This window comes from Macaca fascicularis, chromosome 1 (assembly GCF_037993035.2).
Source record: "Macaca fascicularis isolate 582-1 chromosome 1, T2T-MFA8v1.1".
NCBI classification, from domain to species: Eukaryota; Metazoa; Chordata; class Mammalia; order Primates; family Cercopithecidae; genus Macaca; species Macaca fascicularis.
Window position 1 is genome coordinate 218,076,824 of NC_088375.1, and position 69,629 is coordinate 218,146,452.

At 49.4% G+C, this 69,629-nt stretch overlaps 2 protein-coding genes across 28 annotated transcripts in view; both read left to right on the plus strand.

The window, feature by feature from the left end:
• Nucleotides 1–4,998: 4,998 nt before the first annotated feature.
• On the plus strand, nt 4,999–38,688 carry SDHB (succinate dehydrogenase complex iron sulfur subunit B). Its single transcript, XM_045379609.3, has 8 exons — nt 4,999–5,083; nt 14,233–14,360; nt 23,645–23,730; nt 28,075–28,211; nt 28,937–29,053; nt 33,349–33,450; nt 34,692–34,814; nt 38,452–38,688. Exons 1-8 carry the CDS (start codon nt 5,012–5,014, stop codon nt 38,527–38,529), a joined length of 843 nt encoding a protein of 280 aa, XP_045235544.2. The 5' UTR covers nt 4,999–5,011; the 3' UTR covers nt 38,530–38,688.
• A 6,805-nt stretch (nt 38,689–45,493) lies between these two features.
• Nucleotides 45,494–69,629, plus strand: part of ATP13A2 (ATPase cation transporting 13A2) — a 27,121-nt gene continuing 2,985 nt past the window's right edge. For 2 of the 27 annotated variants that reach the window (XM_074018733.1, XM_045379625.2), the window contains exons 1-23: nt 45,494–45,692; nt 51,358–51,452; nt 51,580–51,762; nt 52,064–52,122; nt 52,306–52,432; nt 52,711–52,790; nt 54,733–54,810; nt 55,004–55,073; nt 56,621–56,728; nt 56,816–56,882; nt 56,980–57,111; nt 60,271–60,426; nt 60,951–61,061; nt 61,146–61,192; nt 61,282–61,470; nt 63,633–63,839; nt 64,883–64,978; nt 65,062–65,221; nt 65,335–65,455; nt 65,606–65,730; nt 67,656–67,816; nt 67,940–68,056; nt 68,173–68,252. In XM_074018733.1, coding sequence (XP_073874834.1) covers nt 45,683–45,692; nt 51,358–51,452; nt 51,580–51,762; nt 52,064–52,122; nt 52,306–52,432; nt 52,711–52,790; nt 54,733–54,810; nt 55,004–55,073; nt 56,621–56,728; nt 56,816–56,882; nt 56,980–57,111; nt 60,271–60,426; nt 60,951–61,061; nt 61,146–61,192; nt 61,282–61,470; nt 63,633–63,839; nt 64,883–64,978; nt 65,062–65,221; nt 65,335–65,455; nt 65,606–65,730; nt 67,656–67,816; nt 67,940–68,056; nt 68,173–68,252 — 2,579 coding nt within the window. In that variant the 5' untranslated portion in view covers nt 45,494–45,682. Of the gene's footprint in view, nt 45,693–51,357; nt 51,453–51,579; nt 51,763–52,063; nt 52,123–52,305; nt 52,433–52,710; nt 52,791–54,732; nt 54,811–55,003; nt 55,074–56,593; nt 56,729–56,815; nt 56,883–56,979; nt 57,112–60,270; nt 60,427–60,950; nt 61,062–61,145; nt 61,193–61,281; nt 61,471–63,632; nt 63,840–64,882; nt 64,979–65,061; nt 65,222–65,334; nt 65,456–65,605; nt 65,731–67,655; nt 67,817–67,939; nt 68,057–68,172; nt 68,253–69,629 lie in introns of all 27 variants that reach the window. The other 25 variants (XM_005544646.4, XM_045379618.2, XM_074018734.1 and 22 more) reach the window with 14 other exon arrangements.

A 69,629-nucleotide genomic window follows, 5' to 3' on the forward strand; every position in this document is an offset into this window, starting at 1 on the left:
AGAGTTAAGTGGGTCAAGCCCTCAAATTGCCCACAGTCTGGGGATGCAGACATATGAATGGGTCATTGTTAAAGCAGGTGTTGCGTCATGGATGGCATATGTAGAGGATACTTTGATAGGGACAGTCAAGGAGGGACTTCCTAAGGGAGGAAAAAGTTGGAGCTGAGTCTTCAATGATGACAAGTCTGCCACATGAAGGAGGAGGAAAGGAGACTCCAAATCCAAGACACGGACATACGCAAAGGCATGGAGGTGGGGAACAGAGCAGGTTGTATTACAGGAACAGAAGCAACTCGAAGGGCCCGCGGGGGCGCAGGGGAGCCTGGAGCCTTGGAGGCTATGGTGGGAGTTGGTTGGATGTGGGGCGGGGAGAAGAACCAAGATGACATCGAGTTTCTGGCTTGGATATCAGGTAGATGGTGGTGCTAATAAGAGAAGTATAAACTCCTCAGGTGAGATGTACCATTTGAGATAGGTTGGGTTTAAAGGACCATTGGGACACCCAGATGGAGATGCTCAGGAGACAGCCAGAGAGACAGAAAGGATGAGGCCCACTGGCCAAAGGCAAATAAAATCCTAAGTTTTGGCCAGGCGCAGTGGTTCACGCCTGTAATCCCAGCACTTTGGGAGGCCGAAGCAGGCAGATCACGAGGTCAGGAGATGGAGACCATCCTGGTTAACACGGTGAAACTCCGTCTCTACTAAACAAAATACAAAACTTAGCCAGGCGTGGTGGCGGGCTACTGTAGTCCCAGCTACTCGGGAGGCTGAGGCAGGAGAATGGTGTGAACCCGGGAGGCAGGGCTTGCAGTGAGCCGAGATCGTGCCACTGCTCTCCAGGCTGGGCAACCGAGCGAGACTCCGTCTCAAAAAAAAAAAAAAAAAAAAAAAAGAATCCTAAATTTTAGATGGAAGGCCCCAGAACCCCACCATAGCAATCTATTGCTGCGAAGTGGGTTTTTCCCAGAGGCAAATGAATCTCCCAAGCAACATCTGACATTTCCTCCTAAATCCAACCCTGCTTCAGCCTCTGGCTGGGGGAGATCATCCAGGTTGCCCTAAATTACAAGACACCAGACTACAATTGATTGTACAAATGACAGTTGATACAACATAATGCTTTTCTATTTTGTTTTTTATTTTCATTTTTTTGAGACAGGCTCTTGCTCTGTTGCCCAGGCTGGAGTTGCAGTGGTGTGATCGCAGCTCACTGCAGCCTCAACCTCCTGCACTCAAGCAATCCTCCCACTTCAGCCTCCCAAGTAGCTGGGACTACAGGTGTGCACCACCACGCTTGGCTAATTTTAAATTTTTTTGTAGAGACAGGGTGTCGCCATGTTGCCCAGACTGGTCTCAGACTCTGGGACTCAAGGGATCAATCCTCCCACCTCAGACTCCCAAAGTGCTGGGATTACAGGTATGAGCCACCTTGCCATGCTGGTTTTAATTTTCAGTTCCAGACGTGATTTCCAGCTCTTGGGGGAGAAAGACCTCCTAAAGCAAAATGCTCACCTAAGGCTGCTCAGTTTTCCTGCTGTCCAAAGACTGAGAAAGTCTGGAAAATAGGGGCAGCTTTTCCAACCCAAAAGTGTTGTTAGGAGGACTAAATGAGACTGTTTATGTAAACACCGTTGTAAGTGATAAAGTTCAGTATAAACATAGTGCCTAGCAGACTGTCTGGTGAAAAGCAGTATGTCACTCTCTAGATGAATGGAAATAAACCAAAAAACCCGAGGGTCTTATCATGAGGACACCTTGGGAAAATATGTCAGGAGCAGGCCATGAAAATCTCTAAGTCCTTCTGCAGCTGTGACTTTCTGGAATCCCAAAGTCCAGGGCGGAGGTACAGCCGCCCAGGAATTTATTCCTCCATAACTTTGAGCTCCCCAAATCCCCACGAAGCCCAGGAATGATGTGACTGCAGGGCGTGTGGGCCCACTGGCACCAAGAGTCCCTCCATAAATCAAGGTCTCACTTATGCTGGCCTCAGACTGCTTTTTCCAAGGTGACCTGGGCAAACTAAAAGGGTAGTTGCTTATCTAGAGGTGCATCTGCCTTTGAGATGAAAGAACCCTGAAAATGCTAAGAGGACCAATTCTCTAGAAATACATTCCTTGCAGGAAGAGTTTTCTTGAGCTCAGATGACAATTCATTTGGGAGTTAGAGAGAGAGTGGCAGTCTTCCCATATTTCAGCCAGTTTGGGTGACCCAAGAGGCCCCATGGGGCAGACCAGAGGGGCCCTGTTCCAGTCCTGGGTCAGTGCCAGTGAAAGTCAAGGTGACTCAGCATTGTTACCAGTTATCCACAAGACAGCCACGTGAATCACAGCATCTTAAATCAGAGGGCTCAACACCCTAATGGTTCAGGCAAGGAAACTATAGGTCAAACGTGGGGAGGGGCTTAGCCAAGGTCACATGGCCTTGAAGATTCCAGGTTAGACCTAGAGGTTCAGGCCTCACTACACACTCCCTTTAATGAGGCCACACGGGCAGTATAGCAGGGTTCCAGTCAAGGACTCCAGAAACTTAGCTCATCCAGCCAATTCACCTGGCCATCTCAGTGTCTCCAGTAGCATCCACATCAGCTGTGAGAGTGGAAACCAAAGACTATAGAATGTCACATGTCAAAAATAAGCAGGCAGGCCGGGCGCGGTGGCTCAAGCCTGTAATCCCAGCACTTTGGGAGGCCGAGGCGGGTGGATCACGAGGTCAGGAGATCGAGACTATACTGGCTAACATGGTGAAACCCCGTCTCTACTAAAAATACAAAAAAACTAGCCGGGCGTGGTGGCGGGCGCCTGTAGTCTCAGCTACTTGGGAGGCTGAGGCGGGAGAATGGCGTGAACCCGGGAGGCGGAGCTTGCAGTGAGCCGAGATCACGCCACTGCACTCCAGCCTGGGAGACACAGCGAGACTCCGTCTCAAAAAAAAAAAAAAAAAAAAAAAAAAGCAGGCAGAAAGGGGAAAAAAAATCACTCCTGGGAAACCTTGGGACCTGCAAGGTTAACAATCTACACAAACGCCTGGGGTGACGGAAGAGGCAGGTGCCTTGGAGGCCCCAGGCGGTTCCTGCCCAAGGTAAGTCCCGAGAGTGAGGCCAGCTCTGAGCAGATCCATGGAGGGGGCTGAAAAAAGCAGCTGAGATGACTAAAATGGAAACTCAGAAAAAACAAAACCAGAAACCCTTCTTCACAGGACTGCTGTGGGGATCAAGTGGGATAATGAACCATAATGTTTGGCGCAGAGTAGAAATGGTTTCTTATATTAAATGGCTAACAAAGCCACCAAGGACTGGGTGTCCTTCTCTGGGCACACCCTCTCTTACAGAACAGAGCTCACAGTGTCTAGCTGTCAGCTCACTTGCCCATCTCCACCACCAGAGAGTAAATTCGATGAGCAGTGACCACCTGACTTGCTCATTCCCTGTAGCATCCCAGCACTTGGTGCCTGCCACATAGTAGCCACTCCATTCGTATATATGAATGAATGAATGTATGAATGAATGAATGAATGAATGAACAAAAGAATGGCACCTTTGCCAGCCACCCTTGAAATCACCTCAGCTCATTCACCAACTGCCCAGTTTGTCTGGGACACTCAGTGAGGAAACCTAGGCAGCCTCCGGCAAGCTGCACAATGTGCGACAGAAATGCCTGACTCAAGCCAGTAAGCGTCAGAGATGAGCAATAAGACTGACAAATTCTTACAAAGGCCAGGCGCGGTGGCTAACCCCTGTAATCCCAGCACTTTGGGAAGTCGGAGCAGGATGATTGCTTGAGCCCAGGAGTTCAAGACCAGCCTGGGCAACACAGCGAGACTCCATCTCTACAAGCAATCTTTTTTAAAAAATTACCCGGGCGACCGGGCGTGGTGGCTCACGCCTGCAATCCCAATACTTTAGGAGGCCGAGGTGGGTGGATCACGAAGTCAGGAGTTCAAGACCAGCCTGGCCAAGATGGTGAAACCCCGTCTCTACTAAAAACACAAAAAAATTAGCCGGGCATGATGGCGGACGCCTGTAATCCCAGCTACTCGGGAGGCTGAGGCAGGGAATTGCTTGAACCCGGGAGGCGGAGGTTGCAGAGAGCCGAGATCGCGCAACTGCACTCCAGCCTGGGCGACAGAGCGAGACTCCGTCTCAAAAAAAAAAAAAAAAAAAAAAAAAAAATTACCTGGGTATGGTGGCTCACGCACCTCCCAGCTACTCGGGAGACTGAGGCGGGAGGATCGCTTGAGCCTGGGAGGTCGAGGCTGCAGTGAGCCAAAACTGCACACCGGCCTGGGCAACAGAGTGAGACCCTGTCAAAAAGAAAAGAAAAGAAAGAAAGAAAATTGGCTGGGCGCGGTAGCTCACGCGTGTAATCCCAGCACTTTGGGAGGCCGAGGTGGACAGATCACGAGGTCAGGAGTTCAAGACCAGTCTGGCCAAGATGGTGAAACCTCGTCTCTACTAAAAATACAAAAAATGAACTGGATGTGGTGGTGTGCGCCTGTAATTCCAGCTACTCGAGAGGCTGAGGCAGGAGAATCGCGTGAACCCGGGAGGCGGAGGTTGCAGTGAGCCAAGATCGCGCCATTGCACTCCAGCCCGGGAGACAGTGCGAGACTCCGTCTCAAACAAACAAAAATTCCAGGAAAAAAGGGGTTAAAATCGGGGCAGGGACCGGGGTAGGATGGCTCCGCCCCATCTAAGTCTTAGCCCCACCCCCTGAAAGTCGCCCTGCCTCTCAGACTCCTCCCCTTTCTGAGAAGGTCACCTTGGGGGACGCCAAATGGGCATGCGCCGCTACTGCGCTACTGAGCTACTGCGCACGCTCGCTGTGACTGCTCGCTGTAACTTGCCCCGCCTTCCCTCCGCCCACTCGGGAAACCGGAAGCCGCCTGCCACTTGGTGGCTCCTACGCGGCTAGCGGGTCGTCAGTGGATGTAGGCTGGGCGCCGCGATGTTCGACGGGACATCGGCGGAGAGAGACCTCGGGGTTAAGGGGTGGGGCTGACGTCAAGAGCCAAGATGGCGGCGGTGGTCGCACTCTCCTTGAGGGGCCGGTTACCGGCCACAGCACTTGGCGGAGCCTGCCTGCAGGTGAGTCCTGGAGTCTCAGAGAGGGAAAAGGCAGGAAAGTCACGGAGACTGCCTGGAGCTGATGGGCCCGTGGAGAGACTAAGGAAGCATAGGGCAAGGCCTCAGGGAGAGGGAGGACCTCCTCCCACTGGCGCAGTGCTTTGGTTTGGCTTGGAGCATCCCTGTCAGTTATCTTTCTGCGCCTCGCCGCAGCTTGAGTTAGGGCAGGGGCAATTTTTTACAGCTAAGGTGGCGGGGGAGTTCAGAAAGGGGACTTGAATTATTCAAGGTCAGATGGCAAGCGAATGACTGCAGAAACCAGAATCCGAATCCAAACATTGGAGTTCCAGCCCTTTTTCTGCCACCAAACTAACGCCTCTGTAGAAAAGGGGGACCTGCGGGGTGTGACGAATGGGAATTGGGAAGCGAGGTCATTCCTCTAGGGTACGAGGTTGAGGACCGGGATTGGTGAGGAAAGGACGTGTGAATTAGGGACAGGGCAGGGGAAGGGAGAGATGGAGGGAAATGCATCCAGCCCCGTACCTCGAAGGATCCCGGCCGTGGGTGGCGGGGGTTGTAGGAAAGACTGGGTTCCTTAAAGCAATGTCACCACAGTTTCGCTAATATCCTCTCAGTGTTTCTGACTCTAAAGGGCATGTAATAATACGGACCTCATAGAGTTGACATGGAATGACAGAGAGCTTGGCGCTGTTCTTGTTTATAACTATGCCATGTGCTGTGACAGATTTTCCCACGCCCCTTCCATGGCCAAGAAACGACACATTTCTGACCTGCCTTCTAAGTGGGAACATTTAGAAGGGGAAGGGAAATTGCTTTTGTATACATAAAGGATCAAGGATTTGCAAATCCTAAGTCTGTTCCTCTTCTGGGCTTCTCAACAACCCCTTTAAGGTGGGCAAGTAAGAATTCTTACCCTCCTTTTTGGAGCTTTGAAAACTTGAGGTCCCCAGAAAGAAAATATTTGGCTTGCTCAAAATACCACATTCCCAAGAACTGGCAGACCTGAGACAGTTTTTTAACATAGTACCGGAAGAACTCCTTAGCGCAGATCTTGGGACATGGTTGGTGTCCAAGAAATTTTAGTTCCTCTTCCTCTCTTGCACTTAAATGAGGACATCTTTCATCTTAAGTACCTGCCATGGCTGCATAACACAGTACGTATTGCCCATGTTCTAGTCCTAGTTCTGTCCAGTATGTTGTGTGTGAACTTGCATCCACTCTGCATCAACCTTTCTGAAAAGGGGAGATAGAGGAAGAAGACAGCCTACCAGAGCCTCAGCTGACATCTTATGAGTATTAAATTGATGATTGATAATGAGCTTGTTTACCTGTTCTTTTTATAGTTGCTGAGCAAACAATTAAATTGTGAGAGCCCCACTAATGAGACAGAGTTCTAAAGCTCAGGCCCCTCTTCTAGCAATGAATTGTAGAAATGGCTAGTTTCATAGGTCATTGTTGTAATTCCAGGCAAGGCCTTTGCAGGGCCTCCTGAGGGCAACAGAAAATAGAAGAGCCCCAAGGCCTCCACTTCCTTGTGGGAATGTACATTTATACCCACCAAAGCCACCTCAAAAGAATTCAGTAATGAGCTTGGTGTGGGTAACATTCAAGTTCAGGTTCTGAATTATTTTTATGCATATAGTCTGACCACTGAACCACAATTCTGCCTTTAAGTATTTAACTGTAATATATTAACTATTGTTTGTGTTGCCTTATTTCTTCATCTGGACTATGAACTCCTTTAGGGCGAGAACCACCTACTTAAAAGTGTGCATCTTGCCAGGTGCAGTGGCTCATGCCTGTAATCCCAACACTTTGAGAGGCCAAGGCAGGTGGATCACCTGAGGTCAGGATTTCGAGACCAGCCCAGCCAACATGGTGAAACCCTGTCTTTACTAAAAAAAAAAAAAAAAAAAAAAATATATATATATATATATATATACACACACACAAAAATTAGCTGGGCTTGGTGGTGGGCTCCTATAATCCCAGCTACACAGGAGGCTGAGGCAGGAGAATCGCTTGAACCTGGCAGGCGGAGGGATGCAGTGAGCCGAGATGGCACCATTGCACTCCACCCTGGGTGATAAGAGTGAAACTCAGTCTCAAAAAAAAAAATTTTTTTTAATGTGTATCTTGTTCCTTAGGCTGGCAGGACTAGGATACCTATCTACAAATCAGAAGGATACAAAGACTGATAAGGTTGCCAATCGTGTAGAGCAAAAATTATTTTCTGGGCTATGCTAGAAGCTTGACCCCCCCGGTTATCTTATGAGGCAGTTATTAATACTACCCACCCTTTAAAAAGGAAGAAATAGAATCATAAAAGTTAATAATTTGCAGAAGAATACACAGCTAGTAAGTGATAGAGCTTGGATTTGAAGCGTCACCGATCACACTTTTCAGCAAGCCTGCACCTTGTATTTTACTCAGGCTTATCTTCATACAGTCCTTTTTGCCTTCTTCCTCTCTATTTCCCACCTTCTTCTCTGGCCTCCAAATCTTTCTCCACTCCATCCAACTCCAAGCCTGCACCCTAAGGACACTTTACTAGAGAAACAACAACCAGCCTTCAGCACCATTCAGAATTCACCCTTCTCAGTTCAGTTGTTGCTTACCTTGCTTAAATTATAAACTATGAAGTTCATATTACCCAGGATTTCCTAGGAATGTACTTTCTGCCTTGAATACTCATTAGTCTTGTAGATTAACATAAAAATGCTTTCAAGGGGCCGGGCGCGGTGGCTCAAGCCTGTAATCCCAGCACTTTGGGAGGCCGAGACGGGCGGATCACGAGGTCAGGAGATCGAGACCATCCTGGCTAACACGGTGAAACCCTCTCTCTACTAAAAAATACAAAAAACTAGCCGGGCGAAGAGGTGGGCGCCTGTAGTCCCAGCTACTCGGGAGGCTGAGGCAGGAGAATGGCGTAAACCCAGGAGGCGGAGCTTGCAGTGAGCTGAGATCCAGCCACTGCACTCCAGCCTGGGTGACAGAGCGAGACTCCGTCTCAAAAAAAAAAAAAATGCTTTCAAAGGGCCCTCTTTCATTAAGGATTTGTAGTATAAATTGCTCCAAAGGGGAGAAAATCATATAGTCTCATTGTATGATTAGAGTAACAACTTCTCTTGTTCCTTGGATCTCATTGTGAAATGGAATTATCTTTTTGCACTGTTCCAGTCTATGTTTGCATTTTCACTACTAGTTATAATGGCTAAAAGCTTCGGTTTTTGAATCAAGTGACCTGTGTTCCTATATGATCCTATCCTCATCTTTTAACTGGGAACAATATAACATTTTTCATAGAAATGTTATAAAGATTAGAGATTATTTGGCACAGTGTGTGACATAAAGGTTCAATGAATGAAATGTGGCAAATTTTTAGATTTATGTATTCAGCGAATTTTTTGGTGGATCACAGATAACATAATCCTGAGAATTAACTCTTTGTACAGACCTCAAGATGAGCAAAGCTCCATCACTTTCAGAACCATGACCACCTCTGGTGATTTTGATTTCAGAATCTTCTTTCATTCCGATAAACTCCCTTTGCCCCACCAAATGTTGTATGAAATACTTTTTTTTTTTTTTTTTTTGAGACAGAGTCGCACTCGCCCTGTTGCCCAGGCTGGAGTGCAGTGGTGCGATCTCGGCTTACCATAACCTCCGCCTCCCGGATTCAAGCAATTCTCCTGTCTCGGCCTCCTGAGTAGCTGGGATTGCAGGTGCCCGCCACCACATCTGGCTAATTTTTTTGTATTTTTAGTAGAGATGGGGTTTCACCATGTTGGCCAGGCTGGTTGAACTGCTGACCTCAGGTAATCCACCCGCCTCAGCCTCCCAAAGTGCTGGGATTACAGGCATGAGCCACTATGCCTGGCCTATAAAATACATTTTTGACACAAAACAAATTTAAATTAGTTGTACTGAAAAAAAAATGACATTTTGGGGCACCCCAAAACTGATGTTGGGATACATTGACTTAGATATTCAGTGTAGTACATCCTGGCATTGCTCTTATTTCATATCATTCATATGATAAGACTTCTTAAAAATTTAAATTAGCTCTAATACAAACTTAATCTCTTTTGGAAAGATAATACACGATCGATTATCTGTGTAGAGTGAACATGAAGCAGATATTTAAGTATTATAAAGAAATGTTGAAGGGAAAACATTGCAGGTAACCACAGTCATCCCACAGACCTTGTGGGACTGACACCCAGCTTGATAGAGCCTAATGCCTGTTGCCCACTGACAATACTAAATCAGGCTTTAGAACTAGGGGGTTGTGCCGGGTTGGTGGCTCACGCCTGTAATCCCAGCACTTTGGAAGGCTGAGGCAGTTGGATCACAACGTCAGGAGTTCAAGACCAACCTAGCTAAAATGGTGAAATCCCATCTCTACTAAAAATACAAAAAAATGAGCCCAGCATGGTGGCACGCATCTGTAATCCCAGCTACTCAGGAGGCTGAGGCAGGAGAATCGCTTGAACCCAGGAGGCAGAGGTTGCAGTGAGCTGAGATCTCGCTACTGCATTCCAGCCTGAGCGACAGAGTGAGACTCCGTCTCACGAAAAGAAAAGAACTAGGGGGTTATACTTCAGTCCCAGATTCTGTTTAAAGCCAGAGGGGCTGGGCTGGTTGTTCGCGCTTGTAATCCCAACACTTTGGAACGATGAGGCAGGTGGATCACTTGAGGCCAGGAGTTCGAGACCAGCCTGGCCAAATGGCAAAACCCTGTCTCTACTAAAAATACAAAAATTAGCCAGACATGGTGGCACATGCCTGTAATCCCAACACTTTGGGAGGCTGAGGTGGGAGGATTGCTTAAGCCCAGGAGTTCCATACCGGCTTAGGCAACATGGCAAGACCCTGTCTCTACAAAAATTAGCTAGACATGATGGTGTGCACCTATGGTCCCAGCTACTTAGGAAGCTGAGTCAGGACGATCACCTGAGCCCAGGAGTTTAAGGCTGCAGTGAGCCATGATCTCCAGCTTGGGCAATAGAGCTAGACTATAAGTCTATAAAAATAAAAAATAAAGGCCTGGCACAGTGGCTCCCACCTGTAATCGCAGCACTTTGGGAGACCAAAGCGGGCAGATCACCTGAGGTCAGGAGTTCAGGACCAGCCTGGCCAATATGGTGAAACCCTGTCTGTACTAAAAATATAAAAATTAGCTGGGCGTGGTGGCAGGCACCTGTAGTCCCAGCTACTTAGGAGGCTGAGGCAGAAGAATTGCTTGAAGCCGGGAGGTGGAGGTTGCAGTGGGCCAAGGTTGCGCCATTGCACTCCAGCCTGGGGGACAAGAGCGAGACCCCATCTAAAATAAATAAATAAATATTTTTTTAAAATGAAAAATAAAATCCAAATTAGAAGGCAAAAACTTGAAGTAGCCCCATTTTTTAAAAGGCATATTGTCCCATTTACCCTACTACCTGCCTCAGGCACAGCAGCCACCCACTCTGGAAAATAGTTTTGTCAGTTGCTTAAAAAAAACTAAACTTGTAGCTACCATACAGCCCAACAGTTACACACCTGGGTGTTTATCCTGAGAAATGAAGGCTTAACGTTCACACAGAAATTTGTACACAAGTGTTCATTTCAGCTTTATTCATGTCACCAAAAATTAGAAACACCCCCAACGTCCCACCCCCAACCAACGTAGTTATATGGTTAAGCAAACTGTGGTACATTGTACCGTGGAGTGCTACTCAGCCATAACAAGAAAAAAGCTATTGCTGTACACAGCAACTTGGATGAATCTCCGGAGAATTAGGCTGAATGAAAAAAGCCAATGCCAAAAGGCTACATACTAGATGATTATATTGATATAGCATTCTTTAAATGACAGAATTTGAGAAGTAGAGAACAGATTAGTGTTTGCTAGGGCTTAAGGAGTACAGGGGAGGGAGGGTGGGAGGAAGTGGACAGGGCTATAAATGGGCAATGTTAGTGATCCTGTTCTTATGGGAATGTCCCGTATCTTGACTAGCACGGTCAGTATTCTGGTTGTGGTGATGTGCTGCAGTTTGCAAGATGTTCCTGTTGGGGAGACTGGGTAAAGAATATGTGGGTCCTGGCATGGTAGCTCATGCCTGTATCCCAACTCTTCGGGAGAGCCAGGCAGAGGATCACTTGGGGCCAGGAGTTCAAGACCAGCCTAGGCAACATAGTGAGACCCCCATCTCTACAAAAATAAACATAAAAAAACTAATTGGGCATCATGGTGCATGCCTGTAGTCCTAGCTACTGGGGAAGCTGAGATGGGAGGTTCGCATGAGTCCAGAAGGTTGAGGCTGCAGTGAGCTGTAATCATGCCACTGCACAATCAATGACAACAAAACCCTGTCTCTTTTTTTTGTTTTTTTTTTTGGATGGAGTTTCACTTTGTTACCCAGGGTGGTGTACAGTGGCGCAATCTTAGCTCACTGCAACCTTTACCTCCCAAGTTCAAGGGATTCTCCTGCCTCAGCCTCCCAAGTAGCTGGGATTACAGGCGCACACCACCACACCCATCTGATTTGTTTTTGTATTTTTAGTAGGGATGGGGTTTTACCATTTTGGCTGGGCTGGTCTTGAATTCCTGACCTCAGGTGATTCCCCAACCTCAGCTTCCCAAAGTGCTGAGATTACAGGTGGGAAGAGCATGTGGAGTCTCAGTATTATTTTCTTTGTTTTGTTTTGTTTTGAAACAGGGTCTCACTCTGTCGCCCAGGCTGGAGTGCAGTGGCACAATCTTGGCTCACTGCAACCTCCGCCTCCCGGGGTCAAGTGCCTCTGCCTCCCAAGTAGCTGGGATTACAGCCATGTGCCACCACAACGGGCTAATTTTTGTATCTTTAGTAGAGATGGGTTTTCACCATGTTGGCCAGGCTGGTCTTGAACTTCTGACCTCAAGTGATTTGTCTGCCTTGGCCTCCCAAAGTGCTGGGATACAGGTGTGAGCCACTGCACCTGGCCTCAGTATTATTTTCTGTAAATGCATATGAATCTGTAATTATTAAGAAGTAGAAAGGATGGCCGAGCACAGTGGCTTACACCTGTAATCCCAGCACTTTGGGAGGCCAAGGCAGACGGATCACCTGAGGTTGGGAGTTTGAGACCACCCTGACCAACGTAGAGAAACCACGTGTCTACTAAAAATACAAATTAGCCGGGCCTGCTAGCGCATGCCTGTAATCCCAGCTACTCGGGAGACAGGCAAGAGAATCGCTTGAACCCGGGAGGCAGAGGTTGCGGTGAGCCAGGATCACACCATTGCTCTCCAGCCTGGGCAACAAGAGTGAAACTCTGTCTCAAAAATAAATAAATAAATAGGTTAATTTTTTAAAAAGCATTTAAATATGGATATATGCAGTAACATATATGAATCTCAGAAGCATTATGTTGAGTGAAAGAAGCTAGACACAAGACTACGTACCATATGATACCATTTATATGAATTCTGTAAAAGGCAGATTCGTGATGATAACTGATCAGTTGCTAAGAGTAGGGAAAGGGGACTTATGTTTGCCACCAAGGGCACAAAAGACCTTTTTGGATGGAATTATTCTGTTGTAATTGTGGTAGGATTACATTGCTTTGTCAAAACTCATCACATTATACCCTTAAAACTAGTGAATTTTATTATAATGAATTATACCTTATTAAATGTCACAGAAAAAAGACCCAAAAAAATGGGACATTAAGCAAGCAAAGACCACTGGAGTTGATACCTTTAGGAATCTTTCCTCTTCTCACTTCCAAATACCACAATGTGGCATTGGGTGTTCATGTCAGTTTACAAAATGGGGTTCCTGGTGAAAAACATTTGTAGAAATGGCTTTCCTTTTGTTGATGATTTTAGCCAGCTTGGTGATAAGGTAAAACATTTTCATCTTAACTTTCATTTTCTTTGTATATTTTCTTTTCTACTGTTAGCTGATGTTTGTATTTTTAGCTATAGTTAATATGGGAACTTTAACAAGAAATAATGTTACTGGTGAGGGTCTTGACCATAGGTCATCCAGGTTCTTGGCATGTTGAACAAAGAATAGGACAAAACACACAAAACAACAGAAGACAAAAGCATAGATGTATTGAAATGAAAGTACACTCCACAGAGTGGGAGTGGGATCCAGCAAGTGGCTCAAGAGCCCCAGCTGCACAGTCTCTGGGATTTAAGTCCCCTGTAGGGGTTTCCTATTGGTTACACCCTATGCAAATGAAGACTTGGCCTGAGATGAATCAGAGGCTGTAGTGAAGGCTTCCTGTCTTCAAACAGTCTTCTCCTGCCTCAGTAATAAACACCACTGCATCTTTTTGTAATTAGTCAATTAACCTTCCGAGTTTTTACTTTTCTATATCAGTTTATTTTAAAACTTAGCAGGCCTGGAATATAGTCTTTACTTTCTTTCTTTCTTTTTATTTCTTTTTTTTTATTTTTTATTTTTGAAAAAGAGTCTCACTCCGTTGCCCAGGCTAGAGTGCATTGGCATTATCATGGCTCTCTGCAGCCTCAACCTCTCAGGCCCAAGCAGTCCTCCCACCTCTGCCTCCTGAGACGCACACTACCACACCCAGCTAATTTTTATTTTTTGTAGATGGGATTTTGTCTGTTTCCCAGGCTGGTCTCAAACTCATGGGCTCAATCAGTTCTCTCACTTCTGCCTCCCAAAGTACTGAGATTGCAGGCATAAGCCACCACCCTCAGACCACACCCCACACTCTTTCCCCTCAATACTGGTTTGTCAAGCCACCACTTAGATGTCGCTTGAGGAAGCCTTCTCTGACTCTTACACTCATTGAAGTCTCTGCTGTATTCATCCAGAGCTCCCTGTACTTTCCCATCAGTGTTACTCTTTATATTCATTGTGAATGTTTAATTTAACTCTTGTTCACTACAAAGTAAGTTCTGTGAAGATGAAGGTTTTTGTGTATTTTATTAAGTGCTGTAGCACTAGCCCCTAATACCATGTCTGATATATTAGCATGTGATAGGTGCTTAATACTTGTTGGATATTGAATGACTGCCTTTTCCCAGAAGATTATATATCAGTAATGTGTGAGTTTATATCCAGCATTACATCTGTTGTGCCCGCAAAATGGAATTATCTTGCATTTCTAATTTTTTTTTCCGTTTTGTGAACTTTTAAAAATTTCAGGCCTCCCGAGGAGCCCAGACAGCTGCAGCCGCAGCTCCCCGTATCAAGAAATTTGCCATCTATCGATGGGACCCAGACAAGGCTGGAGACAAACCTCATATGCAGACTTACGAAATTGACCTTAATAAGTGAGTATCTCTGTGAAAGCCAGGTATTGAAGGAGAGTTCTTGATCGATTTAGGGACATGCTTTTCACACCCTTGGAAGGCTTAAAAATCCGAGATCATCCGGTGGCTCTGGAATCTGTTGTTTTTAAAACAAGAATGAGGTTGGACCGGGCACAGTGGCTCACGCCTGTAAACCCAGCACTTTGGGAGGCTCAGGCGGGCAGATCATCTGAGGTTGGGAGTTCCAGACCAACCTGGCCAACATGGCAAAACCCCGTCTCTACTAAAAATACAAAAATTAGCTGGGTGTAGTGGCTCATGCCTGTAATCCCAGCCACTCAGGAGGCTGGGGCACAAGAATCACTTGAACCCAGCAGGCAGAAGTTGCAGCGAGCTGAGATCATGCCATTGCACTACAGCCTGGGCAACAGAGCGAGACTCTGTCTCCAAAAAAGAAAAAGAATGAGGTTGGTACCTGATTCAGAAAAATAATACCAAAATAATTCCCAAGTGAAAGTATGACAAATTTCTAGAAATACTGGTACAGTTAACTTTATGCATAGTATTTAAAGTCATTCAGCATATTACCATTTTTTTAATGCTGAATGTATTGATTATATCTTATACATCTGGACCTGTATTTTCTGTAATAGTAACAGAACTGCCAGAAACTTGCCTAGAATGGACAAGGTAGGGATGTGGTTAAAATGTTAAAAATTGGACTTGTGTGTTAGTTTTCTATTTCTGTCAGAGCAAATTACCACAAACTTAGTGACTTAAAACAATCTAAATTTATTATCTTATAGTTCTGTAGGTCAAAAGACTGGTATAGTCTCATCAGACTATAATCAAGGTGTCAGCAGGCTGCGTTCCTTTCTGGAGCCTAGGGGAAAATATTTTTTGTTCATTTGGGCTATTGGTGGAATGCAGTTCCTTGTGGTTGTGAGCCCAAGGTCCCTGTCATTCTGCTGACTGTAAGCTGAGGGCCGTTTCAAGCTTCTAGAGGCTGCCACACTACTTGGCTCTTGGCCTCTGCTTCCATCGTCAAAAGCAGCAGTAGCAGGTTGAGTCCTTCTTCACATCACATCTCTCAAAACTACTCTTCTTCCAGCATCTTTCACTTTTAGGGAACTCCACAGTTAGCCAAAGAAAACAAAGAAGCTAGCAAGCTAGACTCTAGCCTCCTGCTGCTTCACTCCATGCCCCCGTACAACCAGAACTGTTCTTTGATCTATTTTATGTGTAAGTGAATAAGTGTTTAATTTTTTCAAACAAAAGCTTCTGTAGCACCAAAAAAAAAGTTTGAAAACCACGAATACTCTTAATGCTTATTTTGACTTTCTGTGATGACACGTAAGTGCTATTAATGAGGTAGCATTAATTGATATATAACCTTCTTAAATAGACAAAATTTTCAAATACTCAGCAACCAAAAGTCCCCAGCAAAATTCAAAGGAATAGAAATTGCACAGACCACATTTTTGGACCAAAATACAGTAAAACTAAGAACTCATATTAAAAATATAAACAGGCCGGGCGCGGTGGCTCACAACTATAATCCCAGCACTTTGGGAGGCCGAGGCAGGTGGATCGCTTGAGGGCAGGCATTCAAGACCAGCCTGGCCAACATGGTGAAACCCTGTCTCTACTAAAATATAAAAATAAGCTGGGTGTTGTGGCAGGTGCCTGCAATCCCAGCTATTTGGGAGGCTGAGGCACGAGAATCATTTGAACCTGGAAGGAGGAGGTAGTGAGCCGAGATCTCACCCCTGCACTCCAGCCTGGGTGACGGAGCAAGACTGTGTCTCCAAAAAAAAAAAAAAAAAAAGCAAAAAAAAAAAAAACTAATAAAACAAAAAACGCTACTGCTTAGAAAATAAAAAGTACATTTCTAACTGCCTATTTGATCAGGAACACATAAAAAATATTGCCAGATACCTAGAAAGTAAAGACATTGCAAATCACAACTTAGAGAATGTGGCTAAAACTGGAAGAGTTAAAGTCATAACTATCTTTTTGAGACAGGGTCTGTCACCCAGGTTAGAGTGCAGTGGCATGCTCACGGTTCACTGCAACCTCAGCCTCCCAGACTCAAGCAATCCACCTGCCTCACCCTCCTGAGCAACTGGGACTATAGGCACATGCCACCACACCCAGCTAAGTTTTGTATTTTTTGTAAAGATGGAGTTTCACTATGTTGCCCAGCCTGGTCTCAAACTCCTGGGCTCAAGCAATCCACCCATTTCAGCTTCCCAAAGTCCTAGGATTACAGGCATGAGCCACAGCACCCGGCCCATAACTCTTATTTAATGATAAAAAATTTAAAGAATCTTTGGGTTCATTTCCAATTTTGGCACAGTAGCTCTCATCAGACTAACCCTCCTACAAATAACAATTATCAACTCCGGACAAAATGTAAGAAACAACTGCCTGAACAGTGGAGAAGGACCAAGAGTGAGCAGACACTGGAGGGGAGTTGACACTTGGAAGAATGAAATGGCATTGGACAAATTACCATTTTATTGTTACATGATTTTGCTGAGGACAAGTCCAAGTTGGTATGGGAAGTAATGGGACTAACAGTTGGATGGAAAACCACAATCCGCTGGGTGCGTTGGCTCACACCTGTAATCCCAGCGCTTTGGGAGGCCAAAGCAGGCCAACATGATGAAACCCCATCTCTACTAAAAATACAAAAATTAGCCAGACATGGTGGCACATGCCTCTAATCCCAGCCACTCTGGAGGCTAATGGGGGAGAATCACTTGAATGTGGGAGGTGGAGGTTGCAGTGAGCCAAGATCACACCACTGCACTCCAGCCTGGGCAACAGAGTGAGACTCTGTCTCAAAAAAAAAAAAAAAAAAACAATCTTAGCTTGAATAATGAGAAGACACATTTTGGGGCTTCCACAACCACTAGGAAATGAGGGGGAAAGCCTGGAAAGAAGAGAACCACAGAGGAGGCACACTAAATGCTGTTCATGAACTCTGCCCAAATCTTGCATTCAGCCATATTAATTGCCTGTGTAAAATGTTAAAATCCACACTTCTCAGAAAAACATAATACAATCCAGATTCTCTACAGCATATTAATTTTTCTTTATTTTATTTTTTTTATTTTGAGTCTGAGTTTCACTCTGTCGCCTGGGCTGGAGTACAGTGGTGCGATCTTGGCTCATTGCAACCTCCGTCTCCTGGGTTCAAGCGATTCCCTTGCCTCAGCCTCCTGAGTAGCTGGGACTACAGGCGCCTGCCACCACACCCGTCTAATTTTTGTGTTTTTAGTAGAGTTGGGGTTTCGCCATGTTGGCCAGGCTGGTCTTGATCTCCTGGCCTCAGGTGATCCACCCACCTCAGCCTCCCAAAGTGCTGGGATTACAGGCATGAGCCACTGAGCCCAGTGGAATTTAAAGAATTTTTAAATTTCCTCACATATAAAGGAAATTATGCTCATAATGAAATAGGAAATTTCCATAGAGAAATAGAAACTATTGAAAAGCCAAATGGAAAATCTAGTACTGAAAAATGCAATGTGTGAAAAGGAAAATTCATCAGATGGCTTTAACAGCAGATTGGAAATGGCAATAAGAAGAATCAGCAAACTTAAAAACATTAATAGAAATTATCTAATTTTTTTGTTGTTTTTGGGGTTTTTTGTTTGTTTTTTGAGACGGAGTCTTGCTGTGTCACCCAGGCTTGAGTGCAGTGGCACAGTCTTGGCTCATTGCAACCTCTGCCTTCCAGGCTCAAGCGATTCTCCCACCTCAGCCTCCTGAAGCTGGGATTACAGATGTGCACCACTACGCCCCAGCTAATTTGTTGTATTTTTAGTAGAGACAAGGTTTTGCCATGTTGGCCAGGCTGGTCTTGAACTCCTGACCTCGAGTGATCCTCCCGCCTCGGCCTCCCAAAGTGCTGGGATTCCAGATGTGAGCCACCACGCCTGGCCGAAATTATCTGTTCTTAAGAAAAAGAAAGATTTTTGAAAAGGGAAAGAGCTCCTGTGATCTATGGAACAGCATCAGAAGGTCTAGGGCAGGCATGGTGGTTCATGCCTGTAATCCCAGCACTTTGGGAAGCTAAGGCAGAAGGATCACTTGAGGCCAGGAGTCCAAGACCAGCTTGGGCAACCTGTGAGACCTTGTCTCTACCAAAAAAATTTTTTCTTTGAAAAATCAGCCAGGCATGGTGGCACATACCTGTAGTCCTAGCTATTTGGGATGCTGAAGCGAGAAGATAGCTTGAGCTTAGAGGCTGCTATGAGCTATAATTGTGCCACTGCACTCCAACCTGGGCAACAGAGCAAGACCATGGATGGACCTAACACACATGTAATTGGACTTCCGGAAAAAATGGAAAGAAAAGGCAAAATAAATATCTGTTTGAAGAACTCATGGCCAGGAATTTCCTGAGCCCATGAAAGACATAATTTACATGTCCAGGAAGCTTAGTGAACCCCAACTAGGTAAATAAAAATAAAACTATGCCCTGCTCCATGATGTCAAGTTGCTGACAACCAAAAATAGGAGAAAATCTGGAAAGCAGCTGGAGAAAAACAACACGTTACATACAAGGAAACCATATGAAAGATAGCTGACTTCTCATCAGAAACTGGAGGCCAAGAGACAGTGAAATAAATAGCGTCTTTAAAGTACTAAAAGAAAAACTGTCAGCTTGGAATTCCACATTCAGAAAAAAAGATTCTTCAGGATGATTATGAAATGAAAACATTTTCAGATAAACAGAAAGAAAAAGAATTCATGGCCAGAAGACCAGTACTACATGAAATGCTATAGGAAGTTAGTCAGGCTGAGGAAAAACAATACCAGGTGGAAACTTGGCTCCTAGAAAAGGAATGAAGAGCACTGAACATGGATTTTTTCCTCTTAATTTTGTTGAAATTGATATGACTGTTTAAAGCCAAGTTAAGATATTGTATTCTATAATATATAACTCACATAGATGTAATGCATATGATAACTATAGTGTAGGGGCTGGGAGCAGCAGGTTAAATAGACCTATAATAATGTAGCAGGATTCTTGCATTACATAAAGTGGCACAATAGTACTTCTAAACAGGTATAAAAAGTTAAAGATGTAAATTATGTAAGTTATAATTCTAGAGTAACTTTTTTTTTTTTTTTCTTCTGTGACAGGATCTCACTCTGTCATCCAGGCTGGAATGCAGTAGCATGATCATAGCTCACTACACCCTCCCAGGCTCAACCAAGCAATCCTCCCTTCCTGAGACCTCCTAGGCTCAAGTAATCCTCCCACCTCAGCCTCCCATGTACCTGGGACTATAGGCATGTACCACTATGCCTGGCCAATTTTTTTTTTTGTAGAGACAGGGTCTCACTATGTTGCCCACGCTGGTCTCCTGGGCTCAAGCAGTCCTCCTGCGTCAGCCTCCCAAAGTGCTAGGATTATGGGTGTGAGCCACCATGCCCAGCCAAGAGTGTTTTTTTAATGCAAAGAGATATAGCTAAAAAGCCAATACATAAATTAAAATTGATTTCTAAAAATATTTACTTAGTTTAAAAATATTAGAATAAGAAGGGAAGAAGAGAACAGCAGCAAAATGATGGAACAAATAGTAAAATGATAGACCTAAATCCAGCCACGTCAATAACTATATTAAATGTAAAAACCATTAAATACTTCCAGTTAAAAAGCCAACAGTGTCATAATAGATTTTTTTTAAAGAAAAGCAAAACCCAACTTATATGCTGTTTAAATGCAAGAAAAGGTGCAAAATAAATAAATACATTTGAAAATCAGTGTGATTCACCATATTAACAGAATAAAGGGGAAAAACCCATTTGATTGCTTTAATATATGCAGAAAAGCATTTGGCAAGATTCAACACTAATTCACAATTCTTAAAAATGATAATGGGTTAAATAATTTTCAGTGTGTATATTTTAACAGAATAAATAAATAAAACTATAAGGAATTTGAATTAAAAGAAATAGTCCTAATTTTATTTAAATAATAATAACTGTGAATAGGAAAAGAAGGGAACTTCCTCAGCCAGATGAAGACTGTGAAAACCACAGCTGATAGCATACTTTATTGTGAGAGGTCGAACGCTTTCCCCATAAGATCAGGAACGAGAAAGGTTGTCCACTCTGTTTTTGAGTTCAACATTGTACTGAAGGTTCTAGCCAGTCCATCAAAGGCAAGTAAAAGAAGTAGAAGGCATATATAAGCTTATAAAGGAAGAAATTAAACTAACTCTAGTCACAGGCAACATGATTGTTTATATAGAAAATTTCAGGGAGTCTACAAAACTAAAAGAGTAAGTAAATTTAGCAAGGCTGCAGGATGTAAGGTCAATATGCAAAATACTATTTGTGTGTGTGTGTATTTCAGTAGCTACGAATAATTCTATTTTATATGCTAACATCAGCCATTCAAAATTTTACTGGAGGTTTAGCCAGGGAAATTGGGCAAGAAGAAGAAAGAAAAGGAAATTGGAAAAGAAGAAGTAAACCCATCTCTTATAGATAACGTAATCTTGTAACACAAAACCTTGGGCAGGCGCAGTGGCTCGTGCTTGTAATCCCAGCATGTTGGAAGGCTGAAGCAGGAGAATTTTTTTTTTTTTTTTTTTTTTGAGACAGAGTCTCACTCTGTCGCCCAGGCTGGAGTACAGTGGTGCGATCTTGGCTCACTGCAACCTCCGCCTCCCGGGTTCAAGCAATTCTCCTGCCTCAGCCTCCCAAGTAGTTGGGACTACAGGCACATGCCACCACGCCTGGCTAATTTTTTGTATTTTTAGTAGAGATGGGGTTTCACCATGTTAGCCAGGATGGTCTCAATCTCCTGACCTGGTGATCCACCTGCCTCGGCCTCCCAAAGTGCTGGGATTACAGGCATGAGCCACCCGCCTGGCCAATTTGAAATTTTTATAAGATGCAAATATTAGCCTTTGTAATGTAAAAAAAAAACAAAGACTGGTTTTGTCATTTAAAATATGCTAGGACAAGAACAGCAGATCATTAGAATAAAAATGTAGCAACAAAACAGTCTTAATTTTATCTGAGGTCCCAGTATTAAATATGGGAGAAAGGTATTACAAATAAGAAGCAAAAGAGGATTTAGTCACTGATTTGGGACAACTGATAAAGTTTTTGCAGTTTTAGGAGAGTAACTTAAAATTTTTTTTTTAAGTAGAAGAAAATGTAAAGTATCAAACCTCAGGAAGGGCAGTGGTCTATTTAGGCTTAAAAGTGGTAGATAATGTTGTAAAAGAAAAAATAGCCACCTTTATTAACGTAAACATTTAACTCATGTATGTTTAAAATTCCGTTACCAAAATTAGGAGTCAAACAGCAAATTACTATTGACAGTGAGGGAGGAAGCAGAAATAGCAATAGATATAATATATGAGAGCCTCAGATCATGAAAAAGAATTCTTAAGACCCCGGTAAACAGTGGCAAAGAATGTGGACAGACTGAGTGTCTAGAATGAGTCTTCTGGAACAGAGTTTTGTGCAGGCAGGTGGTATCGTGTCTTTTATTCTCTGCTGCATCCCCAGCATCTAGAACAGAACCTGGCAGAGTAAATGTTCAATAAATAATTGTGAAATAAAAATTAGTAAATTTCTGACAAACTTTCAACCTCTGTAGTATTCAGAAATCTCAATTTAAAACACTGAAAACAATAACACTTCGCTAGTATCAGAATAGCAAAGGTTTTTAAAGCTTCCAATTCCCAGTGTTAGCAGAGGTCCAGCAGAAAGGATGTCTGCATATTGCTGATACAAATACAGATAATGGGCGGGGCGCAGTGGCTCACACCTGTAATCCCAGCATTTGGGGAGGCTGAGGCAGGTGGATCACTTGAGGTCAGGAGTTTGAGACCAGCCTGGCCAACATGGGGAAACCCATCTCTACTAAAACTACAAAACTTAGCCAGGTGTGGTGGCATGCACCTGTAATCCCAGCTACTCAGGAGGCTGAGGCAGGAGAATCGCTTGAGCCCAGAGGGTAGAGATTGCAGTGAGCCAAGATCGCACCATTGGTTCACACTCATAATCCCAACACTTTGAGAATCCAAGGCAGGAGGATCACCTGAGTCCAGGAGTTTGAGACCAGCCTGGGCAACATGGCGAAATCCCATCTCTACAAAAAAATACAAAAATTAAGCTGGGTGTGGTGTCGCACACATGTAGTCCCAGCTACTGGGGGACTGAGGTGGGAGGATCTCTTGAGCCCGGGATGCAGAGGTTACAGATCTGAGATCGTGCCACTGTACTCCAGCCTGGGTGACAGAGCAAGACCCGGTCTCAAGAAAAAAAAAAAATGGAATACAGATAATGCTAAAAGAAATGGCAATTTTAAAATATATTTTTAATCTCATGCTAGATAATTACTGAGAGGAATGGGGGCAGGGGTGGCAACCAGAAAACAGATTTGTGGAGCACTTACTATGTGCCAGGTACTATGAAAACTACATATTTTTATGTAATTTTCACAATAATCCTGTGCCGTAAATATTAACTCTACAGATAAACTGAGGTTCAGAGAGAGTAATTTCCGTAGAATCATAGTTTCTACGTGATGATTATTATAGTTAAACTATGATTTATGTGTCAGATGCTGCTCTAAAGATCTCGTGTGTATTAACTCACCTCCAGAGACGCAGGTGCTGCTCTGTGCACTCAGTGGATGAAATGCCTCGGCAGAAACTAAATCGTTTGCCTGTAGGCTGGCAAGTGGCTCAGCCAGAGTTCAGACCAGGTTCTTGGCTGCCAGGCCTGCACTCCAGGTCCCATGCCTAGGGATGCTTCGCTTAGTACCGTGCCACTGCCCTTCTATGTTCTAGGAGGCTCACAGTGATTTGATTAGGGGACTGTGAGTGATTGGGTGTCTTTTATTCTCTGTACTATGTCTTCTGTTACGGTTATGTATTATTAATTACTATTTAAAACTATTGTCTAAATCCTAAAAATCAAACTAAAATTTGAAATAAATTATTTGGAAAAACTTTGCAGGGAGCTTCAGAAGTAAAAAACAAAAACTTGGCCACTGTATGGAAGTTGTTTCATACTTGTCTACTTCTACTTTAGCTTTCCATTTCCAGAAATATGTTTGCACTGTGATTTTCAAAATAGAACTGTGCAGTACTTAAAATGTGTAAGAATCTGCAAAAACAAAACTACGGAACAAATTCTGAAGGTGACCTGAGAAGGCCAGATGGATAAGCGAATGCATCCAGGTGTCTCTGATTGTATTATGATAAAGTGTAGGGAGGTTGACCTTTACATAAATACCACTGGATATTTTTCTTTGTTAGATGTGGCCCCATGGTATTGGATGCTTTAATCAAGATTAAGAATGAAATTGACTCTACTTTGACTTTCCGAAGATCATGCAGAGAAGGTGAGCATTTCATTCCTGTTAGGCTCCAGATACTTGTGGTCTTCCAAAGAGGCTTGAGCTGGCCAAAACTGATAGAGACATCTGGAAAACAGCTGCAGCTCTGCTGGGATAACTTGCTGTGTGACCCAGTTCCTTTTCTTGGGTAAATGCATCCAAAATTCTAACCATGGTGCAAGTTCTGGTTTCTGAGTTTACTTTCCTTTAGGAGCATTCTATCCTGTGGTTACTGCACCTGGCGGACCCTATGAGCTGCTGCACGCCTCAAGGCCTAGCTAGGACCTGCTGGCTGGCACCCTCCATGCTGCTGAGCTCTTTTATTAAGGGAGCAGTGGAGAGTTTCTGTCTGGCACTTATGCTTGTCCAGCAGGGGAGATGTGCATGTCTCCCTCAGCTCCCAGCATGACGTGTACTTGGTAGCTGTGTTCCAGATTGGTTGGCACAGTGTCTCCCTCAGCGTGTGGTTACTTGTGCTGCTGGCACCACGTGAGCCCATTTGAGGCAGTGTGCAGACCAACATTTTCTACATCAATAGCAATGTATTTTCTGTATCAGAAAAATATAATTATTGCTGGGTGCGATGGCTCACACCTGTAATCCCAGCACTTTGGGAGGCCGAGGCAGGTGGATCACCTGAGGTCAGGAGTTTGAGACCAACCTGGCCAACCTGGTAAAACCTTGTCTTTACTAAAAATACAAAAATTAGCCGGGCATGATAGCGGGCCCCTCTAATCCCGGCTATTGGGGAGGCTGAGGCAGGAGAATCACTTGAACCCGCGAGCTGGAGTTTTCTGTGAGCCGAGATCATGCCACTGCACTCCAGCCTGGGCAATAGAGAGAGACTATCTCAAAAAAAAAGAAAAATATAATTACTAATAATGGTATAATAGGGATATAAGTGGTTTTTTAATGTGAATTTAAGCAAACAAGTTAAAGAAAACTCGAGATACTTTAAAGAAAGTTGATTCAGGTGGTTCTCAGATATGGCAAAAATTGCATGGGGTGCCGTGAAGGCCGACTGGCCTGATGGCCGTGGAGCCAGACTGTGTGCCCGGCCCTGTTCTGTGCACTGGACATGAGGTAGATGAGTGTGCTTATTATCGACCTTCAATTTAAAGGAGAGGCCCAGAGAGGGGAACGGACTTCCTCAAGGACACATAGAGAGTGACTTGAGAGCCAGGAGTCAGTCAAAGCTGTCAGACTCCAGACTCCAGATCTGCTCTCTCAGGCACTGACTTGGCTTGGAACACCTGGGATAAAATAAAAGCAGAATGTAACTTGGTTTTGTGAGGACACTGAGCTTTTTTCTAAGAGAACCCTAAAAAAAAAAAAAAAAAAAAAAAGGAAAAGCCAGTATAGATAATAGCTCATCGCTTTTTATCTGTTCGACTGTACATTTCAAGCATTTCAAGTCTCTTAAGACATCTGTTTTGATTCAGCTAATCTTATTTAAATCTAATTTTTGCAAATGCTGATGGATATGATGATAGTTCAGCTGAGTCCTGCTGTTCAGGGAACATTCTGCAGCAGTTAAACAGCAGCCTTCCCCATGTAAGTCCTGACACCACAGGAAAGGTAGATGCTTTTCAGTAACCTTTCCCTGTAGGTCTCTTTCAGAGCCAAGAACATAAGGTATGACCCGTCTGGACTAAAAGAAAAATGAGGCAGAATTGTATCAATTGCTACTCCTTTTTATGCCCATCTTGTTTTCTTTTTTTTTTTTTTTTTTAATTCCCATCTTGAAAGAGAATTCCCAGAGAGCCTTTTTGAGAGAAAGGTCATTGGATTTATTTTTTTAATTTTTATGCCATTTCTTGTAAAAGCAAACTGCTCGAGTTGGATGCCAGGTGTACATAAATGTATTGATAATATCCAGTCTCTTGCTTAAGACACATCTTTGTGTTCTCTTAAACTCTTACTAAGATTTACATGAGAGGGAGAGAGTCTCACTGTCTTTTCTAGTCTTATGAAAGTGATAACTGACTGGGCACAGTGGCTCATGCCTATGATCCCAGTACTTTGGAAGGTCTAGTGGTAGGCCAGCTTGAGGCTGGGAGTTTGAGACCAGCTTGGGAAACATAGACTCCCTTTCCATTTAAAGAAAAAAAAAAAGGTGAGGCCAAGCGTGGCGGCTCATGCCTGTAATCCCAGCACTTTGGGAGGCTGAGGCGGGCAGATCACAAGGTCAGGAGTTTGAGACCAGCCTGACCAACATGTTAAAACCCCGTCTCTACTAAAAATATAGTAATTAGCCGAGTGTGGTGGCACGCGCCTGTAATCCCAGCTACTCAGGAGGCTGAGGCAGGAGAATCACTTGAACCTGGGAGGCAGAGCTTGCAGTAAGCTGAGATCGCGCCACTGTACTCCAGTCTGGGTGAAAGAGCGAGATTCCATCTCAAAAGAAAAAAGAAAATGGTGATAACCAGTGCAACTTTCTCAAGCAATCAGGTTTCTCTGACCTAATGATCTTCAAAAAACAGCTTCAGAGGACTGGCACTAGAGGTTTAGAGTACATAATCATTTTTAAACTCCGAAATGCCCGGGAAATTTGCATATACAGGAAGTAGGTCCAGGCTAAGAAAATTCTCATGTCAGGGTCCTGAGTCAGCATGTTTTTTGTTTAGTTTGCTTTGCTTTGCCTCAGTTTCACATTAGTTGATTCTTCTCCTCTTTGGAAAGTCCATGCTGAGTCAGTTTTTGTGGGTTTCATAACCCCACGGTACTATGCTGCTTATTTTAAGTAGAAAAGCCTTATGTCTGTTGAGTGTGGTAGCTCAGGCCTGTAATCCCAACACAGTGGGAGGCAAAGGCAGAAGGATTACTTGAGGCTGTGAGTTAGAGACCAGCCTGGGCAATAAAGTGAAACCCTGCTCTACAAAAAAAAAATTTCTTTATTTTTTTTTTTTTGAGATGGAGTCTTGCTCTGTCACCCAGGCTGGAGTGCAGTGGCGCGATCTTGGCTCACTGCAACCTCCGCCTCCCCAGTTCAAGTGATTTTCCCACCTCACCCTCCCGAGTAGCTGGGATTACAGGCGCCTGCCACGACTTATATTTTTAGTAGAGACAGGGATTTACCATGTTGGCCAAGCTGGTCTCGAACTCCTGACCTCAAGTTGTCTGCCCACCTCAGCCTCCCAAAGTACTGGGATTCCAGGTGTGAGCCACTTAACCCAACCTACAAAAAATTTTTTTGAATTCGTCGGGCATGGCGGCACGTGCCTGTAGTCCCAGCTACTCAGGAGGCTGTGGCAGAGGTTCGCTTGAGTCCAGAAGTTTGAGGCTAAAGTGAACTACAGTGAGCTATGACTCCCCCACTGCACTTCAGCCTGGGTGATAGAGCAAGACTCAGCCAAGAAAAAAAAAGAAGAGTTATCTCTTGATAATCTGTATCCAGGTCACCTCAACCTTAAGATGACCAAGACAGTGTTGATTTACTTTACTTTTGGGTGTTGTATCTGTTAGATTTGTGTTCAAATAACAGTGGCTTTAAAAAACATAGGCTTACAGGCGTGAGTCACCACGCTCACCACTAGTCGGGAGGCTGAGACAGGAGAATCACTTGAACTGGGGAGGCGGAGGTTGTGGTGAGCCAAGATCGCGCCATTGTACCCCAGCCTGGACAACAAGAGCAAAACTCTGTCTCAAAAAAAAAAAAAAACATTGACGGGTGCGCAGTGGCCCACACCTGTAATCCCAGTGCTTTGGGGGGCCAAGGCAGGCAGATTGCTTGAGCCCAGCAGTTCAAGCCCAGCCTGGGCAACATAACAAAACCCTGTCTCTACAAGCCCCGTCAGTACAAAAATTACAGAAAATTAGCTGGGTGTGGTGGGCTGCTTCTGTAGCCCCAGCTAGTTGGGAGGCTGAGGTGGGAGAATCACTTGAACTCAGGGGTTGAGGGCTGCAGTGAGCTATGATTGCACCACTGCACTCCGGCCTGGTGACAGAGTGAGACTGTTTCTTAAAAAAACAACAACAACAAAAAACACACACAGGCTGATTTTTCTCTCAAAACACTTGCCACATAGAGCTAGAACTGCTGTGGAAACTCCATGGCGCCAGTAGTGCCCAAGCCCCTGGCCTCCTCCAGTGCCATCCTTGGCATGCGGCTTCTAACCTCAAGGTTGCCACATGGTCATAGAGTGGTTTTTGGAACTCAAGCCATTAGAACCACATTCGAGGCAGGAAGAAGGAAGGAAGGGAGAAAAGGCCACAGGCACCTCTGTCAGAGGCATGTTCCATGTCAGTGCTGCCCCTGATGGCAGAGCAAGGAGGACCCAGAAGAAAGGATTTGGGGCAGGACTGATTCCAGATATGGGTGAGGATGTGTTACATGTGTGTCTCTTTCAGGCATCTGTGGCTCTTGTGCAATGAACATCAATGGAGGCAACACTCTAGCTTGCACCCGAAGGATTGACACCAACCTCAATAAGGTCTCAAAAATCTACCCTCTTCCGCATATGTATGTGATAAAGGACCTTGTTCCCGTGAGTTTCTGCATCTCTCTGGTTTTGTTTTTGTTTTTGCTTGCATGGGGGGTGGTGCTATGTGCGTTATGCTATTAGTTTTTTAGGGCAGGATTTGAGTATTTAAGGCTCCTCTTCTAGTCAGATAGTAAATAGATGGGACTATTTCCTATGTTATGGCAAGAGGAGGACCACAGTGTCACTGAGAGGTTAGGAAAATCCCCAGATCTGAGACAGTGTGACCAGAGTTTAATTAAAGAATTTGAATGGCAGAAGATAAATGCCTAGAAAATCCTCCAGCAGCTCATTTGGTGAGGTTTGTTTGAGAATAACAGGGCACAGAATTTTAGAGTTGGAACATTCCCAGAAATGAATAATTTGGCCATAACTACAAAGAAATCATGTGGAAAATACCTGTTGGGAAAGCAACAGCTGTTTATGAGTTCTACTTTAATTTCTGCCTCCCTGTATTTGACCACCTTTGCTGACGTGGTGTTTTCAAGGGCAGAAAGGACTGTGGGATTGGCAGGTTTCCCAGGTAGGTGAGGGAGACGTTTCCTAACCATGCTTAACATTGTGACCATTTCTCCTTTTGTAATCTTTGCATATATTCGTGACAAAGGAAGAGAGTCTGGCTTCTGCCTGGCATAGAGTGGACGACTAGTCAAGTGTCCAAGAAATGGGGTAAATAAAGCTGAGGTGATGATGGAATCTGATCCTTTTCTTCTTCTTCCTCTTAACCACAGGATTTGAGCAACTTCTATGCTCAGTACAAATCCATTGAGCCTTATTTGAAGAAGAAGGATGAATCTCAGGAAGGCAAGCAGCAGTATCTGCAGTCCATAGAAGAGCGTGAGAAACTGGTCATTAGTCCCTATTTATTGTTTTGATCTGAAAAATTTATTGCAAAGATGTTTGCCAGGAGTGTGACTTGTCAGGGAACATGAGCTGATGCAAGCCATTTAGTGTATCCTGGAAAGGAACTGGCACAAGGGTGGGGCAGTCATCCTCTTAGGGCCGGGTGAGTAGTGTGAACCCATGAATGGCCCAGAGTGGACCAAGGAGCTAGAGCCCCTGTGCCACATCTGCAGGGGCGGGTGGTTGCTGTGTTGCAGTCCATCTTTTTCAAAATAAACCAGTATGTAAATTGCCTGGGCTTTAAAAGGTGACCAGTAAGTCAGAACTGTTCCCTCACTGGGGGCAAAATGAAACACATATGCTGGCCAGTTGTAACTACCACCATCCTGCTTTACAAATGGGAGTGAAATGTTAATGGCAAAACAGAGTATCGATGTTCATACTTCTGGTGATCTGTGGGGTGGGATTGTTCCTGGCCTGCTGACTTGTCTGGGAGTTGCCATTCCCATGTACAGGCTATAAAATCTTAAAGCAGAGGCATCATTATCAAGTTTTCAGTCTTTCTTCTTCTACACTACTTTTATTCCTCTGCGAAGAAATCTTCTCTGATTTGCACACTCCCTCCCTGCATACTCATGGACATGAGGAGGTAGGAAGGGGCCAAATAGAGACAGAGCCCCAGCTGCAGACCTGCACAGGGCCAAGGGCAATGGCTGTGTCTTTTTCCTTTCTGGATCCCTAGGCCCTGGCGCATGTTATTTTATTAACAAATATTAGTTATGTAAATACTGTAAAAATATATAGAAATTTTTTAAAAGGCCAGATGCAGTGGTGCATGCCAATAGTCCCAACCACTCGGGAGTCTGAGGTAAGAGGATCACCTGAGCCCAGGAGTTTGAGAGTTTGACGCCAGCCTGGGCAACATAGCAAGATTTTGTCTCTAAAACATGTACATATATATGAATATATGAAAAGTATCAGTTGTATGAATGAATAAATGAATTCTACCTTTTAAGACTTCGTAAATATTTAGCATCCTGTCCCGTTGCCCATAAAATGTTAAGAAAGGGGAGTTCAGCCAGGTGCAGTGGCTCACCTGTAATTCCAGCACTTAGGGAGGCTGAGGTGGGCAGATCACTTGAGGTCAGGAGTTCAGGACCAACCTGGCCAACATGATAAAACCTCATCTTTACTGAAAATACAAAAATTAGCTGAGTGTGGTGGCTTACACCTATAATCCCAGCTACTCAGCAGGCTAAGGCAGGAGAATTGCTTGAACACAGGAGGTGGTGGTTTCAGTGCGCCAAGATTGTGCCACTGCACTTCAGCCTGGGCAACAGAGCAAGACTCCATCTCAAAAAAAAAAAAGACAAAAGGGGAGTCCTAGTATGTGTGCCCAGTCTGTCACCATCGAGATAGTGGGGGTCAGCACAGTGGCCTGCAAGTCAGAGTAAGCCTGGGATGAGACTTCAGAGCCACTCTTCTCAGACTGCAGCTCTGCCCCTCAGTTTCTACCTCCCAGAGTCTCGTGTATCCCAGAGTCCAGGCTGAACCAGGCCCTCTGGCCCAACGAGTCCTCTTGCATTCCTAGGCAGGACTGATACGTAGCTAGCGAACATCTCCCAGATGGGATACTATTAGGGATTGAAGAGTTCCCCTGAGCATGTTTGGTTTCTAGATACAAGTTGAGTATTCCTTATCCTAAATGCTTGGGTTTCAGTGTTTGGGGTTTCAGGTGTTTTCAGATTTTGGAATATTTGCCTTACACTTACCAGTTAAGCACCCCAAATCCAAAATCTGAAATCCATGCTCCAGTGAGCATTTCCTTTGAGCAGCATATTGGTGCTCAAAAAGTTTCAGATTTTGGAACATTTTGGATTTCAGATTTTCAGATTTGGGATGCCCAACCTGTAATAGAAATTTACTCATTTACCTACCAAACATTTAACATTTTTTTGCTCCCTTGAATTAGTATGCTGAACTTAATAAATAATTGGACAGCCGGGCGCGGTGGCTCAAGCCTGTAATCCCAGCACTTTGGGAGGCCGAGACGGGCGGATCACGAGGTCAGGAGATCGAGACCATCCTGGCTAACACGGTGAAACCCCGTCTCTACTAAAAAATACAAAAAACTAGCCGGGCGCGGTGGCGGGCGCCTGTAGTCCCAACTACTCGGGAGGCTGAGGCAGGAGAATGGCGTGAACCCGGGAGGCGGAGCTTGCAGTGAGCTGAGATCCGGCCACTGCACTCCAGCCTGGGCGGCAGAGCGAGACTCCGTCTCAAAAAAAAATAAAAATAAAAATAAAAAAATAATTGGACGGCCGGGCGCGGTGGCTCAAGCCTGTAATCCCAGCACTTTGGGAGGCCGAGACGGGCGGATCACGAGGTCAGGAGATCGAGACCATCCTGGCTAACACGGTGAAACCCCGTCTCTACTAAAAAATACAAAAAACTAGCCGGGCGAGGCGGCGGGCGCCTGTAGTCCCAGCTACTCGGGAGGCTGAGGCAGGAGAATGGCGTAAACCCGATTGGCGGAGCTTGCAGTGAGTTGAGATCCAGCCACTGCACTCCAGCCTGGGCAACAGAGCGAGACTCCGTCTCCAAATAAATAAATAAATAAATAAATAAATAAATAATTGGAAAATATGGAGAAATTTATGTATGTATTTATTTTTAATTGGGCAGCCCCCAAACTGGAATAGGTTCAGAGAGGCTCCATCATTTTTTAAATAAGCTATAATTTCCAGCCTGGGGTACATAGGGTGACCCTGTCTCTGCAAAAACTTTAAAACTTAGCCAGTCATGGTGGTGTGCACCTATAGTGCCAGCTACTCAAGAGGCTGAGATGGGAGGATTGCTTGAGCAGAAGAGTTCCAGGCTGCAGTGAACTGTGATTGTGCCACTGCGCTCCAGCCAGGGGGACACAGGAAGACTCTGTCTCAAAAAAAAAAATTGATAATTCCACCACCAAAACATAACCTCTGTTAATATGTTAATATTTATAATTTCCTTTGTTTTTTGTTTATTACACTATATTTTTATGTAGCTGGGACCAAAATGTAAATATGCTTTTATATCCTGCTTTTTTCACTTATGTTACTGTGAGCATTTTCTTCATGTTCTTAAAATTCTTCATAAGCATTAACTTACACTTTGCTTTCTACTGCTTCAGATGTATGCACCATGCATTATAAAACCATTTCACTATTGCTGGACAATGAAATTGTTTCCAGTTTTTTACTGTTAGAAATAAGGCTAGATGAACATCTTTATCCTTCAAGTTCTGCCCCAAAACATTCTAATTTCTTTTTACAGATTTTTCTAGGAGTGGGTTAAAGAATATGACTATTCTAAAGACCCCTAATCCTATGACCTTATGCCTTCTAGCCCAATGGGGCCAGTTGACACTCCCACCAGCCGTCTGAACAGCTGAACCAAATAGATTTGGTTGAAGACTCATGGTTCAGTCACAACCATCGGTTCTGTCTCATCTGTTCTCAACTGTCACCTCAGGTGTCAGTGGGCCCCTTTCGTTTTGCTGCTTTTAATCCATTTCTGTTGTTTCCAAACTCAGAAAGCCCGGTTTGTGTTTCGGACTTGTTGGGCAGATTGAGCCAGTGTGACAGGTGTGAAAGTGCAGGAAGCCAGAGCCAGCTGCCGGGGCCACATCCTGATTCTGCTGCCTACAGTGGCACGTCCCTGGGCACATGGCCTAACTCACTCTCTGTGCCTTGGTCTTTACCTGTAAGTGGAACTTGCTGGACTCACCTCACAGGATTACTGTGATGATCAGTTGAGGAAAGTGTGTAAGGCTCAGGGCTCTCCGTCAGGATTGGCAGTGGCAGTCACTGGGGATGATGTTGAGGTTTCCAGTGAAAACCTGAGGGCCCTTCTGCTGAGCCCAGGGCAGAAGCAGCTATAGACTTCTGCTGTTTCAGCCCCCGGGCTTTTGAATCTCTCCCCTCTTGACCGCATTCCAGGAAGTTGGAATTGATGGGAGTTGTTTTTGTGTTCTTGTTTTCTATTTCTTTTTTAGACAAGTGAGAGGTTCTTGTTTATTGAAGGGAAAGTGCACTATACGTGGACTTAAGAACCCTGGGCAGATGTTTACATTTCACTTGCAAGATCTTTATTAATCTGCTAAATATCTGCAAATCACACCTTGGATTTTGCCAAGAAAATTCACATGCAAGCAGGCATTTTATTCATGCACTGACCCCAAAGGTCACATTTAATCAGCTGAAGACATAGCAGAGTCTTTCCCCTCACAAGCTCCTGCCTCTTCTTTCTCCCCATATAGGACGGGCTCTACGAGTGCATTCTCTGTGCCTGCTGTAGCACCAGCTGCCCCAGCTACTGGTGGAACGGAGACAAATATCTGGGGCCTGCAGTTCTTATGCAGGTGAGGTTCCCCTTAATTGCTTTAAGAGAAATTGATACTGAAGCATCCAGAAGTCCAAGAGGACAATAGACAGCTGTAAGCCGGCCATTCTGAGGGGCCTGGTTTCCTTCATTGCCATCCAGTCCAAACAGGCTAATTGGTTGTATTGCATTCACTTGCTTTCGGTAAATCTGGGGCCTTGTCTGCAAATTGCCTTTGTTTCAGTGTGGTAAGAGTCACCCCAAGGGGTGGCAAACCATGCCTTGCAGATGTTTAAAACGTATTTCCGTATGCCTGGTGGTCAGAGGCTCCCCGTCCCCCTCTCATAGGATTTGTAACATAAGATTTGTAGTGTGCAAGCAGGGGAGAAAGCAATGTCTTTGAAGGGCAGCTGCCCAGCTATGAGATTAGAAGCTGTTTCCCAGCTAATGAAAGCCTGGATTTAGGGGTTGCCTAGAAAGAAAATAGTATTGGTGTTCACTGCAAAGAAAGTCACTGTCTTTGTTCCCAGAAAGCTTGTGCTTTTTTAGATGTGTGCTTTTCATAGTGTAAGCAACTCAAAAACCAACTTCTCTTTCTCATTTTCCCACAGAAAGAGAAGTTACAGGTTTGTGTGACCACATGAGCAGTATTGATTCCCAGCCATGTAAAGATTGAATAATGAAGTACGCTTACACTTGTCACTTTACCAGCTGCTCCGAGTTGTTGGGGATGTAGAGGTCCTCTAAGTAACACTGCTAGAGCAGGTCCATGGTCATGTGATTAATTCGTTTCAGCTTCTGATTCAGGCTGCTGAGAGGGCTGTGCGAATTCAAAGAATCGTTAAGTGGGACAAATACTATCTGTAGACAGGTCTGTTAAATCATTCCTTTACTCAGAGACAGCGAGTCCAGCATGGGTAGGTGCCATAAAGACAGATAAGAGGGTTATATGATACAGTCCCTGCCTTCACCAAATTATGAGCTGGGTAGGAAGCTATTAAGCAACATGAAATAATTAGGAGATGATGCCCAGTGTGTATAATGAAGCACCCGGGTACCAGGTGCAGTATGGATCAAAGGTTTGCAGGGACCATTAATCAAGTGGAGCTACACGTGTTGGGAACCTTTCTTTGAAAGATGGACAAGAATTAGAGTGTGGAGATGAGGCATCTAACCTGAGTGAATTGCCTTTCCTGTGCACTCTCAGAGCTTTGAGTTGAGCCAGGGTACCGCTTTGGCCTGTTGATTGGCAGCTCAGCTAATCAGTCCCTGGTTTTCCAGGCCTATCGCTGGATGATTGACTCCAGAGACGACTTCACAGAGGAGCGCCTGGCCAAGCTGCAGGACCCGTTCTCTCTATACCGCTGCCACACCATCATGAACTGCACAAGGACCTGTCCTAAGGTACGTGGGGCTGGTGACCCTCAGCTCTGCCTCAGAGCTGACATGCCAGAGGTAGCATGTGCTCACAAAGAGGCGATTGGTGGAGAGCAACCCTAGTCACTTGAGATGAAAAGGGAGCAGCATGTGCCTGTCCCTTCAGTGTGAACCTAGGGGCTAGTTTGGCTCTTAGTTGCAAGAAGTAGACTGACTCGGGCCAGCTCAGGAGCAGGCTTTATTTGTGGGCTACACAGGGACATTGTGGAGTTAAGGATACACGGGAACCCATGAGCAGGTACCTGCGTTCAGCCTGACTTCATAGGAAACAGAAAGCGAAAGCCATCAGAATGCGGGCAGCTGTGAGGACCACATTTCTTCTCCATCTCTTTCTTGTGATGTTGGCTGCGAATCTGCCGGCTCTCCAGCCGCCTGTTCTTTCCCTCCGCTCTGTGGAGGTTTTCTCTGACTCAAAGCTCTGACTTTCGTTCCTTTTCCTGCTTGCATTTGCTGCTGCTTTTGGCTCACTCTGGCCTGGATTCTGCCTCCCAGCACACTTCCAGCTTCAGCCACCCGCCATCTGCTCCCAGCACTTCTCAGCACAGGTTCCCAAGAGGGTGTCACATTGGCCCAGCTCAGCTTCTCATGCCTGCACATCAGAGGCCACAGCTGGCTACAGACTGGCTGCCCTTTGGCCAGGTTCTGTCTCAGTCTGTTTTGTGGTGCTATCACAGAATTTCACAGACTCGGTAATTTACAAAGAAGTTTATTTGACACACAGTTCTAGAGGCTGGTACCAGCGTCTGACAAGAACCTTCATGCTGTATTACCCCATGGCAAAAGGCAGAAGGGCAAGAGAAAGGGAGCCCAAGCTTATCCTTTTTTTAGAGGTGGAGTTTCACTCTTGTTGCCCAGGCTGGAGTGCAATGGCACAATCTCGGCTCACCGCAACCTCCGTCTCCCAGGTTCAAGCAATTCTCCTGCCTTAGCCTCCCGAGTAGCTGGGATTACAGGCATGCCCCACTCATGCCCGGCTAATTTTGTATTTTTAGTAGAGATGAGGTTTCTCTATGTTGGTCAGGCTGATCTCAAACTCCCGACCTCAGGTGATCTGCCCACCTTGGCCTCCCAAAGTGCTGGGATTACAGGCGTGAGCCACCATGCCCGGCCCTTCTCACCCCTTTTTTTTTTTTTTTTTTTAAAGACAGGGTCTCTGTTGCCCAGGCTGGGGTGCAGTGGCGCAATCATAGCTCACTTCTGCCTGGAACTCCTGGCCTTAAGTGATCCTCCTACCTCCTGAGTAGCTGGGACTACAGGCACACACCACACCTGGCTAATCCAAACTCATCCTTTTATCGGGAACCTACTCCTATGATAATGGCCATCCATTGGTGAGGGCAGAGCCGCCATAACCTAATCACCTCTGAAAGGTCCCACCTCTCAATACCGTTGCAGTGGGGATTAGGTTTTCAACACATGAGCTTTCAGGGACACGTTCAACCCATAGCAGGTGTGAGCCCTGGTCCAGTCAGCCTTGCCCAGTGGGCAGGGAAGGGCCAGGGCTGTGTGGTTCAGAACATGGCTGCCTTCTGAGCAAAGACTGTGGGCGAGTGATTTCACTTAAAAGTTGCAGTGAGTCGGCGGACGGCAAGGTGGAAAACTGTAGGGTGGCCAGTTAGCGGTAAAAAAAAGATTACATCATGTATTTGAAAACATCAAATCCAAGCTGTAGAATTCACTTGTGATTTTTTTGCCTGGAAACTCTATGTGTTTCCAGTGGCCTCGCCAGGGGAGCCCCCAGGCTCCAGCTCCCCCCTATTGCCTGGGCTTCCATCTGGGTCCTGTCCCCAGGACTGTGGTTTGCCATGCTTGCGCCTGTGAATAGCTACTGACCTCTGAGGCAAGTTATGCTATGAAAGCGCTTGGAACAGTGCCTGGCATAGAGTAAGCACTCAGTAAATGTCACCTTCCGTTATTGTTTTAAAAACATGAGTAGTGAGCTTGTTTGAGACAGAGACAGCATCGTCAGTGGTGGGGCCTGGCTGTGTACTTCTTCAGAAGCTCTGCAAGTGACTCTAAGGTGCATTCCTGGTCACAAACCTGTGCATGGAGGGGATGGGTGCAGCAGACAATGAGACAGCCAAGAACAGGTTTTTTGTGCCTTGCCCTTCCTTCTATAAAACGGCTGGAAGTTGGGACCGAAACATAGACATAGGCCGATCATGAAACTGGAAGGGACTTGAGAACCATCAAGTTTAACCCCCTTGTAAAGATGGGGAAATTGAGCCCCAGGTGGGGAGGGGAGTGACTTGCCCAAGATCACTGTCAGGTCAGTGGGAAGGTAGGACTAGAGTTAGACCATCTGCCTCCCCATCCAGTGCTCTTTCTTCCTGCACAGATTGGGTATGTACCAGCCTTCTAAGTCTAAACACCTTCCTGACCCTGTGGGGACCGGAAATACGCAGGTGGTTCCAGATTGAGAAGGCTATACAGTGAAAAGTCTCCCTCCCGCTCCACCCAGCCACCTCCCTAGAAGTCAGATGCTTGTGTGAACTTCAGAGGCGTTTTATGCTGCACACAAATGCGTATGTGTCCTCTTCTGCCTTTTTTATATCACACTTATCTGTATGTTTTCACCCACTAAATTTTGGAGATTATCCCATGTCAGTATATGAAGCATGTCTTTTTGACCAGTCTAGACAATATAGTGAGATTCTATCTCTACAAAAAAAAATTTTTAATTAGCCAGGTGTGGTGGCATGCTCCTGTAGTTTTAGCTACCTGGGAGGCTGAGGCCGGAAGATCACTTGAGCCAGGAGTTCCAGGCCACAGTGAACTATGATCACACTTCAGCCTGGGTGGCAGAGCAAGACCCTGTCAAAAAAAAAAAAAAAAAAAAAAAGTATCTTCTTTCTCTTCTTCTCTCAATATCTCTTTTCTTTCTTTCCTTTTCTTCTTTCTTTCCACAACACTTTAGGGGGGTAGACTTATCCTTCTAAAATGAGGGAAGCCTTCACTAATGTCAGATAAGACCTTGTCTCATTTTACCAAGTACTTGCTTGTCTCCCTTTCTGCTTCAATGAGGGTGGCATTCAGTGGGTTTAATTATTACGCCTCCTGCAAAGCAGATGTTAACAGCTGTAGGGGCAAACTGCAGCTAACACCAATGGTATTGGCCAGTTGAACTCATCCTGGTTTTACAAAGGGTTAATAGAGAGGGTTGATTCTTCCACGTACCTTTGAGAGCTGGTATATGCTGATTTCTGCTGCTGCCGATTTAATAATAATGGTGATGATGTAAAAGATTTAGAGATGTCTGGCTGATTTTGACATTGGCCTGTAGTCCTAGAAGAGACACTATCCTGGGTGTCTTTGAGCAGTCAGAGTGCAGCTCTGCCCTGGGCCTGTTTGCCTGTTAGAGTGAGCCACACAAGAAGGAATTGAACGTGGCAGAGCTCTTGCCAGAGGGAACTAACCATCTTCAAATGTTAAAAAAAGGTAGAAGAGAGCCCTTAGCCCAACCCCTATGGTTTTGAGGGACTTGATTTGCATTCACCTTGCTTTGACACTGAACCAGCTGAGGAAGGAGTTTCACCCAAGATCTTGGGTTTTCCCATTCAGTTTCAGTTATCATTTGTTATTGATTCTCTTCTCTTTTTTAAAGGGTCTGAATCCAGGGAAAGCTATTGCGGAAATCAAGAAAATGATGGCAACCTATAAGGAGAAGAAAGCTTCAGTTTAAGTGTTTCCATGCTAAACATGACTTAAAACCAGCTCAGAGCTGAACATAATTTATATCTAATTTGAGTTCCTTTAAAGATCTTGGTTTTCCATGAATACAGCATGTATAATAAAAATTTTAAGAAATAAATGTTATTCTACTTTATTAACAAAAAAAAAAGAACCCTGTTCCTTTACTTGCTGCAGAGGAATGTGAAGGTGCCAGGAGTCCTTGTCCTTGGAGAGATGGACAGGGCTCCAGAGCTGAGCGGGGGTGGGGTACCCTAGCTAGAAGGAAGTGATGAGGTGTGGAACTGACATCAGACAGGGCCTGTGGCTTGTTCCCAGCTTTGCTGCTCACCAGCTGGACAATCTTGGACAAGTTCCTTCACCTCTATGCTGCTCCATTTGCCCATCTGCACATGGGATCCATAATTGTGCCTACTTCATTCATCTGGTATGAGAATGCCTGGCACTTATTCTGAACACTCAGTGTTAGTGTTCTATGTCATCCCAGTTTCTATAGTTTTCAGTACCAGAATTACTGAAAACTAAATCTTGGTAAGTCTTTGGATACGTTGGTGAAGCCAGGTTTGAGATTCCTCCAGCACAGAGCAATGACCCTGATCAGCTGTGAATCCAGTTAGTTCCACAGAGGACCTCGTGGGGCTTCTCACTGCAAACATGAACTCCATAGCACCTCTGCCTTGGCTGGGAGGCTCACTGCACAGGCGGGTGTGGTAGCTCATGCCTGTAATCCCAGCCCTTTGGGAGGCTGAGGCAGGTGGATCATTTGAGGTGAGGAGTTCGAGACCAGCCTGGCCAACAATGGTGAAACTCTGTCTCTAGTAAAAATAAAAAAATTAGTCGGGCAGTGATGGCACGTGCCTGTAATGCCAGCTACTTGGGAGGCTGAGGCAGGAGACTCACTTGAGCCTGGGAGGTGGAGGTTGCGGTGACGGAGATCACACCACTGCACTCCAGTCTGAGCAACAGAGTGAGACCCTATCTCCACAAAACAAAAAAGCAATGCAAAAAAGGGGAAAGGGGGAAAGTAAAAGTGGAAGCTTCTCCAAACTCATTCCCTGTTGACAGCTTAGACATTTCCTTCCACACCCTACATTATTACAGATACGTAGCATATTTAAAACTCTCCCTTCAAAAGTAAGGCACCGTAGAGCCAGGAGCTGTGGCATGTGCCCCTAATCCCAGCTACTCAGGAGGCTGGGGTGGGAGCATCACGTAAGCCCAAGAGGTTGGGGCTGTGGTTTGCCATGATTGCACCTGTGAATAGCTACTGCATTCCAGCCTGGGCAACATAGTGAGACCCCATCCCTTTTAAAAAAAAAAAAAAAAAAACACTTGGCACAGTGGTTTACACTTGTAATCCTAGCACTTTGGGAGGCCAAGGTGGGAGGATTAAGGCCAGGACTTCAAGATCAACAAGGACAACATAGTGAGACCCTGTCTCTTTTTTTTTTTAACCTATTAAAAAAAGATTTAAAGAAAAATAGGGTACCCTGTAGTCTGCCAGCAGCTTTCTATTTTTACCTCACATAGAAGGGACTTCAGTGCTCATAAAGACCTACCTTAATCTGTGTGTACGTGTATGTAAAAATTTTTGGAACTGCAGCTTAAGAGCACTGTGGCATGGGTGTACCCTTACTTAACCATTCCCCTACTAAGGCACATTCGGGTGGTCCCTATTCACCTTTTCACCCAAGGGTGCTTTTTTAAGTTGTAGCTGGAAACCTCTGGATCATTTGGAAAACAAAAGCTTCATGCATCCGGAGGCAAGCAGCTGAGAAAACGTGTGACTCACCCGATAATGAGCCTTAATGAGCATTTTCTGGCTTAAAGGGTTGATTCAACAAGCATTGTCTCAGGCATTATAGAAGGTGAGGTGCTGGGGACAAGGATGAACAAGATTTGTTCCCTCCTACCACCTAGGAGCCAAGGTCACAAAGGAAAAAGGAACAAACATCAGAAATTTTGAGAACAGGGCCATGTACCCTTCACTACAGCATCTTGGAATTCTTGACTATCTCAGTGAGACACACGGTACACGGCCCTGTGGCGTTGAAGCCTAAGATTGTGGAGTGCAGCTGGCTTCTTGAAAGACAGTGGGGCCGGGCGCAGTGGCTCAAGCCTGTAATCCCAGCACTCTGGGAGGCCGAGATGGGCGGATCACGAGGTCAGGAGATCGAGACCATCCTGGCTAACACGGTGAAACCCCGTCTCTACTAAGAAATACAAAAAATAGCCGGGCGAGGTGGCAGCGCCTGTAGTCCCAGCTACTCGGGAGGCTGAGGCTGGAGAATGGCGTGAACCCGGGAGGCGGAGCTTGCAGTGAGCTGAGATCCAGCCACTGCACTCCAGCCTGGGCTACAGAGCGAGACTCCGTCTCAAAAAAAAAAAAAAAAAAGAAAGAAAGACAGTGGAACCTGACCTGCAGGCCATGTCTGTGGGTAGCTTCTGTTCCCCAGCTCAGACCTCCAATGGCTTTCTATCAGCCTGGAGAAAGGTCACATTCCTTGGATTCATGGATACTTTGACTTGGCTTCTAATCTCCAGATCTGTAAGGAAAGATGGGTTTTTCTCATGAATGACTTATTCATTTATTTATTTATTCATTCATTCATTCATTCATTCATTGGAGTCTCTGTCACCAGGCTGGAGTGCAGTGGTACAATCTTGGCTCACTGCACACTCCACCTCCCGCGTTCAAACGATTCTTCTGCCTCAGCCTCCCAACTAGCTGGAATTACAGGCATACCCACCACACCCGGCTAATGTTTGTATTTTTAGTAGAGACGGGGTTTCACCGTGTTTGTTGGGCAGGCTGATCTCTAACTCAAGCGTTCCACCTGGCTCGACCTCCCAAAGTGCTGGGATTACAGGTGTGAGCAAGCACACCCTGCTTCTCATGAACAACTTAATGCCTTGTAAAGATGGGTCCACAACAACTGCTAAGAGGCAGGGTGTAGCTTGGGAGTTGCCACTTCAGATCAACGTCATCAGAGGCTGAGCTGACTCTGATGGTCACTCTCCACAGTTGAACTCCAAGTTAAATTGGTAGTTATCAACTGATAGTTTAATTTACTGCTTATTTAATCTTTCATTGAATTGGAGACAAATGTTCTATTGAAACAGTCACAAAGGCTTTTCCAGTAAAACTGCAGACCTGTGCAGGGAACGGAACAGTATTTTGTCCTGTATGTTACTTCTGTGCCCAATGTGCCTTCATTTACGAGATAATACTTCCAGCCTGGCCCTGTGGCTCACGCCTATAATCCCAGCGCTTTGGGAGGTCGGAGGATTATTGAGCCCGGGAGTTAGAGGCTGCTGTGAACTATGATCATGCCTCTGCACTCCGGCCTGGATCACAGAGCCAGAACCTGCCTCTAAAGAAATTAAAAATAAAAATAGAATTTCGTAGGACTGAAGCCAGCCATCCCTTCTTACCTAGCTCTGGACATGTTGAACATCTGTGACTCTATTTTCCTATCTGTAAAATGGGAATTAACAGCACTCCCTTCTCAGAATTACGGTTGAAGTCTAAATAATAGTAAATGTGAAAGCATCTTGCCTGCAAGAGAGTAAATGCTCCATAAACTCAAGTGAACGGATTTGTCTTGAGTACCTACTATCTGAAAGACTCTCTAGTGAATGCTGGGAGGCTGCAAGAGTAATTTCTTCCCAGCTCTCTGGAGTTGACAGCTGGTATATTTCTGACACGACTGGCCAGAGCTAGAGGCCTCCCTGTTGGGAGGATGGTTTTACCGTGCAAGGCTAATATTGCTTATTTCTCATCTCTCCTGTCACATTGCTCAGGGCAGGAGGGACTCCCATTGGTCAAATTATCTTCAGGCCCCTTCCCTTTCTGGCCCCAGGATAACTACCATACAAAGTGCTGAAACTCGGCCGGGCACAGTGGCTCACTCCTGTAATCCCAGGACTTTGGGAGACCGAGGTGGATCTCTGAAACTCAGGAGTTCGAGACCAGCCTGGGTAACATGGCAAACTCCCATCTCTACAAAAAAAACAAAAACAAAAACAAAAACCACAGAAAAATCAGCTGGGCGTGGTAGTGCTCAACTGTAGTCCCAGCTACTCAGAAGGCTGGGGTGGGAGGATCACTTGAGCCCAGAAGGTCGAGGCTGCAGTGAGCTGAGGTCACGCCACTGCACTCCAATCTGGGCAGCAGAGAGAGACCCTGTCTCAAAAACAAAAAAAAAAGAAAAGAAAACTGAAAACCCACTTTACTGTGTGTCTAGATAGCCATAATCCTACCAACAGGATTTACTAGGTGAAAAAAATCCTCTTTTGTTGCAAAAATCTGGCGAAACTAGAGAAATCGAAAAGTAAAACAATGCTCTGGAATAAACTGGCCCAAATTAGTGATTTCTCAAACTTTTTGCCACTGGGACCAGGCCTATTACGCCCTCTGCATGGGCTCCCAAGAGAGCCACAGCCTAGAAGGGAAACTGTTCAGTCGGTTCTCGCCCATGTGGGACTGGAAATCTCAGACACGGTTATCCGGGAAGACAGCCTGGGTCACAGACCTCCTCAATGACCACACACTGAGAGCCACTTCCCCAAAGGTAACCCCAAGCAGATGGCAGGGCCTCCCACATCCTCTGTGGTTTGGAAGGAAGTTTCCTCTGGCCTCCTGCCTCATTAAGGAGAAGAGACGAGCTGCAGGTGTGGCTCCTTCCCAGCTGGCTCAGGGAATAGAGCCGCTTTAAGGCCAAGTAGCCTTAGCAATAAAAAGAATGAAGGGGGCACCCTTGCAAGGCAGTCTCCCATGCAGTCCCCAAGTCCTCTGCTTTTTTATTTATTTATTTTTATTTTATTTTTATTTTATTTTTATTTTTTATTTTTTAGAGGGAGTCTCACTCTGTCGCCCAGGCTGGAGTACAGTAGGCTCACTGCAACCTCTGCCTCCCGGGTTCAAGCAATTCTCCTGCCTCAGCCTCCTGAGTAGCTGGGATTACAGGTGCGCACCACCACACCTGGCTCATTTTTGTATTTTTAGTAAAGGTGGGGTTTTGCCTCACTGGCCAGGCTGGTCTTGGACTCCTGACCTCAGGTGATCCACCTGCCTCAGCCTCTCAAAGTGTCAGGATTACAGGCATAAGCCACCACACCCGGCCCCCTCTGCTTTTCTGAAGCCTCTCATCCAGTGCCAGGATCTAAAGCAAGCAGCTGGCTTCTACCAAGTTCCTGCCATCTCATTTCATCCTCTCCATGACTTCCATTTTGTAGGTGGGGAAGGAGAGGCTTAGAGAGGGAAAGTGACGTTTTAAAGCTCACACAGCTAGAAAGCAACTCACGCATCCATGTCTTTCTGATGCCAGAGCCCAGCCCCTTGCCACCGTACCATACTACCTCCTGCCAAGGCCACCTGGGCTAGCCACTTCCAAAGCCAGCCTTCCCGCTGCCCTGGGGGCTGGGTTCCTGCCAGAAATTGAGCTAAGCCCTGGGGGAGGACATGGGAGTTCTGAAAAGTTAAGCAGCCTGCTTCCCCTGGAAGTGTCACCGGAAGATGAAAGAACTCTTGTCACCTGGCCCAAGGAAGCCAGTCCCACGCCCCAGGTGGTCAACAGGAATGGCCCCCAACCGGCTGGCTGGCTCGGGCAGCCTGCCCCAACTGAGTAAATGGCTCCACTGGCACCCAGCTGCTCAGGCCAAAACCCTGAGAAGCATCTTGAATTCCACACATTCCTGCACCCCCACATCCTATCCACCAGCAAGTCCTGCCAATGCGTGTTCCTGTACCAAATAGTCACTGGGATCTTGCTATGAATCAGGTGCTGCTTTCCCTCCTGGGGTCTATCCCCTACCCACACCCTCACCACCATCACAGCTGTGTCTCCTTCCAGCCTCTTCCACAATAGGGATCGTTGGAGTTTTCCTTTCCTTGACTAGGGCTACTTCTCAGTAGACAGCAGCCTCCACAGGAACAAGGGCATCTCTGTTTTGTTCATTCTTACGTTCCTGGCTCCTAGAGCGGTGCTGGCACTCCATAAGTTCATCCTGGACAAATGACTGGTGATCCTGCCCAAGTCTATCCTTGGCCCTAACGTGAACCCTCCCTTGTTTGCCCTGGGATCTCACAGATCCACTCTCCCCTTTGGAGCTCCTCTGTCCAGAGGTCCTGGAGACAGGGAGCACTATGCCTGTGCCTGTCACTATGGGGTAGCGGGATAAATGCTGCACACAGGTATGACATCTCTGGTGCCTTTCAGGGGTCTCCATGAATCCCCTCAGTGCAGGTGTGTCTACAGGTCACGCTGTGAGGCTTCTCTTTCTCTGGCATTTCAAGGCCTCCAGTGCATCACGGCAGACTCTCCCTGGGTCTCTATGGAGGCACATCTGACCCTGTGAATCTCTGGGCAGGTGTGTCTTCCTTCTCTGCATTCATCAAGCAGCACCAGGCACTGTCTCAAGTGCTCGATACGCATTTTCTTTTCTTTTTTTTTTTTTTTTTTTGAGACGGAGTTTCGCTCTTTTTGCCCATACTGGAGTGCAATGGCACGATCCCGGATCACAGCAACCTCCACCTCCTGGGTTCAAGCGATTCTCCTGCCTCAGTCTCCCGAGTAGCTGGGATTACAGGCATGCGCCACCACACCCAGTCGACACGCATTTACTTGTGTGATCCTCGCAGCAGTTCTCTGTGAAGCAGGTATTGCTATCCTATAAGTTGGGAAAAGAGGGCCAGAGAGGATCGGTGACTTGCTCACGGTCGCATGGCCTGGAAGACATGGAGAGCTGGACCAGCACGCACAGTCCCTAACCATTGGGACATGCAGGGGGGCTGCCTCCGTGAGGTGTGCGTCTCAGGTCGCCCCGCCCCCGGTGTGTGCTGAGGAGTCGGCGGGGACTACAAGTCCCGGCAGCCCGGGCGCGGGCGTGGCGAGGGCCGCAGAGGGCCGCAGAGGGCCGGGCGGGGCTTGCGGCGCGCACGGAGGGACTGCGGCAGTGTCGGAGCCGCGCAGAGCCTGGTAGCCCAGGTGCCCCGCCCGCGCCAGCCCAGCTCCAGCCCCGCGCCAGCCCAGCGTCCCCCGCCCGGGCCGCCCGGACCGCGCCCCTGCCCAGGGCCTTGCGCACGCCGGGGCCCAGGCCGAGGGCCGCAGCGCCGGGGCCGGCGATGAGCGCGAGGAGTCGGCATGAGCGCAGGTGAGTGCGGAGCCCGGGTCGGCCCGAGCCCTGTGCGGTCCCCGGCCCGCCCGTAGTCGTCGCCCCTTCGAGGGAAAGGGGAGGTGACGCCCCCCATCGCGGGGTCGCGAGCCCAGGGAGGGGGCCCTGGGCGGGGATCCTGGGCCCGTCCCCTCCCTTTGGACGGGGACTCGGCCCCGGTTTCTTCCCAGAGACGCCGAGGCCGGGGATGGCGTCGACGCGCACAGCCGGTCCCTCCCCTCCCCTGCACCCCACAGCCGCGGGATTGGAAGCCGGGCGCTTGTGCAAGAGGGTCCTGGGGCCGTGCGGGGACGGGGAGGCCACCCCACGTCCACTTAATTGGATCTCACCCCGAGTGACGGATGTCCAGGTCGGGGAGGCGGCTGCATCCTCGGGCCTCTGGGCAACCCCTCTGGGCTGAATGAATGAATGGGGTTGGGGAAGCCAGGACCGCATTTTCTGGGTAGATTTCCGGGCCACAGCACCACTCCTGATCCCCTGCCTCAGGCCCCCAGAGAAAAGCTGTCACACCCAGGACCAAGGGCCACACCCTCCATGCGACCCATCCCGGGCCAGTTGCCCTACGCCCACTCCTCCAGGGTCTAATTTAAATCCCACCTGCTGGGAATGGGGCCAGTCACCCTCCTCTATCCAGAAAAGTCTCATCTCAGTGTCTGTCACTCAGCCTCCAGCCCCACAGCCTAGAGTGCACCCCTGGCGAGGGAGGGGAAAGAATGAGGAAAGACGTCCCCTAGAATCCGGATCCAAAGATGGGAAGACAGTTCACACACACTCGCGCCCCAGCCTGGCAGAAGACAGGAGCTCCCTGCCTCCGGGAACCACAGCCCCGGAGGAGGCAGCCGCCCTGGACTGCTGCCAGGTCACCAGCAGGAAGCCGAGGCTTCCGCAGGAAATAAGAGGTCCCAAATGGCTCTAGCCCCTCCGCTTCACAGTGCTGGTGACATTGCCCCAGGGCTGTGACCTCAGACCAGGTTCAAGTCCAGTCTTGGCCGCTCATAGCTGTGTGACTTTGTGCTTGTTAATCCACTTCTCTGAGCCTCATTTTAAATGGGAATCCTAATCTGTACTTTTCATGGAATGGTTGTAAGGGGGAATGTGCTCATTCAGACACACTCATTTCCAGCTTCTCCCCTTTCAAACTCTATGACCCTGGACAAGGGATTCACATGCTGTTCCTCAGTTTCCCCAACTGTGCAATGGGGATAATCATAGTCACTACCCCAGAGGGTTGTGTGTGAAGCTTCATTGAGTTAGCACACTGAAGGGCTTCCACAGGGCATGGTGAGAGCTCCATGGGAGCTACTGTTAATCAGAAGAGCAGTGACAGGCCAGGCACGGTGGCTCATGCCTGTAATCCCAGCACTTTGGGAGGCCGAGGCGGGCAGATCACTTGAGGTCAGGAGTTCAAGACCCGCCTGGCCAACATGGCGAAACCCCATCTCTACTAAAAATACAAAAATTAGCTGAGTGTGGTGGCGTGTGCCTGTAGTCTCAGCTCCTTCAGAAAGCTGAGGCAGGAGAATTGCTTGAACCTGGGAGGCAGAGGGTGCAGTGAGCCAAGATCTCGCCAGCCTGGGAGACAGGGAGACTCCATCTCAAAAAAAAAAAAAAAAAGGAAGAGCAATGCCATCATGAAGGTGCTCTCGCCCCCCACACAGCCTGTGGGTGCCTGGTCTGGGCTGGTCTGAGCTGGTGAGTGTTCGGATACCCTCCCGTAGCTGCCCTGGGGAGACTGGGCTGTGGCTGGGGATAAACAGATGTACTGCAGGAGAAAGTGCCCTGGGCGTGATCCTTGCAGGGAGGGGCTCTGGAGGTTTCCACAGCAGTGACTTCCTCCCTCAAGTTCTGTACCCCTTCTCCTCCTTGCCAAGGTTGACTGAAAGAGTGTCATTGTGAAGTGACAGTCATACGATTGACATGAGGAAGAACTTCCCAGGGGGACCGCTGTTTACATACTGGAGACTCCACCCTCTTTATGAAGAACCTTTTGTTCATAAAGAGTCTTGAGGCTGGGTCTGGTGGCTCAAACCTGTAATCCTAGCACTTTGGGAGGCTGAGGTAGGAGCATTGCATGAGGCCAGGAGTTCAAGATCAGCCTAGGGAACAAAATGAGACCCTGTCCCTACTAAAAAAAAATTAGCCAGGTGCAGTGGCACCTGCCTATAGTGCCAGCTACCCGGGAGGCTGAGGCAGGAGGACCTCCTTTAGCCCAGGAGATCAAGGCTGCAGTGAGCTAGGATCGTGCCACTGTGCTCCAGCCTGGGTGACAGAGTGAGATCCTGTCTCTTTAAAAAAAAAAAAAAAAAAAAAAAACAAGGAAGAGGCTCGAGCCCCTCCCCCCCCACTCCCAGCACCTTTGCCTTCAAGCTCTGTTGTGTCCATGAGACGGGCATTCATTCATTCATTCAGTCAGTCAGTCAGTGTTTCCTGACCCCCCAGCACATGGCAGGTACTGTGAGCAGGCAGGGCAGTGACACCCACACAAGCCTGATGCTGATGGGAATGTCAGGAGTAGGTATGCTGGGCAGTGAGGACCTGGGAGTAAGGTCAGCCCTGTTCCAGCTGTGAGACAAGTCTGAGGGCAGCTGCCCCAGAGGCTCAGTGCTCTCGTTTGTCAAACGGGGTAAGGGAGCCCACCTTGTGGGTTGGTGCGGGAGGAAATCAAATCAGCACCACAGTGATGGCTCCTTTCCCATCCCTGAGCCCGCTGGGCTGTTGGCCTGAGGGTTTTGTTTTTTTTTTTTTTCTGAGTCTCGCTCTGTCGCCCAGGCTGGAGTGCAGTGGTGTGATCTCAGCTCACTGCAAGCTCCGCCTTCCGGGTTCACGCCATTCTCCCGCCTCAGCCTCCCAAGTAGCTGGGACTACAGGCGCCCGCCACCACGCCCGACTAATTTTGTTTTTGTATTTTTAGTAGAGACAGGGTTTCACCATGTTAGCCAGGATGGTCTCAGCTAGTCTCGATCTCCTGACCTTGTGATCCACCCGCCTCGGGCTCCCAAAGGGCTGGGATTACAGGCGTGAGCCACTGCACCCGGATGGCCTGAGGGTTTTAAGGTACAAGGAGCAACTGTTGAATGGGCCTAGGGAGCCGTGGGGCAGCCAGAGCTTCAGATAGCACAGTGATGTGAAAGGAGAAGAGAGCCTGGGAAATGGATGAGCAGAAGCCACGCCCCCCTGGCCCGGGAGCCGGGTCCTGCTCACCTCTCCAGGCAATCCCCCCAAGGAACTTCAAATGCCTGGGACGAGCCGGCTTCTGCCTCCCTTTGTGCTGGATGCTTCTAGACTATCATCCTAGAGATGAGAAATGGAAGCCCAGAGAGGCAAAGGCACTTGCTATATGAAACACAGCATCAAAAAGGAAATTCTTAGGAACAAATGATGGGCAAAAAGACAAAACCCCATCTCTACAAAAAAATTAGCTGGGCATGGTGGCCTGTGCCTATAGTCTCAGCTATTTGGAGGCTGAGGTGGGAGAATTGCTTGAGCCTGGGAGGTCAAGGCTGCAGTGAGCTATGATTGCGACACTGCACTCCAGCCTGGGTGACAGAGAGAGACTCCGTCTCAAAAAAAGACTTATACACTGACAACCGTAAGCTGGGCCTGGTGGCTCATGCGTGTAATCCCAGCACTTTGGGAGGCCGAGGCTACAAGAGTGAAAAATAAATAATTAATTAATGAAAGGAGATCACAACCGAGGTTACCTGGCAGGGTTAATATGTTAGCCATGTAAAGAGAGCCAGGGCAAGGTGACCCTGTGCACAGTGAGCCCTCTAGGAGTCTTGAAGCCAGAGTGCTTGGCGATGGGGCTGTTCAGAGGCTGGGGATACTGTGCCCACAGCAGCTGCCTGGGGCACTCTGGACTCTGGGTAGAAATTTTATAAGGGCTCAGACTGGGGGATGGAGGAGGGAGCCCAGAATATCAGCAGCCTTCCCCCCACCTGCCCAACTTTCCCAGCCTGCTCAGTGAACTTCTCCAGAGGCTCCTATGAAACCACAGATGCCCAGCCCACCCCTGCCCCGGCCTGAGGAGTTGATCCAGCCAGTCTGGGGAGGGCCCCGGCATCTGCATGTGTAAAAGGTGCTCCAGGTGGTCTAGGACTGTAGATGAACCCAGACAGAGGCTGTCCAAGGGCGGGAGTGGTGAGCTGTACCCACTCTGGAACCCCAGAACATCCACTGGCTGCCTGCCCTGCTAAGGCCACAGCTCTACAGCACAGGAAGGAGGAGTGAAAAAAATGTCTGTGGCCGGGCACAGTGGCTCAGCCTGTCAGCCCAGCACTCAGGGAGGCGAGGTGGGCGGATCACCTGAGGTTGGCAGTTCGAGACCACCCTGACCAACATGGTGAAATCCCATCTCTACTGAAAATATAAAACTTAGCTGGGCGTGGTGATGGGTGCCTGTAATCCCAGCTACTCGGGAGGCTGAGGCAGGATAATCGCTTGAACCTGGGAGGCGGAGGTTGTAGTAAACCAAGATCATGCCATTGTACTCCAGACTGGGCGACAGAGTGAGACTTTATCTCAAAAAAAAAAAAAAAAAAAAGAATATCTACAATAGAACCACCTGATAACATTCCCCAGGTCTCAGTTTACCCATCTGTAAAGATAGGCCTGCAGGACTGACCTCTTATCAGTCCAGACTCGATTTTGCATCTCCTCCCTGCCAGACCTGGGCTGGGCACGGATCGAATGAAGATAAGCAGCCATGACCCCTGCCCTTAGGGTGGGGACTGGATGAGGATGGAAAAGTGAGACCCAGAGCTCCAAGAAAGCTAATGGCTGGATGCATGAGCACCACGGGGGCTTGGGGCACTGACCAGGCCCCATTCTCCAATTCTGGGCCATACGCAGCAGAGAGAACCACACACGCAAGGAAACAAGACACTATTGGCCAAGCATGGTGGCTCACGCCTGTAATCCCAGCACTTTGGGAGGCCAAAGTGTGCAGATCACTTGAGGTCTGGAGTTCGAGACCAGCCTGGCCAACATGGTGAAACCCCATCTCTACAAAAAAACAAAAATTAGCTGGGCATGGTGGTGCCTGCCTGTAATCCCAGCTACTCAGGAGGCTGAGGCAGGAGAATCGCTTGAACCTGGGAGACAGGTTGCAGTGAGCCAAGATCACGTGACTGCACTCTAGCCTGGGTGATAGAGTGACACTCCGTCTCAAAAAAAAAACAAAAACACTGTGAGTAAGAACTGACAGAAGAGCCAGATAAGGGACACAGTAAGACATGAGCTTTGGGCTCTATCAGACCAGGTGCTTATTGTTTTTTGTTTTGTTTTTTGAGATGGAGTCTCACTCTGTTGCTCAGGCTGGAGTGCAGTGGCATGATCTCGCCTCACTGCAACCTCCACCTCCCGGGTTCAAGTGATTTTCCCTGCCTCAGCCTCCTGAGTAGCTGAGATTACAGGCATGTGCCACGACGCCCGGCTAGTATTTTTATTTTTAGTAGAGATGGGTTTCACCATATTAGCCAGGTTGGTCTCAAACTTCTAACCTCAAGTGATCCACCCGCCTCGGCCTCCCAAAGTGCTGGGATTACAGGCGTGAGCCACCATGCCCAGGCTGATGTTTATTGTTTTTAAGGAAGCAAGAGGAGGAGGCACCTCCCCAAATGACCTTTCTCTTTTCTGTCCACAGACAGCAGCCCTCTCGTGGGCAGCACGCCCACCGGTTATGGGACCCTGACGATAGGGACATCAATAGATCCCCTCAGCTCCTCAGTTTCATCCGTGGTGAGTGGGCAGAGTGGGGTGGGGAAAAGCTGCAGGGGGAGAGTGCCCAGGCCCACCCAGACACCCCAGCTTCCTACTCCAGCCCTGCCCCCACCCCGACCTGGGCCCTCTCTCGCTGCGTTCGCAGAGGCTCAGCGGCTACTGTGGCAGTCCATGGAGGGTCATCGGCTATCACGTCGTGGTCTGGATGATGGCTGGGATCCCTTTGCTGCTCTTCCGTTGGAAGCCCCTGTGGGGGGTGCGGCTGCGGCTCCGGCCCTGCAACCTGGCCCGCGCAGAAACACTCGTTATCGAAATAAGAGACAAAGAGGTGAGAGTCAGGCCGAGCCTGGGGCTAGAGAAGGGCAGTAAGGGTCAGGGTCGGGGGTGGAGGATACTTGGGTGCCAACCCGGCCACTGACTTTCCATGGGACAATAGGCAAGTCCTGCTCTTCTCTGGACCTCAGCTTTCCCATCTGAGCAGTGGGCACAAGAGACGGGTCGGGTGGTTTCTGGAGGGCTCCCCATAGCCTTGATTTCTGCCTTCTCCAGCAGGGGCCCCCTGGCTGTGGGACAGGGCCTGGGAGGGGAGGGGACTCTTCCGGGACTGAGTCCACACCTCTGTGTTCCAGGATAGTTCCTGGCAGCTCTTCACTGTCCAGGTGCAGACTGAGGCCATCGGTGAGGGCAGGTGAGGCAGCCCATTGCCGCTTCCCAGAAGCCCCTGATCCCCTGGCCTCCCCAACCCTCTGCCCCCCGATGAAGACTGACTCTGGCACCTCCCATCCTAGGGAGGGAAGGTGGCTCTGTGAGCACAGGGAGGTGCCAGGGCAGCTCCCAGAGCTTGATAGTAACTCCCACCCCCTCTCCCCAGCCTGGAGCCGCCCCCACAGGCCCAGGTGGAGGATGGCCGGAGCCAGGCGGCAGTGGGGGCGGTACCAGAGGGTGCCTGGAAGGATACAGCCCAGCTCCACAAGAGCGAGGAGGCGGTGAGTGGACGGGTGGGTTCTGGAAAAGTCCTTGCCCCTCTCTGGGCCTCAGTTTCATGATCTGTGCAATGGGAGAGTCAGACTTCATATTCTCCAATCATCTTTTGGTTCTGTTGTCCCAAACATCCAGGATGCTCTCTGAGCACATTTACACTTTCAGGCCCCTCCCCACCTCTCCGTCTGGTGACTCCAGTCCCTGCCCGCTACCCCCCATCCCTCAGCTCCCAGCACAAGCACACTCCTGGGGCTGGGGCCAGCTTCCAACCCATCCTCTCCTCTCTCCCACCCAGAAGCGGATGCTGCGGTATTACCTCTTCCAGGGCCAGCGCTATATCTGGATCGAGACCCAGCAAGCCTTCTACCAGGTCAGGTAGGAGTGAGGGCCTGTGTGGCTCTCATCACCTCCCAGAGTGGCACTGGCTCGGGCATAGATGGTGGCATGGCATGGCCTGGGCTCCCCTCTCACCTCTGATGCTTTTGCTCTCTGAAACCTTGGGCAGGTTACTGAGCCCCTCCAGGCCTGGGATTTCTGTCTGTAAATAGAGCATGAAGACAACTTCTTCCTCCTAGGATTGTTTTGACAGTGAAATAGATAATAATTCATGTAGAGCTTGGCACCGCATCTGGTCCGAGGTGGTGACACCACTGTGAATCAGACCATCAGCTCTGGACTCAGACTGTCCCCTCGGGGTTTAGTCATTGCTCTGCCACCTACAAAAGGCTTAAGAAACATGAGCTCGGGCCGGGCGCGGTGGCTCACCCCTGTAATCCCAGCACTTTGGGAGGCCAAGACAGGTGGATCACAAGGTCAGGAGTTTAAGACCAGCCTGGCCAAGATGCTGAAACCCTGTCTCCACTAAAACTACAAAAATTAGCTGGGCATGATGGCACGTGCCTATAATCCCAGCTACTCAAGAGACTGAGGCAGGAGAATCGCCTGAACCCGGGCGGCAGAGGTTGCAGTAAGCCGAGATCACGTCACTGCACTCCATCCTGCCTGGGTGACAGAGCACGACTCCATCTCAAAAAAGAAAAACACAAGCTCACCACACACCTTAGTTTGTGTGTGTGTGTGTGTATGTGTGTGGTTTTTTTTGTTTTGTTTTGTTTGTTTGTTTGTTTGTTTTTTAAGATGGAGTTTCACTCTTGTTGCCCAGGCTGGAATGCAATGGCACAAGCTCGGCTCACTGCACTTCCGCCTCCTGGGTTCAAGTGATTCTCCTGCCTCAGCCTCCCGAGTAGTTGGGATTACAGGTGCGTGCCACCACACCCAGCTAATTTTTGTATTTTTTGTAGGGATGTGGTTTCACCATGTTGGCCAGGCTGTTCTCGAATGCCTGACCTCAAGTGATCTACCCACCTCAGCCTCCCAATGTGCTGGAATTACAGGCGTGAGCCCCTGGGACCTGCTCACATACCTCAGTTTGAATGCCCCAGAAGCAGACCCCCAGCCGAGGTCGCAAGGGCAGGGAGTTTGTTCTGAAGATGATCCCGGGCAGTGCTGGGGAAGGGATGGAAGCATGGAGGGAGGTTATGCTGGCTGCTACTGCCGTGGACACCCCGAGTTCAGTCACCCTGGGGATCTCCTCAGGACAGTGGAGACCACACACCTCCGGGCGACCTCACACAGGGAGTGAGGGAGCTGGGACACTTACCCATCAATTCCCTGCCATTATCAGTCATGGGACACAAACCTGTGCTTTCCAGGCTCACAGGCAGAGGGTGCACACACAGCCAGAAGGCCTCAGGTAAAGACAGGTGTTTACAGGGTCCAGCTGTCATGGAGGTGAGGCAGAGGGGAGATGGGGATGGCAGCAACAGCCTCTGCTGCGTAATGGGGATAATAGCAAAAATCACTTGTGCATTCATCACTTAGCAAATGGCAGGCACGTCCAAAGCAGTCCATGAGGCTTGCTCCACTTAATCTACCCATGGCCCTATGTGGTAGGTGCTGTCACTGCCCCCATTTTGCAGATGAGAAAACTGAGGCAGAGAGGTTAAGTGACTCGCCCAAGGTATCATCAGTATAAATAGTGCCCTTATCACTAAATAACAGCTACTCTTTCACTGTTCATATTGTTAGCATCATCTCTCTGTTCTCCTTCTTCAGTGACTTGGTTTGGAGCCCAGTGAGAGGAATAAAAGGGCAAAGCCAAGCCTTGGGCTCAAGGGGGGCTTACTTGCTCCCAGGAGCTCAGTGTGGCAAAAGAGGGATGGGGGGCCTGGAGCCAATAGTCTCCAGCCTGCACAGGGTAGGGAATGCAGAGCTCAGGCCCCATGGCCCATGCGTGTCCCCTCGCACCCATCCCCAGCCTGCTGGACCACGGCCGCTCTTGTGACGACATCCACCGCTCCCGCCATGGCCTCAGCCTCCAGGACCAAACGGTGAGGTCAGTGCTGCCCTGGGCCGGGGCGTCCTGAGAACTGAGGCCCCTTGTGTTGCTCCCCAATGTGGTTGGCTTCCAGTCACCTGCCTTCTCTGGGCCTCAGTTTCCCCAGCTGTAAAATGGGGAGCTCCTTCACCCCGGGAGGGTCCAGCCACAGCTCCTCCTTCTGATGGCTTGGCCTCATCCCCTCTTCTAGGAAGGCCATTTATGGCCCCAACGTGATCAGCGTACCGGTCAAGTCCTACCCCCAGCTGCTGGTGGACGAGGTAGGGCTGTCCCTGGGTCTTGCTCCAGCCCTGGCTTGGCGTGCTGTGTGACCTTGGCCCAGGGCTTGCCTCCTCTGGGCCACTTTACGGTGGCAACCAGACCAGCTGTCCCCTTCTCCATAGTGGATCGTCATCTCAGAATCTGCCGCAGTCAGCCCAGCCAGAGAGACCAGGTCCAGGAACTGGAGGTTCTGCCCAAGGCTTGGGTCACAGATTGGGGCCCCACTTGCAAGGATTGGAGGCCGAGGCAAATCCACACGGCCTAAGCTCCTACCGGGTCCCCAGAGACACACTCTAGAGCCTGGGTCCTCTCTGTGCATCCTCCACTTTGTGTTCCCAACAGCCCCGTGGGTTGGGCCTGGGACTGCACTGTTCACACCTGAGAAACCCAAGCTTCAGTGGGAGGCTGTGACATGGCCAAGGTCACACAGGGACAAAGAGAAGCCAGTGAGTGACCTGGACACATCTAGAATAAAGTGTGAACATCCCAGCCCTCTGACCAGGGGCAGGCACCATGAAAGAGAGAGAGATCTTTGAGTCTGGCCCCGTATAAATCAGTCTGTCACTTAGGAGCTATGTGGTTTTTGGTTTTTTGTTTTTTGTTTTCGAGATGGAGTTTTGCTCTTGTTGCCCAGGTTGGAGTGCAGTGACGCGGTCTCGGCTCACTGCGACATCTGCCTCCTGGGTTCAAGCGATTCTCCTGCTTGAGCCTCCTAAGTAGCTGGGACTACAGGCGCCTGCCACCACGCCCGGCTAATTTTTTTTTTTTTTTTTTTTTTGTATTTTTAGTAGATATGGGCTTTCACTATGTTGGCTAGGCTGGTCTCGAACTCCTGACCTCAGGTGACCCACCCACCTCGGCCTCCTAAATTGCTGGGATTACAGGCATGAGCCACCGCACCCGGCTGGAACTATGTGGTTTTAGGCCAGTGGCTTAACCCGTCCATGCCTTGGTTTCCTCATCTGTAGAATGGTGCTAATGGTGGCACCCGCCTTGTGGAATTGTCACTGCTGTTGTGTGACACTTAGATAAAGTGCTTGGCATGTAGTGGGGGTTCAGTAAATACCCTTGTCCTATTTATTTATTTATTTGTTTGTTTGTTTATATTTTTTGAGACAGGGTGTCTCTCTGTCACCCAGCCTGGAGTGCAGTGGCACGATCTCAGCTCACTGTGACCTCCACCTCCCTGGCTTAAGTGATCCTCCCACCTCAGCCTCCTGAGTAGCTTGGAGCATAGGTTCAGGCCACCCCAGCAGGCTAATTTTTGTATGTTTTGTAGAGATGGGGTTTCGCCATGTTGACCAGGCTGGTCATAAACCCTTGTCCTCTTTGGAGTGGAGAAACTGAGGGCCCTGGGGATGTCTGGGTGGGTGGGGATGGGATTGACCAGGAGAAAGGCCTGGCTCCAGTCCTTTGGCAGCCACTGGGCCCTCTGCTCCCATGGGCACAGGAGACCCAGCCTGTGGCTGGGCTGCCCTGGGGGACGCGGCCCTGACGCTGCCTCCTGCCCCTCCCCCAGGCACTGAACCCGTACTATGGGTTCCAGGCCTTCAGCATCGCGCTGTGGCTGGCTGACCACTACTACTGGTACGCCCTGTGCATCTTCCTCATTTCCGCCATCTCCATCTGCCTGTCGCTGTACAAGACCAGAAAGGCAAGTGCCATGAGGTGGGCGGGGACGGGGCAGGTGGGTCCCCAGGGGCCCCCACCCACTCACGGCCCTCTTGTCCCCTGCCCACAGCAAAGCCAGACTCTAAGGGACATGGTCAAGCTGTCCATGCGGGTGTGCGTGTGCCGGCCAGGGGGAGGTGAGGAGCTAGAGCCCAGGGAGTGGGGGCAGGAACCTGGGGGGGCGTGGCTAGGGCTGGCCCCGCCCAGCTGAGCTCCTCTCCTACCTGCCTGCAGAGGAAGAGTGGGTGGACTCCAGTGAGCTAGTGCCCGGAGACTGCCTGGTGCTGCCCCAGGAGGGTGGGCTGATGCCTTGCGATGCGGCCCTGGTGGCCGGCGAGTGCATGGTGAATGAGAGCTCTCTGACAGGTGAGCCCCCAGCCCCTGGCCTGCAGCTTCCTTCCTCCCCTGCCATCCAGCCCTTTGCCCTGCAGCAAAAGTTTTCATTTGAGTTTCCTTTTCCTTTTTTTTTTTTTGAGACGGAGTTTCACTCTGTTGTCCAGGCTGGAGTGCAGTGACATGATCTCGGCTCACTGCAGCCTCCACCCCCCGAGTTCAAGTGATTCCCGTGCCTCAGCCTCCTGAGTAGCTGGGACCACAGGTGCATACCACCACGCCCAGCTAATTTTTGTATTTTTAGTAGAGATGGAGTTTCACTATGTTGCCCAGGCTGGTCTTGAACTCCTGACCTTAGGTTATCTACCCACCTTGGCCTCCCAAGGTGCTGGGATTGCAGGTGTGAGCCACCGCACCCAGCCTCCTTTTCCTTTTTTCTTTCAAGTAACAATTCCGGCTTTAGCACTTTTAACCTCACACCCTTGGGCCATTACAACTTAACCTCTCTGTGCCTCAGTTTCCTCTTCTGTAAGATGACTGTCAGTCGCTCCTCCTGGACAGAGTTGTGCAAAGCGCTTAACAGCATGATGGGTGCAGCATAAATGGCTGGCCACCCAGTGCATCTGAGCTATTTCTTCCTTTTTTTTTGAGATGGAGTTTCACTCTTATTGCCCAGGCTGGAGTGCAATGGTGCGATCTCAGCTCACTGCAACCTCCACCTCCTGGGTTCAAGTGATTCTCCTGCCTCAGCCTCCCAAGTATTACTGGGATTACAGGCATGCACCTCCACACCGGGCTAATTTTGTATTTTTAGTAGAGATGGGGTTTCACCACGTTGGTCAGGCAGGTCTCAAACTCCTGACCTCAAGTGATTCGCCCACCTCAGCCTCCCAAAGTGCTGGGATTACAGGCGTGAGCCACCACACCTGGCTGCATCTGAGCTGTTTCTATACCAGTGCCCACTTTCAGGTCATAAAGATTCCAGATGGCACAGGAGAGTGGGAAGCCCTCTCCCAGAGTGAGAGACTGGGGTCCCCATTCACTCTCCCACAGACCCCTTCCCTTCCCTTCCCTTCCCCTCCCCAGGGCAGCCACTGTGAAGGATGTGAGGTGTCTTCCATGCCTTTTTCCACGTAACGTGTGTGCAGTGCACATGCGCTGATACGCCTCTCCTTTTGTTCTGACTGTGGGATCGTGTGCTGTGTATTGTTCCATACTTTGCTTTTTCTCCTGGGCATCCTTCCGCAAGCACGGATGGCCCCACCTCACGGCTGCCTGAGAGTCCACAATACGGATGTATCGTAACTGACTCAACCGGCCCACTCGCCATGATATTTAGAACGTGACTTTCCAGCCATTGCACAGGATGCCGCAGGAGCAGCTTTGTCCTGTGTCTCTTGATATGTGCAAGTATTTCTCTCTCTGAGATGTGTTATATTTTGGTGGTAGATATTGGAGAGAGTTTACTAAAAACCGCAGGATAGTGGCTTTTTCCAGGGAAGTTTTCTGGCTGGCGCTGTATTTGTATAATAATAGTTAATCGTAGGCCGGGCGCAGTGGCTCGCACCTGTAATCCCAGCACTTTGGCAGGCTGAGGTGGGCGGATCGCCTGAAGTGAGGAGTTTGAAAACAGCCTGGGGGCCGGGCACGGTGGCTCAAGCCTGTAATCCCAGCACTTTGGGAGGCCGAGACGGGCGGATCACGAGGTCAGGAGATCGAGACCATCCTGGCTAACACGGTGAAACCCCGTCTCTACTAAAAATACAAAAAAAAAAAAAAAACTAGCCGGGCGAGGTGGCGGGCGCCTGTAGTCCCAGCTACTCCGGAGGCTGAGGCAGGAGAATGGCGCAAACCCGGGAGGCGGAGCTTGCAGTGAGCTGAGATCCGGTCACTGCACTCCAGCCTGGGCTACAGAGCAAGACTCCGTCTCAAAAAAAAAAAAAAAGAAAACAGCCTGGGAAACATGTTGAAACCCTGTCTCTACCAAAAATACAAAAAATTAGCCAGGTGTAGTGATGCACGTCTGTCATCCCAGGTACTTGGGAGGCTGAGGTGGGAGGCTGAGGCTAAACTTGAGCCTAGGAGGTGGAGGTTGCAGTGAGCCGAGATCGCACCACTGCACTCTAGCCTGGGTGACAGAGTAAGACTCCGTCTCAGAAAAAAAAAAAAGTAGTAATTGTGATCAGTATGATTCGTGGGCACACGCCCTGAGCCCAGCCCTCCACAAACTGTCCGCACATGCTTCATCTGTTCATCTCTTGTGAGGCAGACGTGGCAGAATTGTCTCTGAGTCCCTCGCAGGAATGTGCACACAGTAGGTGCTCAGTAGTCCCAGCCTGCAGGCATTTGATAAGGGAGTGCCACTGTTTGCCAGGCAGCCTGCCCAGGGCTTCACAGGGCCATGGCAAGCATGCAGTGCTCTTCTCATTCCAACTCATGGAAATATTTGCCCCCTCCATGTAAATATTCCTCTCCCGTACCCCTTCTCCTTCTCCCTCCCCCTCCTTTCCCCCCTTCCCTCCCCTCCTCTTTTGAGACAGAGTTTCACTCTGTTGCCCAGGCTGGAGTGCAGTGGCACGATCTCGGCTCACCGTAGCCTCCACCTCTCTGGTTCAAGTGATTCCCCTGCCTTAGCCTCCCAAGTAGCTGGGATTACAGGTGCCCACCACCACACCCGGCTAATTTTTATATTTTAGTAGAGACAGGGTTTCACCATGTTGGCCAGCCTGGTCTCGAACTCCTGACCTCAAGTGATCTGCCCACCTCAGCCTCCCAAAGTGCTGGGATTACAGGCATGAGCCACTGCATCCGGCCCCTTGTAAATACTTCTATTGGTTGGAGTTAGAAAAGCACTCCATGCATGTTATAAAATAATTCCAGCAGAAAGAGAACGACCCCCCTGACCCCGCCCCACTGCACACATGATGCCCACACACGCTCTGTCTGACCCCCCGCTGGTTCCTGGGAGCCGGCTGCCACCCGCTTCCAGGAGTGTCTCCCTGTGCCTTTATGTCTCTGTCCTCTCTGAGCCTCAGTGTTCCTCTCTGTAAAATGGGGCTGTGACTTCTTGTTCACACCTGGTTACCGAGTTAACTGAGACCTAGAGCTTGTGGGACAGTTGTACACGTAACTCCTGGCTTGCTGGTGGGAGGGAGGGGTGTGGAGTGGTCGTCACACCATGTTCCCCGCCAGGAGAGAGCGTTCCAGTGCTGAAGACGGCGCTGCCTGAGGGGCTGGGGCCCTACTGTGCAGAGACACACCGGCGGCACACGCTCTTCTGTGGGACCCTCGTCTTGCAGGCCCGGGCCTATGTGGGACCGCACGTCCTGGCAGTGGTGACCCGCACAGGTATAAGCCAGGAGGCTGGGCTTGAGAGAGATCCTGGGCTCAGCACCCATGGGAGAGGTGGAGCGGGGCAGGGTGGGACCTGAAACCCTGGACCCCACGCCACCTCTGCTGCTGCCCTGCTGTGGGACCTCGGGCAAGTAGCCCCGCAACTGGGGTCTGACATTCCCATCTTAGCAGGAGAAGTTGGGCTAGACTAAGGCCAAGCATTGCAAGGTCTGGAGGAGCCACCGGGGTTACAGTGCTGGAGTGGACAGGGATGTAGCGGGCCGGCAGGAGCCTTCCCTGTGTCCGGATTTTAAGAGGAACCACCCAATGTTTAGATGCTATCCACTAGTTCCTTCTTTAAAGCCCTTAAAAAGCCTACAAGAGCTGGGCCAGACTTGTTAGGACTCCACACTGCTGATGGCTGATCTCACAAACACCGTGTCTTGCAACTCCAGAGGCATGGGTTGGGAGGGCTAGGGGTGGGGAAGACCTGTCCGCACCCTAGCTTCCCTGCCTTGGGGTCCCTGCCTCCTCCCCAGGGTTCTGCACGGCAAAAGGGGGCCTGGTGAGCTCCATCTTGCACCCCCGGCCCATCAACTTCAAGTTCTATAAACACAGCATGAAGTTTGTGGCTGCCCTCTCTGTCCTGGGTGAGTAGCCCCCTGTACCCTCCTCTGCCCATAGCCTCCCCGCCTGGGTCCCAAATCCCACTTAGTCCCTCGCTGTCCCCTCAGCTCTCCTCGGCACCATCTACAGCATCTTCATCCTCTACCGAAACCGGGTAAGCCTTGGGGGTGGGGTGGCGGGTGCTGCCAGTGGGGCCCAGGGGCCAACCGGCCAGGTGCTCACATTCATGGTGCCCCCTGCCAGCTGCCTCTGAACGAGATTGTGATCCGGGCTCTGGACCTGGTGACCGTGGTGGTGCCGCCCGCCCTGCCTGCTGCCATGACCGTGTGCACGCTCTATGCCCAGGGCCGGCTGCGAAGACAGGGCATCTTTTGCATCCACCCACTGCGCATCAACCTGGGCGGCAAGCTGCAGCTGGTGTGTTTCGACAAGGTGGGACCGCAGGTGGGGTTGGCGCGGGGGAGCGGGACAGCCACAGGCACCCCAGCCAGGCCTCCACTCCCATGTTATTCTCTCAGCAGCACCCACAGGATGCCAGGTCCTATCTAGGGATGGAAACCCCCAGAGGATCCACCCCCGTCCCCCACCCCACCCCACTCCCGCCCTCACTGGGCTCATGGTCTGGCAGATGAAATGTCTAGAATCATGTATTCATATGTTCAAGAACTGGTGGGGGGCCAGGCGCGGTGGCTCACGCCCATAATCCCAGCACTTTGGGAGGCCAAGGCGGGCGGATCTCCTGAGGTCAGGAGTTCAAGACCAGCCTCACCAACATGGCAAAACCCCGTCTCTACTAAAAATACAAAAGTTAGCCAGGCATGATGGCATATGCTTGTAATCCCAGCTACTTGGGAGGCTAAGGCAGGAGAATCGCTTGAACCCAGGAGGCAGAGGTTGCAGTGAGCCAAGATCACGCCATTGTACTCCAGCCTGGGCGACAGAGTGAAACTCAAAAAAAAAAAAAAAAAAAATTACCGGTGGGGGCCTGGGGCCCTAGTGTGCATTCCGTGCTGCTCTCAACCCTTGGGGCCCAGCAGTGACTAACACAGGCATCCTTGTGGTCACTGGAGTGTGTGTGTCCCCCACCAAAATAAGTGATCCAGGAGTGCACAAGGGAGCTGCCGGGGTGGGGGCTAGGCAATGGGTTTTAGGAAGGAAACCATTGGGGTAGCATGATGGGTTGTAGATGGGGACACTTCCTTAGAAAGCAGTCAAGGAAGCCCCCTGAGCAGGTCCCTCAGTGACCTCAGTGAGGGGTAGGTCAGGGAGAAGCAAGGGTAAAAGGCAGGAGTGACATGGCACAGATGTACCATGCACCTGGGGCACAGGGAGTGGCGTGGCACAGATGCGGCATGTACGTGGGCATGGGGAGTGGTGGAGCAGGACAGAGCTGGGTAGGCAGTGGCCTGGTTGACAGAGGCTAGAGGCTAGATGACATTCAGAGGCTGTCGGGGGCCACAGAGAGCTTTTAAACTGGGGAGGAGGCCCAGCGCAGTGGCTTATGCCTGGAATCCCTGCACTTCGGGAGTCCGAGGCGGGCAGATCATGAGGTCAGGAGTTCAAGACCAGCCTGGCCAATATGGTGAAACCCTGTCTCTACTAAAAGTATAAAAAATTAGCCAGATGTGGTGGCGCATGCCTGTTTTCCCAGTTACTTGGGAGGCTGAGGCAGGAGAATCGCTTGAACCCAGGAGGCAGAGCTTGCAGTGAGCCAAGATCGAGCCACTGCACTCCCGCCTGGGCAACAGCGCGAGACTGCGTCTCAAAAAAATAAATAAACCTGGGAGGGGGCTGACCAGATTCCTATAGCTCCCAGGCTAGCCAAGGAGCCAGACGCATACTTGGGCAGTTAGAGTCTAGGGTGGGGAATGCAGGCACTGACTCGTGCACTCAGTCAACAAATATATTGAGGCTGGGCGTGGTGTCTCACACCTGTAATCCCAGCACTTTGGGAGGCTGAGGCGGGTGGATTGCCTGAGGTTCGGAGTTCGAGACCAGCCTGACCAACATGTTGAAACTCCGTCTCTACTTAAAATACAAAAATTAGCGGGGCAAGGTAGCACACACCAGTAATCCCAACTACTTGAGGGGCTGAGGCAGGAGAATCGCTTAAACCGGGAAGGCGGAGGTTGCAGTGAGCCAAGATCGCACCACTGCACTCCAGCCTGGGTGACAGAGCAACAAGACTCCATCTCAAAAAAAAAAAAAAAAAAAGAAAGAAAAAATATATATATAGAGAGAGAGCGAGCACCAACCGTGGGCTGAGTTCTTAACCACAGTGCACAAGTGTGGGGAAGTGAAGAGGCCATGGGTGGGAGCCCAGAGCAAACCACCTGCCCTGACCTTGGGAGTTAAGGAGGATACTCCCTGGAAGAGATGATGCTAGACAGGGAAACAGCGGGGGCTCGGTAGGGGGGCCCCAGCAGAGGGAACCGCATGTGCCAAGGACAGCAGGCAAGAAAGGGCATCTTCTGGCTCCAGCTCGGGTTCCTGGGGTTCCCATAGGGTCCGCCGGGCCTGGGGTTTGGATGCCCAGCTCAGCAGGGCACCCCCATCCCAGGACTCATCACTACCCCCCCACCTGTCTCCCGCAGACGGGCACCCTCACTGAGGACGGCTTAGATGTGATGGGGGTGGTGCCCCTGAAGGGGCAGGCATTCCTGCCACTGGTCCCAGAGCCCCGCCGCCTGCCCGTGGGGCCCCTGCTCCGAGCACTGGCCACCTGCCATGCCCTCAGCCGACTCCAGGACACCCCCGTGGGCGACCCCATGGACTTGAAGATGGTGGAGTCTACTGGCTGGGTGAGGAGGCCAAGCAGGTCAGCCCCCTGCCTCTGGGCAGCGGGGCCTAACGAATCCTACCCTGTCTTCCCTCTCGGTCTTCCAGAGTGGTCTCTTACTATGCCCACCATTAATAATAACAGGCCAGGTGCAGTGGCTCACACCTATAATGTGGCTCCCGGCACTTTGGGAGGCCGAGACGGGAGGATCACTTGAGCTCAGGACCCCAGCCTGACCTACATGGCAAAACCCCATCTCTACCAAAAATGAGCCAGGTGTGGTGGTGCATGCCTGTAGTCCCAGGAGGCTGAGGTGGGAGGATTAATTGAGCCTGGGAGGGCAAGGCTGCAGTGAGCTGTGATCACACTACTGCACTCCAGCCTGGGTAACAGAACAAGACCCTGTCTCAAAGAACAATAATAATAATGATAGGCCGGGTGCAGTGGCTCATGCCTGTAATTCCAGCACTTTGGGAGGTTGAGGTGGGCAGATCACCTGAGGTCAGAAGTTTGAAACCAGCCTGGCCAACATAGTAAAACCCCATCTCAATTAAAAATATAAAAATTAGCCAAGTGTGGTGGAACATGCCTGCAGTCCCAGCTACTCGAGGGGCTGAGGGCAGGAGAATCGTTTGAATCCAGGAGGCAGAGGTTGCAGTGAGCCGAGATCACACCGCTGCACTCCAGCCCGGGTGACAGAGTGAGACTCTGTCTTAAAATAAAAATAACGTAATAATGGCAAGGTCACATGCTGAGTGCCTAGTAGGCGCCAGCGCGTGGCTGCAGCAGCCTGGTCTCATTTCCTCTTCCCCAAGCCCTAGCAAGCAAGCTCAAATGTTGCTTCACGGAGGATGCTGAGGCTGGGAGATTTGGAGTAACGTGTTCCAGGTCACCCAACAGCTTGTAAGCAGCAAAACTAGAGTTTGAATTTGAGTCCACCTGACTCCAAACCCACATTCTTAACCCACCATCAGTCTCCCACGAAGGAAGTCTTCCCTGAGTCTAGCTCAAATCCTTCTGTGCACCAAAGTCCCCAGACACCAACCTTCCCTGCCTGCCTGCCAGGTCCTGGAGGAGGAGCTGGCCGCAGACTCGGCATTTGGGACCCAGGTCTTGGCAGTGATGAGACCCCCACTTTGGGAGCCCCAGCTGCAGGGAATGGTGAGCTGAGGGGGGCCTGTGGGGTGCAGGGCAGAGGGGTGGGCTCCGCAGCCAGCGCCTCAGCTGCCTCTCCAACCCTTCAGGAGGAGCCCCCGGTGCCAGTCAGCGTCCTCTGCCGCTTCCCCTTCTCCTCGGCTCTGCAGCGCATGAGTGTGGTGGTGGCGTGGCCAGGGGCCTCTCAGCCTGAGGCCTACGTCAAAGGCTCCCCGGAGCTGGTGGCAGGGCTCTGCAACCCCGAGACAGGTGCAGGGGGCAGCCCCTGAGGCCCCCTGGTTGGGCATTGGCACAGAATGGGGTGGGTGCCCAGCCTCTGTCCCTGCTGTCCCCTCCTCGTGACACCTGCCTCTCCCTGGCAGTGCCCACCGACTTCGCCCAGATGCTGCAGAGCTACACAGCTGCTGGCTACCGCGTCGTGGCCCTGGCCAGCAAGTCACTGCCCACTGTGTCCAGCCTAGAGGCAGCCCAGCAACTGACAAGGTGGGCCTGTCCCCTGCCCCACCCTCTCTGAGGACAGGGCAGAGGGAGGCTCTCATGCAGGCAGAGCCCAGGGAAGATGCCCTGCCTGGTGGCTGGGAGAGGGGCCCTGGCTACTGCGTGACCTCTGATCCAGGTCTGCCCACCCTCCAGGGACACTGTGGAACGAGAGCTGAGCCTCCTGGGGCTGCTGGTCATGAGGAACCTACTGAAGCCGCAGACAACGCCAGTTATCCAGGCTCTGCGGAGGACCCGCATCCGTGCCGTCATGGTGACAGGTACAATGGCATGTAGGGGCCCGGGCTAGCAGGGCAGAATCCACCCCTTCCTAGCAGAGAGAAGGGGCACCAGGGATCCCTTTTTGGGGCATCTTTTTGGGCCCTTGCTTCAGGCCAGGTCCTTTTTAAACATTTCGTGAATCTGCACAATATCCCCCCACCAAGTGGTAATTGTCACCCCTGTTTGACAGATGAGGAAACTGAGGCTCAGAGGAGTGGAGTGACTTCCAAGGAGCCCAAGTGTGCTGTCAGACAGCCCGGGTTCCAGGCGGCGCCCCTGAGAAATGGGGATAATGATGTCAGCCTCAAAGGCTGTGACAAGGCCGGGCGCGGTGGCTCATGCCTGTCATCCCAGCACTTTGGGAGGCCAAGGTGGGCGGATCACGAGGTCAGGAGATCGAGACCATCCTGGCTAACACGGTGATACCCGTCTCTACTAAAAAAGACAAAAAAATTAGGGGGGCACATGTAGTCCCAGCTACTTGGGAGGCTGAGGTAGGAGAACGGCGTAAACCCGGGAGGCGGAGTTTGTAGTGAGCTGAGATCCGGCCACTGCACTCCAGCCTGGGCAACAGAGCGAGACTCCGGCTCAAAAAAAAAAAAAAGGCTGTGACAAGCTCAAGGAGGAGGAAGAGAAAGATTCTGGCCGGGCACGGTACCTCGTGCCTGTAATCCCAGCACTTGGAGAGGCCAAGGGAGAAGGATCCCTTGAACCCTGGAGTTCAAAACCAACCTGGGCAACATGGCAGAACTCCGTCTCTACAGAGTACAAAAATGGCCGGGCGCAGTGGCTCACACCTGTAATCCCAGCACTTTGGGAGGCTGAGGCGGGCAGATCACTTGAGGTCAGGAGTTCGAGACCAGCCTGGCCAACATAGTGAAACCCTGTCTCTACTAAAAATACAAAAAATTAGCCAGGCATTGTGGTGGAGGCCTGTAATCCCAGCTACTCAGGAGGCTGAGATAGGAGAATCACTTGTACCTGGGAGGGGGAGGTTGCAGTGAGCTGAGATTGCGCCATTTCACTCCAGCCTGGGCAACAAGAGCAAAACTCCATCCCCCCCGCCAAAAGAAAAGAATACAAAAATTATCCAGACATGGCGGCATGTGCCTGTGGTCCCAGCAACTTGGACGACTGAGGCTGGAGGATTGCTTGAGCCCAGGAAGTCGAGGCTACAGTGAGCCATGATCATACCACTGCACTCCAGCCTGGGCAACAGAGTGAGACCCAGTCTCAAAAAGAAAGATTGTAGCCAGGGTGAAACAGCAGGAGCTAAGAGGTCTGTGTCCTTCTTGTCCTCCCTGCCCCTGCACACACACACATGCATGCACACACAGCCATGGGCACTTGGCAGCAGAGTCACACAGCAGTAAGGAGTGTATGTGGGCTGGGCGCATGGCTCATACCTGTAATCCCAGCACTGTGGGAGGCCGAGGCAGGGGGATCACCTGAGGCCAGGAGTTTAAGACCAGACTGGCCAACATGGTGAAACCCCATCTCTACTAAAAATATAAAAAAATTAGTCTGGTGTGGTCACGCCCTCCTGTAATCCCAGCTACTCAAGAGACTGAGGAAGGAGGATTGCTTGAGCCCTGGAGGAAGGAGGTTGCAGTGAGCTGAAATCGAGCCACTGCACTCCAGCCTGGGCAACAGAGAGAGACTGTTGTCTTAGGAAAAAAAAAAAAAAAAAAAAGGAGTAGATATGGAGCTCCAGCCCGGGGCTCCAGTTTCTCCTAAGACCCTTCGATGCCTGGATCTACAGATGAGGAAACTGAGGCAAAAGGATGTTGATAACCTGCCTCAGCTCACTCGGCTGGTGGTGGCAGTTGGATTTCATCCAGCCTGTTTTCCCATCTGTCAGGATCAGGGTGAGGATGGCCTCCCCGGATAGCCTCAGACCCTCACCTTGCCCCATACCCTCCAGGGGACAACCTGCAGACAGCAGTTACTGTGGCCCGGGGCTGTGGCATGGTGGCCCCCCAGGAGCATCTGATCATCGTCCACGCCACCCACCCTGAGCGGGGTCAGCCTGCCTCTCTCGAGTTCCTGCCGATGGAGTCCCCCACAGTTGTGAATGGCATTAAGGTGAGGCTAAGCCAGAGTTCCAGCTGTACCGCACCCAGTGACCCCACCCCTGTGTCACCTGACCCAGGCCCCAACTCTCCAGGGTGGGCAGGGGGAGCTAAGCTGAGCTTCCTGGGCCCCTAGGATCCTGACCAGGCTGCAAGCTACACCGTGGAGCCAGACCCCCGATCCAGGCACCTGGCCCTCAGCGGGCCCACCTTTGGTATCATTATGAAGCACTTCCCCAAGCTGCTGCCCAAGGTAGGGCCGCCCCCAGCTCCCTGGCCGCCCCGCGCCTCCCCTGCTCTGTCTCCCTCCTCATGGCTCGCTCTCCCTGGCGGGTGCCTCAGCCCTCCCCCATCTCCCTGTGCTCCCAGGTCCTGGTCCAGGGCACTGTCTTCGCCCGCATGGCCCCTGAGCAGAAGACAGAGCTGGTGTGCGAGCTACAGAAGCTTCAGTGAGTGCTCGGCAGAGGGTGTGGGCAAGGGCCCGCAGGGACTGAGCTTGTCCGTTCATCTGTTCATCTGTCCTTCCCTAGGGCCCTGTCTCCCTCCTCAGGCACCAGAGAGCTGTCACCCCTCCCCACCAAAAGCAGGCAGGCTCTCCCAGGTCTTTCATGCTAAAAATAATCATTGTAGCCTGGGTGCGGTGGCTTATTCCTGTAATCTTTGGTGGCTCTTTGGGTGGCTGAGGTGAGAGGATTGCTTGAGCCCAGGAGTTTGAGACCAGCCTGGGCAACAAAGTGAGACCCCATCTCTACAAAAAATTTAAAGATTAGGCCGGGCGTGGTGACTCACGCCTGTAATTCCAGCACTTTGGGAGGCAGAGGTGGGCGAATCATGAGGTCAAGAGATCAAGACCATTCTGGCCAACATGGTGAAACCCCGTCTCTACTAAAAGTACAAAAAAAAATTAGCTGGGCATGATGGCGCTCGCCTGTAGTCCTAGCTGCTTGGGAGGCTGAGGCAGGAGAATTGCTTGAACCTGGGAGGTGGAGGTTTCAGTGAGCCGAGATCGTGTCACTGCACTCCAGCCTGGCGACAGAGCGAGACTCCGTCTCAAAAAAAAAAAAAAAAAAATTTTTTTTTTAATTAGCCGGGTGTGGTGACACACCTGCCGTCCCAGCTACTCAGGAGGCTGAGGCAGGAGGACTGCTTGAGCCTGGGAGGCCACGGCTGCAGTGAGCCGAGATCACACCACTGCACGTCAGCCTGGGCAACACAGCGAGACTCTGTCTCAAAAAATAGTAATAGGCCAGGCGCGGTGGCTCATGCCTGTAATCCCAGCACTTTGGGAGGCTGAGGCAGGTGGATCACCTGAGGTCAGGAGTTCAAGACCAGCCTGGCCAACATAGTGAAACCCCATCTCTACTAAAAATACAAAAATTAGTTGGGCGTGGTGGTGCACACCTGTAATCCCAGCTACTTGTGAGGCTGAGGCAGGAGAATCACTTGGGAGTGATTCACCTGGGAGGCAGAAGTTGTAGTAAGCAGAGATCACACCACTGCACTCTAGCTTGGGCAACAGAGAGAGACTCTGTCTCAAAAAATAATAGGCTGGGCACAATGGCTCATGCCTGTAATTCCAGCACTTTGGGAGGCCAAGGCAGGTGGATCACCCAAGGTCAGGAGTTTGAGACCAGCCTGGCTAACATGGTGAAACTCCATCTCTACTAAAAATACAAAAAATTAGCCAGGCGTGGGGGCAGGTGTCTGTAATCCCAGCTACTCGGGAGGCTGAGGCAGGAGAATCACTTGAGCCTGGGAGGCAGAGGTTGCAGTGAGCTGAGATGGCGCCATTGCACTCCAGCCTGGGCAACAAGAGTGAAATTCTG

Excerpts from the sequence above, each read along its gene's own strand:
- SDHB (XM_045379609.3), top strand. The coding sequence starts at position 5,012 with ATGGCGGCGGTGGTCGCACTCTCCTTGAGGGGCCGGTTACCGGCCACA. Across the intron at positions 5,084-14,232 it reads TTGGCGGAGCCTGCCTGCAG|GCCTCCCGAGGAGCCCAGAC; the intron begins GTGAGTCCTGGA and ends TAAAAATTTCAG. Across the intron at positions 28,212-28,936 it reads TGATAAAGGACCTTGTTCCC|GATTTGAGCAACTTCTATGC; the intron begins GTGAGTTTCTGC and ends TCTTAACCACAG.